This window comes from Colossoma macropomum, unplaced genomic scaffold (genome assembly GCF_904425465.1).
Source record: "Colossoma macropomum unplaced genomic scaffold, Colossoma_macropomum, whole genome shotgun sequence".
Classification (NCBI taxonomy): domain Eukaryota; kingdom Metazoa; phylum Chordata; class Actinopteri; order Characiformes; family Serrasalmidae; genus Colossoma; species Colossoma macropomum.
Genome location: NW_023495923.1, coordinates 1 through 71,206, shown reverse-complemented (window position 1 = coordinate 71,206; position 71,206 = coordinate 1). Strand labels below are relative to the sequence as shown.

Here is a 71,206-nt window from a genome sequence, read left to right as displayed (position 1 = left end):
GACGTAGGCTGCTGAACGCAGAAGGTGCAGGTGTCTTGTGAAGTTCTGGTCCCTCTGCGTCTGCAGTCTGTAATCCAGGAGGAATGGTGTCTTCGTGAAGTCCAGGTCCTTCTGCTGTCTGAAATCCTGAATCCAGGAAGGACGCTTCACCGGATCCCTGCACAGAAAACAGTGGAAAAGACAAAGAAAGGGAGGAAAAAAAAATATTCCTAGCATGGTTTAATAAAATCTGGGGGTTTGTAATATTTAAAACCTAAAAAGACAAAATAAGGAGGATATAGACTTCCATTGTGGTGATGAGTGGATGTGATGTTCGACCTCAGCGCTCCCACTGGTCAACATTTAGGGGCTCTGGTTACAGACGACAGCGCCTGCACCTGAAAACAAAACACTCACACAGAAACACACAGACATGCAAAAATGTTAAGAAGTAAGAAATATGAAAACATGAATCTAATAATTAAATCTAAAGGATGTACAAAACACAGTCTAACGAATCCTGTAGCCGATTCAAATCCTGGCGGTGGTCGACGTAGGCTGCTGAACGCAGAAGGTGCAGGTGTCTGTGAAGTTCTGGTCCCTCTGCTGCAGTCTGTAATCCAGGAGGAATGGTGTCTTCGTGAAGTCCAGGTCCTTCTGCTGTCTGAAATCCTGAATCCAGGAAGGACGCTTCACCGGATCCCTGCACAGAAAACAGTGGAAAAGACAAAGAAAGGGAGGAAAAAAAAATATTCCTAGCATGGTTTAATAAAATCTGGGGGTTTGTAATATTTAAAACCTAAAAAGACAAAATAAGGAGGATATAGACTTCCATTGTGGTGATGAGTGGATGTGATGTTCGACCTCAGCGCTCCCACTGGTCAACATTTAGGGGCTCTGGTTACAGACGACAGCGCCTGCACCTGAAAACAAAACACTCACACAGAAACACACAGACATGCAAAAATGTTAGGAAGTAAGAAATATGAAAACATGAATCTAATAATTAAATCTAAAGGATGTACAAAACACAGTCTAACGAATCCTGTAGCCGATTCAAATCCTGGCGGTGGTCGACGTAGGCTGCTGAACGCAGAAGGTGCAGGTGTCTTGTGAAGTTCTGGTCCCTCTGTCTGCAGTCTGTAATCCAGGAGGAATGGTGTCTTCGTGAAGTCCAGGTCCTTCTGCTGTCTGAAATCCTGAATCCAGGAAGGACGCTTCACCGGATCCCTGCACAGAAAACAGTGGAAAAGACAAAGAAAGGGAGGAAATAAAAAATATTCCTAGCATGGTTTAATAAAATCTGGGGGTTTGTAATATTTAAAACCTAAAAAGACAAAATAAGGAGGATATAGACTTCCATTGTGGTGATGAGTGGATGTGATGTTCGACCTCAGCGCTCCCACTGGTCAACATTTAGGGGCTCTGGTTACAGACGACAGCGCCTGCACCTGAAAACAAAACACTCACACAGAAACACACAGACATGCAAAAATGTTAAGAAGTAAGAAATATGAAAACATGAATCTAATAATTAAATCTAAAGGATGTACAAAACACAGTCTAACGAATCCTGTAGCCGATTCAAATCCTGGCGGTGGTCGACGTAGGCTGCTGAACGCAGAAGGTGCAGGTGTCTGTGAAGTTCTGGTCCCTCTGCTGCAGTCTGTAATCCAGGAGGAATGGTGTCTTCGTGAAGTCCAGGTCCTTCTGCTGTCTGAAATCCTGAATCCAGGAAGGACGCTTCACCGGATCCCTGCACAGAAAACAGTGGAAAAGACAAAGAAAGGGAGGAAAAAAAAATATTCCTAGCATGGTTTAATAAAATCTGGGGGTTTGTAATATTTAAAACCTAAAAAGACAAAATAAGGAGGATATAGACTTCCATTGTGGTGATGAGTGGATGTGATGTTCGACCTCAGCGCTCCCACTGGTCAACATTTAGGGGCTCTGGTTACAGACGACAGCGCCTGCACCTGAAAACAAAACACTCACACAGAAACACACAGACATGCAAAAATGTTAAGAAGTAAGAAATATGAAAACATGAATCTAATAATTAAATCTAAAGGATGTACAAAACACAGTCTAACGAATCCTGTAGCCGATTCAAATCCTGGCGGTGGTCGACGTAGGCTGCTGAACGCAGAAGGTGCAGGTGTCTTGTGAAGTTCTGGTCCCTCTGCAGTCTGTAATCCAGGAGGAATGGTGTCTTCGTGAAGTCCAGGTCCTTCTGCTGTCTGAAATCCTGAATCCAGGAAGGACGCTTCACCGGATCCCTGCACAGAAAACAGTGGAAAAGACAAAGAAAGGGAGGAAATAAAAAATATTCCTAGCATGGTTTAATAAAATCTGGGGGTTTGTAATATTTAAAACCTAAAAAGACAAAATAAGGAGGATATAGACTTCCATTGTGGTGATGAGTGGATGTGATGTTCGACCTCAGCGCTCCCACTGGTCAACATTTAGGGGCTCTGGTTACAGACGACAGCGCCTGCACCTGAAAACAAAACACTCACACAGAAACACACAGACATGCAAAAATGTTAAGAAGTAAGAAATATGAAAACATGAATCTAATAATTAAATCTAAAGGATGTACAAAACACAGTCTAACGAATCCTGTAGCCGATTCAAATCCTGGCGGTGGTCGACGTAGGCTGCTGAACGCAGAAGGTGCAGGTGTCTTCGTGAAGTTCTGGTCCCTCTGCAGTCTGTAATCCAGGAGGAATGGTGTCTTCGTGAAGTCCAGGTCCTTCTGCTGTCTGAAATCCTGAATCCAGGAAGGACGCTTCACCGGATCCCTGCACAGAAAACAGTGGAAAAGACAAAGAAAGGGAGGAAATAAAAAATATTCCTAGCATGGTTTAATAAAATCTGGGGGTTTGTAATATTTAAAACCTAAAAAGACAAAATAAGGAGGATATAGACTTCCATTGTGGTGATGAGTGGATGTGATGTTCGACCTCAGCGCTCCCACTGGTCAACATTTAGGGGCTCTGGTTACAGACGACAGCGCCTGCACCTGAAAACAAAACACTCACACAGAAACACACAGACATGCAAAAATGTTAAGAAGTAAGAAATATGAAAACATGAATCTAATAATTAAATCTAAAGGATGTACAAAACACAGTCTAACGAATCCTGTAGCCGATTCAAATCCTGGCGGTGGTCGACGTAGGCTGCTGAACGCAGAAGGTGCAGGTGTCTTGTGAAGTTCTGGTCCCTCTGCAGTCTGTAATCCAGGAGGAATGGTGTCTTCGTGAAGTCCAGGTCCTTCTGCTGTCTGAAATCCTGAATCCAGGAAGGACGCTTCACCGGATCCCTGCACAGAAAACAGTGGAAAAGACAAAGAAAGGGAGGAAATAAAAAATATTCCTAGCATGGTTTAATAAAATCTGGGGGTTTGTAATATTTAAAACCTAAAAAGACAAAATAAGGAGGATATAGACTTCCATTGTGGTGATGAGTGGATGTGATGTTCGACCTCAGCGCTCCCACTGGTCAACATTTAGGGGCTCTGGTTACAGACGACAGCGCCTGCACCTGAAAACAAAACACTCACACAGAAACACACAGACATGCAAAAATGTTAGGAAGTAAGAAATATGAAAACATGAATCTAATAATTAAATCTAAAGGATGTACAAAACACAGTCTAACGAATCCTGTAGCCGATTCAAATCCTGGCGGTGGTCGACGTAGGCTGCTGAACGCAGAAGGTGCAGGTGTCTTGTGAAGTTCTGGTCCCTCTGCAGTCTGTAATCCAGGAGGAATGGTGTCTTCGTGAAGTCCAGGTCCTTCTGCTGTCTGAAATCCTGAATCCAGGAAGGACGCTTCACCGGATCCCTGCACAGAAAACAGTGGAAAAGACAAAGAAAGGGAGGAAATAAAAAATATTCCTAGCATGGTTTAATAAAATCTGGGGGTTTGTAATATTTAAAACCTAAAAAGACAAAATAAGGAGGATATAGACTTCCATTGTGGTGATGAGTGGATGTGATGTTCGACCTCAGCGCTCCCACTGGTCAACATTTAGGGGCTCTGGTTACAGACGACAGCGCCTGCACCTGAAAACAAAACACTCACACAGAAACACACAGACATGCAAAAATGTTAAGAAGTAAGAAATATGAAAACATGAATCTAATAATTAAATCTAAAGGATGTACAAAACACAGTCTAACGAATCCTGTAGCCGATTCAAATCCTGGCGGTGGTCGACGTAGGCTGCTGAACGCAGAAGGTGCAGGTGTCTTGTGAAGTTCTGGTCCCTCTGCGTCTGCAGTCTGTAATCCAGGAGGAATGGTGTCTTCGTGAAGTCCAGGTCCTTCTGCTGTCTGAAATCCTGAATCCAGGAAGGACGCTTCACCGGATCCCTGCACAGAAAACAGTGGAAAAGACAAAGAAAGGGAGGAAAAAAAAATATTCCTAGCATGGTTTAATAAAATCTGGGGGTTTGTAATATTTAAAACCTAAAAAGACAAAATAAGGAGGATATAGACTTCCATTGTGGTGATGAGTGGATGTGATGTTCGACCTCAGCGCTCCCACTGGTCAACATTTAGGGGCTCTGGTTACAGACGACAGCGCCTGCACCTGAAAACAAAACACTCACACAGAAACACACAGACATGCAAAAATGTTAGGAAGTAAGAAATATGAAAACATGAATCTAATAATTAAATCTAAAGGATGTACAAAACACAGTCTAACGAATCCTGTAGCCGATTCAAATCCTGGCGGTGGTCGACGTAGGCTGCTGAACGCAGAAGGTGCAGGTGTCTTGTGAAGTTCTGGTCCCTCTGCGTCTGCAGTCTGTAATCCAGGAGGAATGGTGTCTTCGTGAAGTCCAGGTCCTTCTGCTGTCTGAAATCCTGAATCCAGGAAGGACGCTTCACCGGATCCCTGCACAGAAAACAGTGGAAAAGACAAAGAAAGGGAGGAAAAAAAATATTCCTAGCATGGTTTAATAAAATCTGGGGGTTTGTAATATTTAAAACCTAAAAAGACAAAATAAGGAGGATATAGACTTCCATTGTGGTGATGAGTGGATGTGATGTTCGACCTCAGCGCTCCCACTGGTCAACATTTAGGGGCTCTGGTTACAGACGACAGCGCCTGCACCTGAAAACAAAACACTCACACAGAAACACACAGACATGCAAAAATGTTAAGAAGTAAGAAATATGAAAACATGAATCTAATAATTAAATCTAAAGGATGTACAAAACACAGTCTAACGAATCCTGTAGCCGATTCAAATCCTGGCGGTGGTCGACGTAGGCTGCTGAACGCAGAAGGTGCAGGTGTCTTAGTGAAGTTCTGGTCCCTCTGCAGTCTGTAATCCAGGAGGAATGGTGTCTTCGTGAAGTCCAGGTCCTTCTGCTGTCTGAAATCCTGAATCCAGGAAGGACGCTTCACCGGATCCCTGCACAGAAAACAGTGGAAAAGACAAAGAAAGGGAGGAAATAAAAAATATTCCTAGCATGGTTTAATAAAATCTGGGGGTTTGTAATATTTAAAACCTAAAAAGACAAAATAAGGAGGATATAGACTTCCATTGTGGTGATGAGTGGATGTGATGTTCGACCTCAGCGCTCCCACTGGTCAACATTTAGGGGCTCTGGTTACAGACGACAGCGCCTGCACCTGAAAACAAAACACTCACACAGAAACACACAGACATGCAAAAATGTTAGGAAGTAAGAAATATGAAAACATGAATCTAATAATTAAATCTAAAGGATGTACAAAACACAGTCTAACGAATCCTGTAGCCGATTCAAATCCTGGCGGTGGTCGACGTAGGCTGCTGAACGCAGAAGGTGCAGGTGTCTTGTGAAGTTCTGGTCCCTCTGCAGTCTGTAATCCAGGAGGAATGGTGTCTTCGTGAAGTCCAGGTCCTTCTGCTGTCTGAAATCCTGAATCCAGGAAGGACGCTTCACCGGATCCCTGCACAGAAAACAGTGGAAAAGACAAAGAAAGGGAGGAAAAAAAAATATTCCTAGCATGGTTTAATAAAATCTGGGGGTTTGTAATATTTAAAACCTAAAAAGACAAAATAAGGAGGATATAGACTTCCATTGTGGTGATGAGTGGATGTGATGTTCGACCTCAGCGCTCCCACTGGTCAACATTTAGGGGCTCTGGTTACAGACGACAGCGCCTGCACCTGAAAACAAAACACTCACACAGAAACACACAGACATGCAAAAATGTTAAGAAGTAAGAAATATGAAAACATGAATCTAATAATTAAATCTAAAGGATGTACAAAACACAGTCTAACGAATCCTGTAGCCGATTCAAATCCTGGCGGTGGTCGACGTAGGCTGCTGAACGCAGAAGGTGCAGGTGTCTTAGTGAAGTTCTGGTCCCTCTGCCGTCTGCAGTCTGTAATCCAGGAGGAATGGTGTCTTCGTGAAGTCCAGGTCCTTCTGCTGTCTGAAATCCTGAATCCAGGAAGGACGCTTCACCGGATCCCTGCACAGAAAACAGTGGAAAAGACAAAGAAAGGGAGGAAAAAAAAATATTCCTAGCATGGTTTAATAAAATCTGGGGGTTTGTAATATTTAAAACCTAAAAAGACAAAATAAGGAGGATATAGACTTCCATTGTGGTGATGAGTGGATGTGATGTTCGACCTCAGCGCTCCCACTGGTCAACATTTAGGGGCTCTGGTTACAGACGACAGCGCCTGCACCTGAAAACAAAACACTCACACAGAAACACACAGACATGCAAAAATGTTAAGAAGTAAGAAATATGAAAACATGAATCTAATAATTAAATCTAAAGGATGTACAAAACACAGTCTAACGAATCCTGTAGCCGATTCAAATCCTGGCGGTGGTCGACGTAGGCTGCTGAACGCAGAAGGTGCAGGTGTCTGTGAAGTTCTGGTCCCTCTGCAGTCTGTAATCCAGGAGGAATGGTGTCTTCGTGAAGTCCAGGTCCTTCTGCTGTCTGAAATCCTGAATCCAGGAAGGACGCTTCACCGGATCCCTGCACAGAAAACAGTGGAAAAGACAAAGAAAGGGAGGAAATAAAAAATATTCCTAGCATGGTTTAATAAAATCTGGGGGTTTGTAATATTTAAAACCTAAAAAGACAAAATAAGGAGGATATAGACTTCCATTGTGGTGATGAGTGGATGTGATGTTCGACCTCAGCGCTCCCACTGGTCAACATTTAGGGGCTCTGGTTACAGACGACAGCGCCTGCACCTGAAAACAAAACACTCACACAGAAACACACAGACATGCAAAAATGTTAAGAAGTAAGAAATATGAAAACATGAATCTAATAATTAAATCTAAAGGATGTACAAAACACAGTCTAACGAATCCTGTAGCCGATTCAAATCCTGGCGGTGGTCGACGTAGGCTGCTGAACGCAGAAGGTGCAGGTGTCTTAGTGAAGTTCTGGTCCCTCTGCAGTCTGTAATCCAGGAGGAATGGTGTCTTCGTGAAGTCCAGGTCCTTCTGCTGTCTGAAATCCTGAATCCAGGAAGGACGCTTCACCGGATCCCTGCACAGAAAACAGTGGAAAAGACAAAGAAAGGGAGGAAATAAAAATATTCCTAGCATGGTTTAATAAAATCTGGGGGTTTGTAATATTTAAAACCTAAAAAGACAAAATAAGGAGGATATAGACTTCCATTGTGGTGATGAGTGGATGTGATGTTCGACCTCAGCGCTCCCACTGGTCAACATTTAGGGGCTCTGGTTACAGACGACAGCGCCTGCACCTGAAAACAAAACACTCACACAGAAACACACAGACATGCAAAAATGTTAAGAAGTAAGAAATATGAAAACATGAATCTAATAATTAAATCTAAAGGATGTACAAAACACAGTCTAACGAATCCTGTAGCCGATTCAAATCCTGGCGGTGGTCGACGTAGGCTGCTGAACGCAGAAGGTGCAGGTGTCTGTGAAGTTCTGGTCCCTCTGCAGTCTGTAATCCAGGAGGAATGGTGTCTTCGTGAAGTCCAGGTCCTTCTGCTGTCTGAAATCCTGAATCCAGGAAGGACGCTTCACCGGATCCCTGCACAGAAAACAGTGGAAAAGACAAAGAAAGGGAGGAAATAAAAAATATTCCTAGCATGGTTTAATAAAATCTGGGGGTTTGTAATATTTAAAACCTAAAAAGACAAAATAAGGAGGATATAGACTTCCATTGTGGTGATGAGTGGATGTGATGTTCGACCTCAGCGCTCCCACTGGTCAACATTTAGGGGCTCTGGTTACAGACGACAGCGCCTGCACCTGAAAACAAAACACTCACACAGAAACACACAGACATGCAAAAATGTTAAGTAAGAAATATGAAAACATGAATCTAATAATTAAATCTAAAGGATGTACAAAACACAGTCTAACGAATCCTGTAGCCGATTCAAATCCTGGCGGTGGTCGACGTAGGCTGCTGAACGCAGAAGGTGCAGGTGTCTGTGAAGTTCTGGTCCCTCTGCAGTCTGTAATCCAGGAGGAATGGTGTCTTCGTGAAGTCCAGGTCCTTCTGCTGTCTGAAATCCTGAATCCAGGAAGGACGCTTCACCGGATCCCTGCACAGAAAACAGTGGAAAAGACAAAGAAAGGGAGGAAATAAAAAATATTCCTAGCATGGTTTAATAAAATCTGGGGGTTTGTAATATTTAAAACCTAAAAAGACAAAATAAGGAGGATATAGACTTCCATTGTGGTGATGAGTGGATGTGATGCTCGACCTCAGCGCTCCCACTGGTCAACATTTAGGGGCTCTGGTTACAGACGACAGCGCCTGCACCTGAAAACAAAACACTCACACAGAAACACACAGACATGCAAAAATGTTAAGAAGTAAGAAATATGAAAACATGAATCTAATAATTAAATCTAAAGGATGTACAAAACACAGTCTAACGAATCCTGTAGCCGATTCAAATCCTGGCGGTGGTCGACGTAGGCTGCTGAACGCAGAAGGTGCAGGTGTCTGTGAAGTTCTGGTCCCTCTGCAGTCTGTAATCCAGGAGGAATGGTGTCTTCGTGAAGTCCAGGTCCTTCTGCTGTCTGAAATCCTGAATCCAGGAAGGACGCTTCACCGGATCCCTGCACAGAAAACAGTGGAAAAGACAAAGAAAGGGAGGAAATAAAAAATATTCCTAGCATGGTTTAATAAAATCTGGGGGTTTGTAATATTTAAAACCTAAAAAGACAAAATAAGGAGGATATAGACTTCCATTGTGGTGATGAGTGGATGTGATGTTCGACCTCAGCGCTCCCACTGGTCAACATTTAGGGGCTCTGGTTACAGACGACAGCGCCTGCACCTGAAAACAAAACACTCACACAGAAACACACAGACATGCAAAAATGTTAGGAAGTAAGAAATATGAAAACATGAATCTAATAATTAAATCTAAAGGATGTACAAAACACAGTCTAACGAATCCTGTAGCCGATTCAAATCCTGGCGGTGGTCGACGTAGGCTGCTGAACGCAGAAGGTGCAGGTGTCTGTGAAGTTCTGGTCCCTCTGCAGTCTGTAATCCAGGAGGAATGGTGTCTTCGTGAAGTCCAGGTCCTTCTGCTGTCTGAAATCCTGAATCCAGGAAGGACGCTTCACCGGATCCCTGCACAGAAAACAGTGGAAAAGACAAAGAAAGGGAGGAAATAAAAAATATTCCTAGCATGGTTTAATAAAATCTGGGGGTTTGTAATATTTAAAACCTAAAAAGACAAAATAAGGAGGATATAGACTTCCATTGTGGTGATGAGTGGATGTGATGTTCGACCTCAGCGCTCCCACTGGTCAACATTTAGGGGCTCTGGTTACAGACGACAGCGCCTGCACCTGAAAACAAAACACTCACACAGAAACACACAGACATGCAAAAATGTTAAGAAGTAAGAAATATGAAAACATGAATCTAATAATTAAATCTAAAGGATGTACAAAACACAGTCTAACGAATCCTGTAGCCGATTCAAATCCTGGCGGTGGTCGACGTAGGCTGCTGAACGCAGAAGGTGCAGGTGTCTGTGAAGTTCTGGTCCCTCTGCAGTCTGTAATCCAGGAGGAATGGTGTCTTCGTGAAGTCCAGGTCCTTCTGCTGTCTGAAATCCTGAATCCAGGAAGGACGCTTCACCGGATCCCTGCACAGAAAACAGTGGAAAAGACAAAGAAAGGGAGGAAAAAAAAATATTCCTAGCATGGTTTAATAAAATCTGGGGGTTTGTAATATTTAAAACCTAAAAAGACAAAATAAGGAGGATATAGACTTCCATTGTGGTGATGAGTGGATGTGATGTTCGACCTCAGCGCTCCCACTGGTCAACATTTAGGGGCTCTGGTTACAGACGACAGCGCCTGCACCTGAAAACAAAACACTCACACAGAAACACACAGACATGCAAAAATGTTAAGAAGTAAGAAATATGAAAACATGAATCTAATAATTAAATCTAAAGGATGTACAAAACACAGTCTAACGAATCCTGTAGCCGATTCAAATCCTGGCGGTGGTCGACGTAGGCTGCTGAACGCAGAAGGTGCAGGTGTCTGTGAAGTTCTGGTCCCTCTGCAGTCTGTAATCCAGGAGGAATGGTGTCTTCGTGAAGTCCAGGTCCTTCTGCTGTCTGAAATCCTGAATCCAGGAAGGACGCTTCACCGGATCCCTGCACAGAAAACAGTGGAAAAGACAAAGAAAGGGAGGAAATAAAAAATATTCCTAGCATGGTTTAATAAAATCTGGGGGTTTGTAATATTTAAAACCTAAAAAGACAAAATAAGGAGGATATAGACTTCCATTGTGGTGATGAGTGGATGTGATGTTCGACCTCAGCGCTCCCACTGGTCAACATTTAGGGGCTCTGGTTACAGACGACAGCGCCTGCACCTGAAAACAAAACACTCACACAGAAACACACAGACATGCAAAAATGTTAAGAAGTAAGAAATATGAAAACATGAATCTAATAATTAAATCTAAAGGATGTACAAAACACAGTCTAACGAATCCTGTAGCCGATTCAAATCCTGGCGGTGGTCGACGTAGGCTGCTGAACGCAGAAGGTGCAGGTGTCTTAGTGAAGTTCTGGTCCCTCTGCAGTCTGTAATCCAGGAGGAATGGTGTCTTCGTGAAGTCCAGGTCCTTCTGCTGTCTGAAATCCTGAATCCAGGAAGGACGCTTCACCGGATCCCTGCACAGAAAACAGTGGAAAAGACAAAGAAAGGGAGGAAATAAAAAATATTCCTAGCATGGTTTAATAAAATCTGGGGGTTTGTAATATTTAAAACCTAAAAAGACAAAATAAGGAGGATATAGACTTCCATTGTGGTGATGAGTGGATGTGATGTTCGACCTCAGCGCTCCCACTGGTCAACATTTAGGGGCTCTGGTTACAGACGACAGCGCCTGCACCTGAAAACAAAACACTCACACAGAAACACACAGACATGCAAAAATGTTAGGAAGTAAGAAATATGAAAACATGAATCTAATAATTAAATCTAAAGGATGTACAAAACACAGTCTAACGAATCCTGTAGCCGATTCAAATCCTGGCGGTGGTCGACGTAGGCTGCTGAACGCAGAAGGTGCAGGTGTCTTAGTGAAGTTCTGGTCCCTCTGCAGTCTGTAATCCAGGAGGAATGGTGTCTTCGTGAAGTCCAGGTCCTTCTGCTGTCTGAAATCCTGAATCCAGGAAGGACGCTTCACCGGATCCCTGCACAGAAAACAGTGGAAAAGACAAAGAAAGGGAGGAAATAAAAAATATTCCTAGCATGGTTTAATAAAATCTGGGGGTTTGTAATATTTAAAACCTAAAAAGACAAAATAAGGAGGATATAGACTTCCATTGTGGTGATGAGTGGATGTGATGTTCGACCTCAGCGCTCCCACTGGTCAACATTTAGGGGCTCTGGTTACAGACGACAGCGCCTGCACCTGAAAACAAAACACTCACACAGAAACACACAGACATGCAAAAATGTTAAGAAGTAAGAAATATGAAAACATGAATCTAATAATTAAATCTAAAGGATGTACAAAACACAGTCTAACGAATCCTGTAGCCGATTCAAATCCTGGCGGTGGTCGACGTAGGCTGCTGAACGCAGAAGGTGCAGGTGTCTTAGTGAAGTTCTGGTCCCTCTGCAGTCTGTAATCCAGGAGGAATGGTGTCTTCGTGAAGTCCAGGTCCTTCTGCTGTCTGAAATCCTGAATCCAGGAAGGACGCTTCACCGGATCCCTGCACAGAAAACAGTGGAAAAGACAAAGAAAGGGAGGAAAAAAAAATATTCCTAGCATGGTTTAATAAAATCTGGGGGTTTGTAATATTTAAAACCTAAAAAGACAAAATAAGGAGGATATAGACTTCCATTGTGGTGATGAGTGGATGTGATGTTCGACCTCAGCGCTCCCACTGGTCAACATTTAGGGGCTCTGGTTACAGACGACAGCGCCTGCACCTGAAAACAAAACACTCACACAGAAACACACAGACATGCAAAAATGTTAAGAAGTAAGAAATATGAAAACATGAATCTAATAATTAAATCTAAAGGATGTACAAAACACAGTCTAACGAATCCTGTAGCCGATTCAAATCCTGGCGGTGGTCGACGTAGGCTGCTGAACGCAGAAGGTGCAGGTGTCTAGTGAAGTTCTGGTCCCTCTGCAGTCTGTAATCCAGGAGGAATGGTGTCTTCGTGAAGTCCAGGTCCTTCTGCTGTCTGAAATCCTGAATCCAGGAAGGACGCTTCACCGGATCCCTGCACAGAAAACAGTGGAAAAGACAAAGAAAAGGAGGGAAAAAAAATATTCCTAGCATGGTTTAATAAAATCTGGGGGTTTGTAATATTTAAAACCTAAAAAGACAAAATAAGGAGGATATAGACTTCCATTGTGGTGATGAGTGGATGTGATGTTCGACCTCAGCGCTCCCACTGGTCAACATTTAGGGGCTCTGGTTACAGACGACAGCGCCTGCACCTGAAAACAAAACACTCACACAGAAACACACAGACATGCAAAAATGTTAAGAAGTAAGAAATATGAAAACATGAATCTAATAATTAAATCTAAAGGATGTACAAAACACAGTCTAACGAATCCTGTAGCCGATTCAAATCCTGGCGGTGGTCGACGTAGGCTGCTGAACGCAGAAGGTGCAGGTGTCTGTGAAGTTCTGGTCCCTCTGCAGTCTGTAATCCAGGAGGAATGGTGTCTTCGTGAAGTCCAGGTCCTTCTGCTGTCTGAAATCCTGAATCCAGGAAGGACGCTTCACCGGATCCCTGCACAGAAAACAGTGGAAAAGACAAAGAAAGGGAGGAAATAAAAAATATTCCTAGCATGGTTTAATAAAATCTGGGGGTTTGTAATATTTAAAACCTAAAAAGACAAAATAAGGAGGATATAGACTTCCATTGTGGTGATGAGTGGATGTGATGTTCGACCTCAGCGCTCCCACTGGTCAACATTTAGGGGCTCTGGTTACAGACGACAGCGCCTGCACCTGAAAACAAAACACTCACACAGAAACACAGACATGCAAAATGTTAAATGTCTTCCATACAACATTCAGGATGGCGGGTCAAGCTGAGCTGTACTTGTAACTCGAAGGGCTCGAGGTACGGATCAAGTTTTGACTGCTATGAGGTAAAGTGGGGCTGATCCATTTTAGGCTTTGCAGGCAACCATCAGAGTTTTAAATATGACACAGGCTGTTACAGGAAGACAGTGAAGGGATCACAGCAGTGTCTTTGTCAAAGGCAGTAAGTGCAGCAGATGGAAGGATGCTAATACTGAGATCAAGTCTGCCTTCTGGACTGCAGATGGGCAATTCCAGAACCCACCGGCCACCTTGGTCTGTGACTTTGACAACCGTAGAGGATAGATAAGATCACGGGTATTACCCTTCCTGCAACGATGATGTGGTACTCTACATCTGTGGGATATGAAAATAATATTGAAAAACAAGTTTGGAAGTGCAAAACTGCAGTAATTAGAAGAAAAGAACTACACAAAGAATAATAAATGATACTTAGCCAAGTTTAATTGGTCCCGTCTCTGTGTTCATGATGAGTGGAAAAGATTGGTACATCCAACCAGCCACCACAGATATTCACGTCCATGGCGGATCCCTCCTCAATTTATCAGCATCGTGACTGCCAGCTCAGTCTACAATTCACACCTTAGACTAACCTACAACGACATCTGAAACTGCGGACACAGGAGAGCGCCAACCACTGATCACTCCAATACACAATGCAGCCAGTACAACACCAATGACCAGTGGTGGACAGTAACTAAGTAAACGTAATCCGTTACTGTACTTAAGTAGTTTTTTCATGTATCTGTACTTTACTGAAGTATTTCCATTTTGGGTGCCTTTTTACTTTCACTCTGCTACATTTCAAAGTCAAATATCTCACTTTTTACTCCACTACATTGTGAGAAATCTATCGTTCCTTTTGTCTTTGTCTTTGTCTAAAAACGTAACATGAAAACGAAAGAAGTGTGAAGCAAGAACACCAATCAGGGCACAGCGCACACTTTGTTTTGAGCTTGTTTTGACCTGTTGGACATACTGACTCAGTGCCAGCACACGGTTCAATGTCAGTGCAGCAGTGCAAAATTTTGGGAGTGTCTATTCAACATAAATGATGGAACTAACCTAACTTTGTGTAAATAGATCACAATATAGAAATATGTACACATATGCAGTTGTGACTGACGTGCCTTTTTTCTGAATTTATACAAACACTATTTCATTTTATAGTAAATTTGTTTTTGCTAGTTTATGTTTATGAACAGAGACCTACAGATACAATATAGTAAAGGAAAACTCATTGGTGAACCTGAGTTTAAAGCAAGTTTTTATTAAACTTAAACTTGTAACTGATAAATCTTAAACTGAAACTTTGCTTGTTCGCAAAAAGTTATTTCAGAGTCACTCAGTTCTTCCTAATGAAAATTGTTTGCCTTCAGTGTTTTGTGCTTATGATCAATTTAATAGACATCAGCGTCAGCCTAATTAATGACATTCTATTAAAAGATTGGTTTACCGAGAGTGACACTGGAGTATTTTCACCTAAAATTAGTTAGTGAACCAAGAGTTGTTATAAAAATTATAATAAGACATTACAGTCATAATTAATCTTTTAGTACTTTTACTTTCAATACTTAAGTACATTTGAAGACAAATACTTCTGTACTTTTACTCAAGTGGAGGTCTAAAGGGAGGACTTCTACTTTTACTGGAGTAATATTTTAACTTCTCTACTTTAACTCAAGTACACGATTTGTGTACTTCGTCCACCACTGCCAACGAGAAAACCCCACATATGGACAGTTTACTGCTGAGAAGGTAAAAGACTGAATGATCCTGGAAACACACAGCTTTCCCCACTCAGGTATCCAACTCCGTCTTGTTGAAGTTCCTCTGACGTCACTTCACATGGCAGATTCAAAACACAAAGACAGAAAAGAGATTAATGAGAAATTAATGAGAAATAAAAAAGACTGATTTTTAAACTATAACAAAAAAAAACAAAAAGAAAAAAAAATGCAAACCATTTAACCAAACTCAAGATGAACAACAGTGAGTGTTTAAAATTGGATTCAACAACATTTGAGGAAATTCATACACACCCACTAAAAAAATAGCAATTATTTCATGTCAGATATTTTCATACTATCATCTGCTCATTTGCACACAAAGTTTAGCAAAATCAAACCCAGTGTTGGTCAATAACGGTGTTCAACAGCGTTTTGCTACAGGTCACCACTTCTCTGGATTTCTTCCACTTGCAGAACCACAGAGGTGAATCCTCAACCTATGGCACTGGGTCCAAGGTGGACAGAGAAAAAGTTAGTACATGAGGTAAATAAAAAAGAAATGTCAGAGGCTGAAGAAACTGTGTAGATATCGAGTTAGAGCTCCTTACTGAAGACTTTCCCAGACTGATATCCACATAAAACACATGGAGATCTTATCCTGCCCAATATGAAGAAAACTATTAATTGGCAGTTCCAGAGCCCACCTGCCACCCTAATTTGCAACTGTGACAAGCTTAGGGGAGAGAGAAGATTCCAGGTATTGTGTACCAGGTAACAACGTTATCGTACTCTAGATCTCTTTGATGTGTTGGAAGTGCAAACATGCAGTTATTAGAAGATTAGAACTAAATAATGCATAATAAATAATACTTAGGCAAGGTTGGTGGATCCCATCTGTGTGTTGATGAATAAAAAAGCTTGCTTTGTCCACCAAGCCTCCATATTCACACCTGTTAAACTGTGATTTCCTCCTCAATTCATCAGCATTGTGACTGCTAGCCCAGTCTCTATAATTCACATCTGAGGCCGACCTGAAACACCATTTGAATCTAGTATTTAGTATTGAACACTAGGTTCAACAAGACAGCCTTGTGACTAAGAAATCTAAACCAAAGTAAATTCAGAGCTTACTGTGCCAGCATTAAAACAAATTCCAGTCTGTTGACACAAGCACACACACTTTCTGTAGTAGTTCATCATTGTTGAAATGATGTGCAGCTAAAGGCATTAAGTGCAACCATGAAATGTCACACTTCTGTAAAGTGATTTGCAAAGAGCAAATTCAAATAAACCATCCAAAGACAGAGCATAGTGGGAGAACTGATCACCTCACAGTTATGTCCAGTGCCTGCTGCATGAACACAACACACCCCCGTAAGTGCTGTAACAAATAATACAGATAATATAGATTATATACAAGAGAAAACTAATCATTGCAAATACAGTCACTGCAACTTAAGTGTAGAAATTCAACCAAACATGAGAGCATTTCACAATACACAAACATCAGCAGCGCTCACAGTACACAGCTGAGTGTGAAAAAGTGACACTCTGAATGATCCTAAACACAATTTAGCATCCAGAACACAAGCAGTCAGAACTCCCAACATGGTTTATGGTATGCATTGCATAGTTTGACCTCCCAACAACAATTTAGTGTACAGGAGGTATTGTACATTTCGAATAGCCAACAATGTAGAGAACGCATTGCACAGCTGGATCTCCAAACACAGTCTGATGTAGAGAACACGTCACAGTTTGACCAGTTTAGCATAGAAGGCAAAGGGCAGTTTCACATCCCATAAACACAGATTATCGGTGAGAAATCAGTGCACAGACTGCTCCAAACACATTAACACACATGTAGCCAATATAACACCAATCATTACCTGCCATATACGACTCTTTGGGGTAGAAAAGTCAAGACAGAATGATCCTGAAAACACAAATCTCTCCCCACTGCAACTCACTGAAGATCTTCTGAAGCCTCTCCAAGATGCACATTTAAGACACAAATTAATTAAAAAGTACGTAAATGGTATCTTTACTATATTAGCAAGTTCTGTAGACAGATTATATTACATCAGGTGTTGTGTTAAAACACTTCATCTTGGTTTACAGAAAACAACATTTTCAAAAGGGGTTTAAAAACCCTGAGGTTTGGTGATGTTCTGTGGATCACTTTGCCATCACTTGGGTTGGGTTAGGGTTAAATTTAGACGGTACAGCAGGACATTAGAAATGTCTGAGTGAACAGTGATCGCTTCACACACAGATTTCAGGTGATGCTCTGTTTAAAAACAGCCCTCTTCCTAGTCAACGGTTCACTGGAAAAAGCCATAGTTTTTACTGTTTACTTAAGTATGAAATCAGTAGTAATGTACAAAACTATAGAACGTTTTTCCTGCTGTTACATTTCAGAACTAAACACTTCACCCAAATGACATCTAAAATATCGTTATACTGTGTAAATGGATGTGATTATTTTACAGTAACTGAACTTAATAGTACAGAACAGTAAACATGTATTTACTCACATAAACACAGAACTGTGCGGTCATTTCTGGGTGGGTTCTTTAGAGCTGCTCTGGTGGGTGAAACATCCTACAGAAAGTAAACATCGCAGGCACCACTTAAGGTGGAACAATATTTAAGGTGGAATGGACAATTTCACATAAAAGCTTGTAACTGCTGATCATTTAAGGTGGAACAGAAAACAAACAGGAATGAAACTTCAGCCTCGTACGAAGAGTAAAGCGTTTTGGCGGGAATACAGATGTTCACTTCCTGTAAGACGTTCCACCCATTAGCTCAGCGAAGGAGAGACGGAGTTAAACTACCGTCGAGTCTCTTTAGTTCTCCGCTCTTCCTCAGCGCTTCTACAAACGGAGGCTGATCTCGGACTGTGGGGAATTAAATAACCACGCGCGCGCACAGATTAAGGCCTTAAGGCGCACGCAGTCACCCTGATTTTCCCGCGTGCCGCTTCAGCGTCGCAAACCGCGCCAAAATGACCAGATGAAAAAAACAAGCGCCGATCTGAATCTGGACTTCTTACTTCAGATTCCCTCCACCTTAAACAGGGCAGCTGGTACAGTCCGCCGCCTCGGGCCCGTTTGAGGAGACACAGTTTAACTGCTGCATCATTGAAGGTGGACCTGAACATTTAATTGAGAAGCCTGAGGCGCGAAGCTGTGACTGCTGACCATTTAAGGTGGAACGGATAATTCAAAAACGATTTTAACTCAAGCCTCGTAAGAAGAGTGAACCGTTTTCGCGGGAAACTCAGGGTGAAGCTCTAAGGCTTTAATCTGTGCGCGGTCGAGTTTAGTTTAGTGATGAATTCTTTCCCACAGACGACAGACATGAATCTCCGTTTGTAGAAGCGCAGAATTAAAGCACTTCACAGTAGTTTAACCCTCCCTCCTGACTGTTCTGCTGAAGATCACAGCTCGGTTCTGCACTGATGTCGTTCAGAGAACCCGACAGACTTCAAGTGGAGGTGAGTGAGTTACAGAGAGCAGCAGCGCAGGTCTTACCTACTGACCGTCCAACACAAATGAGCGGAGCTCCGTCCACAGCTGTATATGTACCGTTTACAGCTTCCCATAGTGCAACACTACTGTACCACGTGTTCTGTTAAAACGTTATTTTGTTTAAATGTAATATTGTATTGTATGTAATACTTTAGTTTTTTGAGGGGTGCTGCTTGTTTTTTGTTTCTTATTTGTTTATATTAAAACAGTTTCTGCTGCTTAAAAAATAAAAAATAAAAACATTTCTTTTGAAGCTGTGCTTCGTGGAAAGTTGTAATATATAAACTTCGAGGCGTCAAAGCTTTCTTTACATCCAAAGGACTGCAGGTCTCTGATGCTGCAGTTAAGGTCAGTGTTCATGACTCTGCTGGAAGAAGGAGGGTGGGTATCAGTGACATTCATGGAAGAGCAGCAAGGCAGAAACCGCTGCTAAGCAAAAATCACCATCCGTCTCACATTTACAGCACAAATAAATAACTGAATAAACAAGAAGACATGGAGAAGTTCTGTTCTGTATCAGAGAATTCTTAGAGAGTATCAGCTCATCTGTCCATGAGCTGAAGCTGAAAGGACATAAAGGTTTTGGAGTGGCCTGGTCAAAACTCTAACTTGAGCCCAGCAGAGATGCTGTGTCAGGGCCTCAAACAGGTGGTTCATGCTTGAAAAGTCTGTCTCAGTTAAAGCAGCCCTGCACAGAAGAGTGTGCTCAACTTTCCTGATAAAAATTAGAGGAAGGTTGTTTGCAGTTATTGTTGCTAAAGGCCTTGAAGCAAGTTATCAGATTTAAAAGGCATTTTCTTTTTCACATGGGTGATTCACATGGTGGATGACTTTGGTTCTAAAATAAATGAAATCATTTGTAAAAATCTTTTTTTTTTCTGTTTCAAAAGGTTCCCTTTGTCTAATATTACATACAAATACATAGGAATAGTGACAATCAGGATGGGGCAAGTAGCTTTTTACAGCCCTGTAGCAGCTGTGGAGCAAAAGCAAACCGGATGAGGGGATGGAAAAGAACGAGAAGCAAAAGAAAAACTGTTTTTCTGTTGAAAACCTGCACAACACCCAGGTGGGAGTGAGCTGTGTGTTTCTCTGGAACACGTTCCTCAGTTATAGGTACTCATGGATGAGATGATACAGACCACAGTAAAGCTGTCAGTTACAACACAGCTGAAACAGTGAGGAGGAGCACAAACAGAAACAATGCAGTGATGTACAAATCATTAAAACCTGTATTTAACTGAAAATAAGACAAAGACAACATATCAAATGTTGTCATCTCATTGTTAATTAGATCAATTAGCAACAGGTCAGTAACATGATTGGTAAAAAGGGGAATCTCAGAGAGTCTTTCAGAAGTAAAGATGAGGAGGGGTTCACCACTCTGTGAAAGACTGTTCAGGCAAATAGTGAAAAAATGCAAAACTAATGTTTCTCACAGTAAAATAGCAAAGAACTTTGGGATTTCATCATCTACTGTACCCAATATCAGTGAAAGATCCAGAGAATCCAGAGAAATCTCTGTGTGTAGGGACAAGGCTGAACACCAATATTGTCTGACCGTGAACTTCAGCCCTCAGAAGTCTTGGCTTCTTTTCTAAATGGAAGGGGCAATAAATGCTTAACCACCAGCTTTAGGATCCTACATCATCATTTGGCCTTCAATTTTGATACCTCTAAGAAATGTTTTTGAACATATGTTGAGTTGTTGGTGGGGGGGTTATGAGGGGTCATGGAGCAGTCACAGCTCCAGAAGAGTTTCACAAACAGAGAGGAAGACCCCAGGGTTAGACGATATTCCTCCTGATCTATATCTAGCTTTATGGGAGCCGGTGGGGCCTTTGATACAAAACTTTTTTGTCTCTGCAACAGGAAACAGATCTTTTCATGGGGATCTGAACACATCATTGATATCTCTGCTTTAAAAAAGGGAAAGATCCACTAGAATGCAGCAGCCACAGGCCTTATTCGCTGATTTGCAGTGACATAAAATTATGTGCAAATCAATTAAATAATAATTAAATTAATTGTAATTATTTTACATTATTAAATTAAATTATAAAATAATTACAAATATTAACTGGATTTTTAATTAATTCACAATTATTCCTTCATTCAATGTGTTTCAGAAAATTCAACATTTCTGTGTTGCATTCGTTTATTTAAATTAATCTAAATCATCTTAAGAATAACATTATTTAGATTAATCTTAAATTAATCTAAATAATCTAAAACCTCATTGTGTTTAAAGAAACTGAATTTTATAAGTGAGACTTTAAGAGTCAAAGAATCTTTTTCTCAGTAAAAGTTGGACTGAATCAGAAATATGAAGATGTGCTGGACCTTTAAAGAGCACTGAGTTAATGATGTCATTATTATTATTATTATTATTATTATTATTATTCTCTGTTTCTTATATTTCTCTCTGATATACACAAATCTAAATATAAAGATATGGATAAATATAAACTATTTTAATTCTCTGAAATTAATGGTATAATAATCTGTTTGAGGTTCTCTGTATTTTTACAGATATTTACATATTTACACTTTTCCAGATCAGTTTCTAATATTAAAAACTGATCTTATTATTCATAATTAACACTTAAAGAGGAAGTTTTTCAGAGGTGGTGATAGGAACCAGGCGTCCTCCTGAAACGCTGCCGGTTGTCGGACACACAGCTGGTCTAAAATGTATTGAAGTCCGTTCATAGAGAATCTCGGGAACAATCAGCCTATTAAAATGTACTCAGAGCGGGGGAAACTACGGCATGACAGCGGGGACAAAACGCAAAGCTGAACAGCAGGAGGCGTCATTATCTCCACTCTGGCGCCACCTACTGGATATTCAGGGAACAACAGCTTTTCTGATAAACTAACAGTGTTTCTCATTCTGAGCTGATCAGAATGAGGCTGACTCTGACTCTGATTACTGATGGAGTCTAACAGAGTCAGTCACAGCGCTCCTCCGCCATGGTGTGTGTTTCTTAGCTGTACATGGCAGGAGGAGCTGATCTGGATGTTTCTGCTGGGTTAAAGTAAAAGTGTTTCCCTTAAAAACACATCTGGATAACCATATAGACCATCAGTCTGTATCACACCAGCAACAGATCAGTGATGATACGCTGGAGTCAGACAGTAAAGCAGCGATTATTATGAACGACATTATTAATCAGACAGAAATCTGCTATTTATTTATTTATTTATGTATGTATGTATGTATGTATGTATGTATGATAAAATAACTCAACACTCAGATAAACAGGGCATCATTGAGATTCAGTGAACTACATTATTTTAATCCCACTAAACGTTAATCAATCATACTGATCAATAATTTCTGTGCTGCTCGTGGCTGATTGGATGAACACACGCGGCCCTACAAACGTGTTTTGAACCTTTTCTTTTTCCGTAGTTCAGAGCTGTTCGGCGTTGGTTGGTGCGCGCGCCCAGGTGAGCAGGAGCTGAACCGGATCAAAGCGGTTTAAAGTTTCAGTCTGATTCAGAGAAACTAGACTCACCTGATCTCAGCTACGAGTCCATGAAGAGTCAGTGATCCACCATGAAGATCCAGAGAGGAGGACGGTTCTACTGAGGTAGAGAGAGTTTACAGTATGAATGGTGCAGTGAAGTGTTCCTCACTTCTAGACTCACCTGATTAACCTCAGCAGGTAGAGCAGAGTAACCTGAGCAGAGCTGTGGTTCTACAGAACATGGAGAGAGGAGCTTCGGTTCCACACCTGGAACTCCTTTCATCTAGATAACATCAGACCTCAGTAACATTATTGATAATGATTATCACGATTATAGAGGTGATCAGTTCTACTGTCTCTTTATACTGAGATTCTATCAGTAAATACAGTTTATTAATAATGAACTGAGAGATCAGAGAGAGACAGTAACATTATTGATAATGATTATCAGGATTATAGAGGTGATCAGTTCTACTGTCTCTTTATACTGAGATTCTATCAGTAAATACAGTTTATTAATAATGAACTGAGAGATCAGAGAGAGACAGTAACATTATTGATAATGATTATCAGGATTATAGAGGTGATCAGTTCTACTGTCTGTTTATACTGAGATTCTATCAGTAAATACAGTTTATTAATAATGAACTGAGAGATCAGAGAGAGACAGTAACATTATTGATAATGATTATCAGGATTATAGAGGTGATCAGTTCTACTATCTGTTTAAACTGAGATTCTATCAGTAAATACAGTTTATTAAAAGCTCAGTTCATCAGTCTCTGAGTGTTTCTTACTCTTATATGAAGATCCTGAAGTTGCCATAACAGGATTAGTCCTGTGTAACTAAAGAGAACCTAACTGTAGCCTAATGGAGAGTCTGAGTCTGTATTAGCTGTGAGTAGAGTGGTCATCTGTACATGGCTGAACTACAGCAGCTCAGAGTGATGGACCATTTACTGAGAGATCAGACTACTGTTCCACTCCAACACCGTCCACCTGAGAATGACCACACAGTTCTGGATCAATATTACACAAAGATATTTTATTATTATGGTGATCAGATGAAGCTGAAATATGAGGTTTATGCCTCCACAACATCATTGTTTATTCAACACTCTGTTTCCATCACCCTGTATCACAACTCATCTGTGTTAATAGACTTTGTTCACCTCAGTTTAACATAAAATCGTCTTTTATAACATTTAAGTGTTTTTGTTTGGCTTTTTTTATTGACATTTTCTAATGTCCAATCTCAGAATTTCTGTACAAAGTGATAAAACCCTCTAGGGTGCAGTTCTGTGTGATGAACAGTATGAGCTCTACACAAAATTCACTGCAAATTTGTATCATACAGTGACTGATTATGATAAATAAAGGGTGTGGAGCACCAAAAGATGTGATTGTGTCAGTCGATTCCTGTGTCTACTTGAACTTCCTCTGTAGGAAATAATCCAATCCAAAATATGGACTGGATTATTTTAATAAAAAAATATTTCCTGCTGTGTTAACAACAAACTCATCAGTCAACTGAGAGTAACTATACATGTTTATGGATGATCTGTTCACAGAGAGCAGCATCTCCAGTGTCCAGCTGTGTGTGGAGAGTAAAACCTCAGTGATGGAGCATCACTCCAGCAGTGGAGGAAGAACCTCTGATTCAAAGTGAGTAACTTTATATCAGCTCTTAACCTGATTAAACAGAAAGAGGAAATCGTGACTTATGATCAGAATAAATTAGTCTTAGTGAAGAACATTATTACTCAGCACTTTAATCTCACTGTGGATGAACTTTTCTCAGAGTGAAGCGTGCAGCATCTCCAGAACCCAGCTGTGTGTCTATGAAGAGTGACGGGTCCATGGGGGAACCTCTTAATTTCAGCAGAGGAGGAGGAGAACCCAGCTGTGTGTCTATGAAGAGTGACTGGTCCATGGGGGAACCTCATAATTTCCGCAGAGTAGAAGGAGAACCCAGCTGTGTGTCTATGAAGAGTGGCTGGTCCATGGAGGAACCTCTTAATTTCAGCAGAGGAGGAGGAGAACCCAGCTGTGTGTCTATGAAGAGTGACCAGTCCATGGTGTTACCAGCACAGTCCAGTGGAGGGAGAGGAACCTCTGACTCAGGGTAAATAACTGCTAACAGTAAATAACAGTTCTGACAGTGAATCATTGTAAACATGTATCTGAGCTCTGGGCTGCATGTTGTAGATCAGTTTGTAAAGATCAGAGTAAAGAGTTTTTCACATATTTAATATTAGCAGGACTGAAATAGGGCAGCAACGATTAGTCAACATAATCGACAACATCGATTCTAAAAATCTGTCGACTTAGAATTTCAGTGTCGATGTGTCATTAATTTGTAACTGCAGTGCTCTATAGGAAGTGATGGGGGCGGAATCACTTCCATTATCTGGCATGACTGCATTCTGTACTAATGAAGAGCATATTGAATGCACAGCGGAGAGCCTGTAAAAAGGTGAAGCAAAAAGCGAGATAGAAACTTTCAAAAGTCTGGGAGCATTTCAGTGAAAATAAACCAATGAAACAAGTCGAATGCAGACACTGTAAAGCAGATTTGTCATTTCACGGCAGCACTACAGTGATGCATGACCGTCTGAAACGCAAGCACCCTGGAGCCATGATGTCTAATTTACATATACTGCTTCTGCATGGCGAGTGACACGAAAAGTCTTGCTTTTCATTTCGGTGCCCATGTTAACTGGTCAGCGCTTTCACACAGGCTGCGGATGCTGCACTGAAGCGCTGCAGTGTTTAGAGAATAGACCAGGAGACATTTTTTTTCCAAGGGCCACACACGTCATGCAGCAAAATACACTTAAAAAGTCCTGAAAATTAAACAGGAAACCATGGACAAACTTAAAAATGCTATTTTTAATTCATTTAATTTATGATGAAATACTAGTTAAACATTCCGTGCTGCAGACAGATTTTCTGGTTGGTCCAGAGGCTTGAAACTTTTTCCTAATCAGAAGTCAGAACGCTGTCCAGGATAAACAAACATACCGTGCACTTTTATGAATTGTATTTTTGTTCAGCAGAGTGATTGATGTGACCATTTCCATGTGGCCTGGAAAAATTAATGTCTGTATAACTTTCTCCTACTCCGCTCTGCAGCTCGAACATTGTATGTATGAAAGGCCAGCTCACACTGCCGTATCACTCACACCACACAGAGGTACCATGTGTGAATCAGGTCTAATGCTACTAAGGGTAAAAGTGGGTAAAAGGGTAGAACAGGTAAAAGTGTTTTCTACCACTTTGTATTTTAGCCAGCTAATCTTAGTATCATAAGGTTTGTTAGTTTACCAGTCGGAAAACAAGGTCTCATGGGTTGTGTTAGCTAAGAGAACGCTAGCTAGCCTTGCTCCAGAGCACGTCAACACACTCACGTTCCTGCACTCCAATTAAAGATTTTGTAAACTATTGCTAATTGTTAAAAGTTATTTATTTTACGTATGAAACATTATTTAAACTGTTGGACTTCCAGAACCAGCAAGATTTCATATAGGATGGATTATTTTTTACACTTTTACGTACTTTAATGTCACTTATTATATAGTTTGTTTTTGCATTGCAGAGTTATGACTTCTACAATTCAGCAGCCCCCATGCTGGGGCAGAGGCAGCTATTTTGAGTTACATTTTTTCATTGAGTTACATTATCTTCATTTGAAAGGCTTCTTACACTTTAATTTGTATTATTAAATTAGTTTGTTTCACTTTTATTAGGATTACATTTATTAATGTTACAAATGCATTTATTTAAGCTATCAAGCTTAAGTTTCATATTCTTGTTTCATGGGTCATTATTTTAATTTGCTATGGGAACTTGACTGGACAACAGGGTGACGTTCACATGTTTGCAGACTTGAGCAGGTGAAGTAAAACAGGAACAGGAGCCACGCCCACAGGAAACAGAGGTGGAAGTCATAACAGAAATAATCATTGACTAATCGACTAATCAAAAAAATAATCAACAGATAAGTCGACTGCCAAAATAATCATTAGTTGCAGTTTCTCCAGTGTCCAGATCTGTGTTTAAGAAGAGTCATGGTCCTGCCTGAACATTCAGTCCTGTGACCCACAAAAAGTTAAACATTAAAGACTCTTATTTACCTTCCCAGTTAATGTATCACACACAGTCACTCTTCATAGACACTCAGGTGGGCACTGGATAAACTGCTGTCTGGGTTTGAGTCTTGCTAATTTTCAAAGTTCAAGGAGCATATTGGTCAGATCTGTGCTCTCGCAGGAGGTATCACTGACCGGAGCAGAGGGGGAGGATGACCTGCTCTTAACCTGGAGTCTGTTTAACAAGTGGTGTAGTGTGTATGTAGTTCATGAAACACATGCATGTATCGTCACACTGAATCCTGTTTATTTATTTTTACACTGAATACACTCTACATGTCAATACATCAGGTTGTATGTTTATTTTCAAAACATGTAATTTTAATGAATTATGAGTTTATTTACAATCAGGTAATTTAAAGCAGAAGAATTTTTGTGACAAATGGCTCCTTAAACCAGCACTAAATACTGTTTGATCTTTCAGGTCTACAAGAAAGCCTAAATAGACCTGCTCTGGTCACCATTAATTTCCTTCTTCTTAATCCTAACAAAACTGAGGTCCTACTACTTGGACCCAAAGCAGAGAGATCTCAACTCTCCAAATGTGAACTAAATTTTGAGGCCATACGGTCATTCCAAGCGCTACTGTGAAAAATCTAGGCGTTATTTTCGATTCCAGTCTCTCTTTTCATACACATGTCTGCAACATTGTTAGAACCGCATTCTTTCACTTGCGTAACATCACTAAACTATGCAATATTCCAGCCCTAAATGATGCAGAAAAACTGGTTCCTTTATAACCTCCAGACTGGACTACTGTAACACCATTTTAGCTAGATGCTCCAACACTTTAATAAATGAGCTCCAACTGGTCCAGAATGCAGCTGCTAGAGTCCTAACAAGGACCAAAAAATTTGACCATATGTCCCCCATCCTGTGGTCATTACACTGGCTACCCTTTAAATTTCCTGTAGAGTAGAAGATTCTTCTCTTAATGTATAAATCATTAAATGTCCTGGCCCTGCACCTTCGCTGGGGACTCTACATTTAAAACTAGACTCAAAACATTTTTATTTGCACAAGCATTTTGCTAATATCAGTTGTTGCACTATTAACTCACTAATATCTCTCCATAAACGGACCTGTCCTGTTAATCAATTTCTGTCTCTCTCTCTCGCTCTCTCTTTCTCTCTCACTCTCCCTCCCTTTATTTGAGCCCCTGAGCGACGTCTGCCTGGGTCACCACATGGGAACCACCAGAGCTGCTAGAGTCACCAGTGCTCCATCTCTGTTGGCTGATCTGCACTGTATTGACCACCATGGAGTTTCATGCTGTACAATGCTGTGCAGACCTCACCTGCATGAACTGACCCTCCTGATGCTGCTGCCGCTGCATAAACTAAGCTAATTAACCATTGCTCAACTTGTTTTTCCTGTTTTGTATTATAATATTTTATACTAACACTGTTTGTTATCCGGTGTCAACCAGAGGAGGATGGGTTCCCCTTTTGAGTCTTGATTCCTCTCAAGGTTTCTTCCTCTTGCTCTTAGGGAGTTTTTCCTTGCCACTGTCGCCACTGGCGACGCTCATGGGGCCTTGGACTCGGATTTTTCTGTAAAGCTGCTTTGTGACAACACCTGTTGTAAAAAGCGCAATATAAATAAACTTTGACTTGACTTGATTATTCATTATTGGGGTTTAAAGAAAGCAAAGGGAAGTTCATAGATTATGTCTGTAAACATCCAGAATGAATGTTAACAAATAATTCATAACAATGTTAATTAATCAAAATTTTTTATTTGATGTTTATTGTGACAAAAACAATTTACCAGTAGAGACAGGAAATCAGAACACAATTTCAAGTGACTAAAAACATTTTTATAAACTTTGTTTTTAATGAATCCATTGTTTATATGTAGTTTTATTATTTTTATTTTTTTTAAGAAATTATTTATTCATTAGTGCATTAACTTAATTTGATTTATGCTTTATTTCTATTCATATTGCTAATAATAATAATAATAATTATTATTATTATTGATAACAATACATAATAATATCACTTTCAACATGATCATAAACATTGTGATGAGCAGCTTTTATAAACTGGTCAGTTATTTTCACTGTACACTGAGATTTGTGTTATTAAGATGCCTGTACTGTCTCATTAGCTAACTTATCATCAGCTTAGTGAGCAGAATAGAGACCCAAACAGTGCCACACGCCTCAGTACAGGTTTGATTCTGACTGACTGCTGATCAGATCACAATGTGTGTTTGTGAATCTTTAACTATTAATAACCAGTTCTATAATATTTAAAACCAAGTTTAATATCAATTAATGTTAATTAATATACATTATATTACCACATACAAACTACAAAGATACTTTTTGTTTGTCAGCTGAAGAGCTGCTACTGGCTTCATTTCAGTCCGAGAGAAGCATTGCTGCCTGGTTTTTACTGCATGGACTTTATTAACTATTCATTTACTGAAAGTGTTAAAAATCTAAAATGCATTCTTCAAACTTAAAGCTGTCAAAGTGTTTACCATGTGAAATGTATCTGAATGCATCCATTCTGAAAGTGTAATTTTACACGGTTGAAACTATGGTGTTGATATTTAGAGTAAAGATTCACTTGAACTTTATTAATAAACTCTATTTACTGTTATTATGCTTAATTCAAGAACATGTAAATAAGCCATGTTTTATATTAAATATAATTGCTGATTCTAGATAAAGCCATCCAAATAAGCTATTGCTTTACATTCTGACAAACTACTACAAACAAAAAGTTTTTTTGTCTTTTGTTTAACAAAATATCTCAAATCTAATTAAATAAATTATTACAAAACTTTTATGGGTATTTGTGTTAATGATGTTTATGTTATTGTGTTTGGTCCTGATTAGGCAGCACGCCACACAAACAGCACTGCAGATAAACACTCTGGCAGATATTCACCAACCAGTGGATGACGTCCTTCACAGAGTCTTAGAGAGACACAAAACCAGAATGAAGAAGAAGTACAAGAGCTTATTTGAGGGAATCAGAACAGAAGAGAATAAAACCCTCCTGAACAGGATTTACACACAGCTCTGCATCATAGAGGGAGAGAGTGAAGGAGTGAATGAAGAACATGAGGTTCTACAGATGGAGAAAACATCCAGGAGACACTTACAAGACTCTCCAATCAACTGCTTAGACATCTTTAAACCTCTACCAGGTCCTGGAGGAGAAACACAAGAAGAGAACATTAGAGCTGTGAAGGCTGACAGTCTCAGACACAAAGAAAGAAAAGAAGATAACAGACCAAAAGAGCCAGAGCTCAGAAGTGTTCTGACTAAAGGCATCGCTGGAATTGGAAAAACTGTCTCTGTGCAGAAGTTCATTCTGGACTGGGCTGAAGGAAAAGCCAATCAGGATGTGGAGCTCATGTTTGTGCTTCCGTTCCGGGAGCTGAACCTGATTAAAGATGATCAATATAGTCTTCATGGACTTCTGTGTGACTTCCATCCTGAGCTCAAAGATCTGGACCCAGAGATTTATGATCAGCTCAAAGCTGTGTTTATATTTGATGGTCTGGATGAAAGTAGAATTCCACTGAACTTTGAACAGTGTGAGAAAGTATCTGACATCACCATGACATCATCAGTGGGTGTGTTGATGACAAACCTCATCAAAGGAGAGCTGCTTCCCTCTGCTCTGATCTGGATAACCTCCCGACCAGCAGCAGCCAATCAGATCCCTCCAAAATACATCAAGCGTTCGACAGAAATTCAGGGATTCAGTGACCCACAGAAGGAGGAGTACTTCAGGAAGAGGATCAGTGATGAAGACCAAGCCAAGAGAATCATCTCCCACATTAAGACAGCGAAGAGCCTCCACATCATGTGCCACATTCCAGTCTTCTGCTGGATCTCAGCCACTGTTCTTCAGCAAATCATCAAACAGAGTCATACAGAAATCCCTAAAACTCTGACTGAAATGTACTCACACTTCCTGATCACTCAGACAAACATGAAGAACAAGAAGTATGAGGAGAAAGACAAGAGAGACCCAAAGAACCTGCTGGAGTCCAACAGAACCATTCTGCTGAAACTGGCTGAACTAGCTTTCAAACAGCTAATGAAGGGCAATGTGATGTTCTATGAAGAGGACCTGAGAGAGAGCAGCATTGATGTTCCTGAGGCCTCAGTGTATTCTGGGATTTTCACTGAGATCTTTAGGGAGGAATGTGTGCTTTACCAGAGGAAGGTCTACTGCTTTGTTCATCTGAGCTTTCAGGAGTTCCTGGCTGCTGTTTATGTGTTTCACTGCTATGAGAGGAAAAACAAGAAGGAACTTCAGATATTTAAACCACTAAAGAGTGAGTGGTCTAAGTATGAGCTACTGGATGAGGTTCTGATGGGAGCAGTGAATAAAGCTGTACAGAGTCAAAATGGACACCTGGATCTTTTCCTCCGTTTCCTGCTGGGCATCTCACTGAAGTCCAATCAGAGACGCCTACAGGGTCTACTGACCCCAACACAGAGCAGCTCAGAGAGAACCAGAGAGTACATCAAGAGTTTAATCAAAGGAGAAGATAAATATCACATCTCCACTAAGAGATCCATCATCTCCACTGAGAGAGCCATCAATCTGTTCCTCTGTCTGTCTGAAATGAATGACCAGTCTCTCTCCAGAGAGATTCAGAAGTATCTAAACTCAGAGAGACACTCAGAGGAGAAGCTCTCTCCTGGACAGTGTTCAGCACTAGCCTGCATGTTTCTGACCTCAGAGGAGGTTCTGGATGAGCTGGATCTGAAGAAATACAACACATCAGAGGAGGGTTATAGGAGACTGATCCCAGCTCTGACTGTCTGCAGAAAAGCTCGGTGGGTGTTACATCTACATTAATAAAGCAGATTAATATCTGATTATTGATGATTGATCAGGGCTGACTATCAAACTCTCTCACACTCACTATCAAACCGTCTCACACTCACTATCAAACTCTCACACTCACTTTCAAACTCTCTCACTCACTATCAAACTCTCACACGCTATCAAACTCTCTCACACTCACTATCAAACGCACACGGTAACCCTTTACATTAAGGGTTGCTAATCAATCATTAAATATATAATCAACTAGTAGTTTCCCATTATTTAGTTATTAGTTAACTCTTCATTAAGCATTAGCTATTACTTAGTAATTGATTAAGCACTTATCAATTAATAATTAAGTACACTGTTAGGTCATAAGTTAGTTTGTCGTTAGTTTATGGCTTACTTACTCATCATCTGTGTACTAACTGCTGCTTATTACATTGTTAATTAACTAATAAGTATTTTTCTTCGTATAAAGAATTAACGTGATAACTTACTAGCACTTAAGTGTTAATCCCGCTAATTATCTGTTAATTAACTTTCCATCACCTCCATATATTCAGTTGCTTCACTTTTCTCACTTTGGTTCTTGTTCATTAAAGATGCTTATGGTCACATCTGACCGTAAGATGAGTGCACACAAATTTACTGACGGTTTTGTTATTCATCACGTTCATCTTGGCATATCTGTACTCATATCTGGTAGGAGTGCATATAATTTTAGGCATAAATGCTGGATATGTGGCTACTTAACCAAAACTATTATCAACATAATCTGTAATTGCAAAAATAAGAACAACAATAGAAAATTTCAATAATACTAATTTGTGTGCATGACAGTCCAGTACAAAAGTGGATGTACTTACTTTACATGCACATTGATATAAACAAGTGCTGCAACTATTTCATGTTCCATTTAAAGACACATTACACTGTGCTTTTGTTTCGTACTACTGACTCACAAACACAGCTTCGGTCATACACTGCAATAATACAGCGTTTATTTTAGGGAATAATTACACTAAACAATCACTCTACTATGTTAACAACACAGAGTATTTTGTTTTATTTCACATTTTATTTTTTCCAGTTGTTGTAATTTTAATACTATTAAGTTTGGTCAGCAGGGGAGGAGTGCACTCACTGCTGGACATCAAACTCCACCCACGAGCACGGCCATCAGCTTTCATGCCAAACACTGCCGTTTTATTGGCTGGCTACAGAAACATCTGCATGAATTAGTGTGTGCTTCATGTAAATGATATGTAAATGAGGTGCTGGTAGGCTGGTTTCATGCACTGAAGCTGATTTATCATTTATGCTCAAATCTCCACTTGTTTCCACATCATATACAATTGTTATGAATCAGACGTAGAGCAGTTCATACCCTATAAAAGGCAAAAAAAGTGTTCTTTTTTTTTTACGTAACTTTGATGATTAATGGGCCCTTTTCACAAGATTCGTGATTACTTCCGGTTTAAGCATTAGCAGGGTAAAACTCACTTCCTCTCCATATAGGTTAGCTAACTACTGCAGACGCGATGTCAACATGTAGTAGTGAACTATAATGCTCAAACACTGAGCTACAACAGCTATATTTTAGTTTTCCTGCACGGTTGTGACAGGCAGACTGGAACACTTCTAGTTTAGTCAGGCGCCATTTTCACTCTAGTTGTCTGACAGTCTGTTTTAAAGCTCGAGTGTGATCATTATACCACAGGGCAGCTTTGTCTGCCTTATTATTTTACTTCTTCATGGAGCCGCATTATCTAGAGTAGAACGGAAAGTATCCTCTAAGCACTTGGTCATAATATCTAATACATGGACAGCTGAATGAAGCTGATAATTGTGGGAGGTTTCTGATAAAGCTACCAGCTGTGGAGGAAGTTATAATCTGTTTAACACGATAGCTGGTGATGAACGTACATTACCACTAAAGCAAATTTCATATGAGATTTGGTAGTGATCTGAGACTGCTGTGCTCTGGGGAGAACAGCTAAATGATCTATGTTTACAACAAATGTATTTATGTTTGAAATAAAATCTATAAGTTTTTAAAATAGATAAATCCTTAATCTTTCAATTAATCTATAAATCTAGTGTTAATCTTCAGATCAGTCTTGGAAATTACCTTGTATTTCTTTTTTACCCTGTGCCACATTTTCCTGTAGTCCCAATTCCAAAGGATAGTCCTATCAACAAGCAAAGAAAATCAAAGTAGGACTTTTACCTCTGTTAACTTATTAGTGTACAATTGTATCTGCGGAGTGGGGCTGCAGGTTTTCATGGATATTTGTTTTTTCCTGATTAAGGGGAAACAGCTGAGCTCCTGCTTGTTTCCAGTGAAAACCTGCAGCTACAGCCACCCTTTGTGGATAAGATTGGACATCCCTGATCTAACTGGTGAACAGACACTTTGATTTTCTTACTTCCAAGCTGACAAAGCAGAGTTTTTCTCCCTGGGGAGCAGCTCAGTACCCAGTAAGTCTGTCCTGTCAGTGACTCAGTGCACAGTAATGCACAGGTTCTGTACAGTGTGATTGCTCTTGGTCCAAATGACCTGTACCGTTCCTCACTACAGCGGAGCTGAATGAGTCTGTTGCTGAAAGTGCTCTGCTGTCTGACCAGTAGGTCATTGAGGGGTTGTGATGTGTTGTCCAGGATAGCATACCATAGCATTTTTGCATCTCCCATTCTGATGGTGCCTCCCCAGCAGACTGCTGTAAAGAAGGCAGCACTCACAACAACAGACTGGTTTCCCATCCAGTTTGTTGTCAAGCAGGACACCCAGATATTTGTAAGTGTCTACCAGCCCAACTTTCTGACCCATGATGATAATTGATAAAATCTCCTTGTTCTTGGTCACATTGAGGATCAGGTTGTTCCTCATATACCACTCAACAAAGCTTTCCACAAGGTTCCTATACTCTCCTTCCTGCCCATACCTAATGCACCCAACCACCACAGAGGGATGTCTGTTGTGTACATGGTGAAGAGGAAGGGGGAGAGCACAGTTCCCTGAGGTGCTCCAATGCTGCTGACCAGATGATCTGACAGACAGATTCTCAACCCCACATACTGGGGTCTTCCAGACAGGTAGTCAAAGACCCATGCAAACATGGAGTTGTCCAGCTTCATTTTCTCCATCTTCTCCCCCAGCATGAGAGGTTGAATGGTATTAAATGCACATGAAAACAGTGGATATGTTTTCTGTTTTAAATGGGATCAAATGGATGAGTAATCAAGCTATGAAAATCTTGTATACTTCTTTCTGAAAGACAAAGTAGGATGCAGAGAGTAAAGTAATTCTATTACAGTTCTCTTGATTACACCATGTACTATATTTATTCTGACTTTTACAGACTAGCCAGGTGTGGTCTCACCATAAATTCCTGCGAGAACCTATCAACAACTCTACAATCCATAAACTCATCTCTCAAAGAGCTAGATCTGAGTAAGAATCATGATTCAAGAGTGGAGCTGCTCTCTGCTGGACTGAGGAACTTGCACTGTTTTTTAATAAAAAAGACAAACCATAATAAATAAACTGCAATCTTACAATAATTGATTTGTGTGGAATTTTAATATTCATTTCACACGAATTTAAACTTCTACTGAATCTCTTTCTCTAGCTGTCCTTGAAATTTAAAAACACAAAGTATAGTATGCTGCTGAAAAAACACACTTTTTATGGTCTTAAACAGGGAGCTTCTACTTAGAGAAAAAAACAGTGGATATGTTTTCTGTTTTAAATGGGATCAAATGGATGAGTAATCAAGCTATGAAAATCTTGTATACTTCTTTCTGAAAGACAAAGTAGAATGCAGAGAGTAAAGTAATTCTATTACAATTCTCTTGGTTACACCATGTACTATGTTTATTCTGACTTTTACAGACTAGCCAGGTGTGGTCTCACCACAAGTTCCTGTGAGAATCTATCATCAGCTCTTCAATCCATAAACTCATCTCTGAAAGAGCTAGACCTAAGTAACAATGACCTTCAGGATTCATTTGTGGACCTGCTCTCTGCTGGACTGAAGAGCTCACACTGTAAACTAGAGATACTCAGGTAAACTTTGTGTATTTTTTTTTAAATACAGAGAGTAACGTAATTCTATTACAGTTCTCCTGATTACACCATGTACTATATTCTGACTTTTGCAGACTAGATAGGTGTGGTCTCACCACAAGTTCCTGTGAGAATCTTTCATCTGCTCTACAATCTGTAAACTTGTCTCTGGCAGAGCTGGACCTGAGTAACAATGACCTTCAGGATTCAGGAGTGAAGCTTCTGTGTGCTGGGCTGAAGAACTCACACTGTAAACTGAAGACACTCAGGTGAACTTTCTGTGAATTAATTCTTGAATGGAAATAAGCTGATAAGGCACAAGAAAATGTAAACATAAATACAAAAACAGAATTTTATATATATATATATATATATATGATTCTGTTATATATATATATATATATATATATATATATATATATATATATATATACATACATATATATAATTAATTCCTTCTTTGACTCCATTGTATTGTCTGTTTGCAGACTACACATCTGTAGTCTTGGTGCAAAAGCTTGTGAAAATCTGGGATCAGCTCTACAATCACCATACTCCTCCCTGAAAGTGCTGGACCCCAGTAACAATGACTTGCAGGATTCAGGAGTTGAGATGCTCTCTGCTGGACTAAAGAGTTCATTTTGTAAACTGGAGACTCTCAGGTGAGCTTTCTGTGAATTCAATCCTGAATGAAAAAAAAGTTACAGAAAGAATCAATGAACTGGCAAATCAATCAACTCAACATTATTTTTTCTTGTCTCTCTCACCGTCCTTGTTCCTGTAATAAGTGTGTAGTGAGCTGTCATGTCATATTCTCTCATGCAATTCTGAAATCTTCTTTGTTTCTTTGAGTGTTGCAAGAAACTAGACTAACCACCAGTAAAAATGAACACTAAAGTTTTAGTATTTAATAAAATTTTAGTATTTAGTACTTTTTGTCAGTTTTCTTGTTTCTGCTATTAAGCTCATTGTAATTACATACAAAACATTATTGTAATGACTAGTATTTAGCATGTGCTCTGATAAGCTAAATAGTGACTACAGGCTACAGGAAACAACTTTAAATGTATTTTTATGGTGAAATGTTTTTGCACTGAAACTTATTTAAACCTACTTTAGATTAAAAGTAGAGCAGGAATTTCTCCAAGGTTTGGTAATAGTGTCAGCCCTTAAATTAGAGAAAAAGGATTTAAAGATACTGTTGATAGCTTTGCTTTAAAACAGTCAAAGAAGTACATTTTCTAAGGAAATGATTCACACACTGTTTACACTCACATTGTTAAATAGTTTCCTAATATTTTAATTGTAATTTATTGATATTTAATTTATTTTTACAAGGTAAAAGATTTTCCTCAGAAATCTCCTGGAAGGGAGGTCCCAGAATAGTTTACAAGGTCATGAAATATTTGAAGTGGGAACTGTACCTCCCACATGAAATATTTTAAATTGAGAAGTTGAAGTTTGGTACCACCCTGCACAATGTTAAGAAAAAACAATACTAAACAGCATGGTCAGTGTGCTGCTATTTCAGTTATGTAGTGAGCCTAGCAGCTTTAGCGCATAGTGTTAGAAATTCAGCAGGATGAGTCAGGAGACTGGATCTTCAGATTTCAAGTTTTATTCACATGTTTACCGAGAATCTTGCACAAACACAGCTTGATCATCAGTCTGTCACCAGTCCAATGAACACACAGTCTGACATGGTTTATGTAGAGATACTGAGGGTCAGAGGAGGGAGCAAATAGGAAAGAGAAAAAATTGAAAGGAGTGAGGATAAAAAGTTAGAGGAGAAGGTGAAGGGGTCAAGGTTAAAAGTTGCAATGTCCTCACCTCAGGAGGGACATAAACAAAGACATACAACAGCAAGTAAATATAACTGACACAAGAAATGAATAACACATGTTGGAGAATAGAAGAAAGCACATGTGAAAGGACATATACTTTCTCTCCATAGCGAACTCTAGCGAAAGACTATGGCTATATATAAAAACTTATAAACACACATATACACTGAAACTTCATTTTATATATGTATATATATATATATATATATATATATATATATATATATATATATATATATATATATATATATAAAATGAAGTTTCAGTGTATATGAATTTATTATATATTAATAACCTGTGGGCTATTAAGTGTGTTTTTCCCTGAGTGTGTTGCAGGTGGAATTGAAATGGAGAGCTTTTACCTAATTGGCTACTGAGACACACCAGTGTGCAGTTTTTCTTTTAAAGGCTTTCCAATGTAGAGGGCTGGAGTCCATTTTCTCTGTTTCTCTTTAATGTTGGTTCATTTTCTGGTCATCTTGGGGCTAATGCTGTCAGGAATCCAATGTGTGGGCTTCAGTAGGGCTATCTTTGTGCTTTGCAACACATTTTTAAATAGATTAATTTGAAAATAAAAGTTTTTGCTACAGCTTTCACACATTGTCTCTATCAGTTGTTTGGTTTGAACTGGCTGGAGGCCAATTCTGTACTGCAGCTGGGTTTTGCTGTATGTAAATGCCATCTGTCTCTCTTTTACCTTCCTTTCTGCAGATTGTCTGGCTGCATGGTTACAAATAAAGGCTGTTCTTCTCTGGCTTCAGCTCTGAAATCAAACCACTCCCACCTGAGAGAACTGGATCTGACATATAATCACCCAGGAGAGTCTGGAGTGAAGCTGCTGTCTGTTCTACTGGAGGATCCACATTGTAAACTGGAGAAACTACAGTAAGTTACTGACTTCTTACAGACTGAACACATCTTACCCACTGAGTTTAACTTTTTACAGAACGAACGCATCTAACAAACTGAGTTTACCTTCTCAAAGACTGAACTCGTCTTGCATACCGAGTTTAACTTCTTACAAACTGAATACATCTTACATAATGAGTTTAACTTCTTATGGACTGAACACATCTGACACACTGAGTTTAACTTCTTACAGACTGAACATATCTTACACACTGACTTTAACTTCTTCCTGTTACGGGACAGCGGGGAGACGGACCCAAGTGCAGAAATGAAAACCAGTGAGAAAGAGTGTTAAATAAATTTATAGGGGCAATGGAATGTGAGTTTGGGACATTGCAGTTGAGGTGACCCAGAGCCAGGCTCGAACTGCCTATGTACTGGCGCACATGTACTGGCGCTGGTGACAACGGCTAAAACACCTTAAGGAAGGGGAAATGAAAAGGTGGGAAAATGGCAAATAGCAAACAAAAGAACAGCGTGCTCAAACAAAGGCTGAACTAGAAAGGTGAAATAAAAGATAATGGGAAAACAAAACACACTTCTCCCTGTAGGTATAAAGGAAAGCTACACTTTATGTTTCACTTGTTTGCTCTTGGTGGATCAAACACCTTTTCTATTGCTTGGAGCAGTTTGTAGCTCAAGGCCCACCTGGACTGTGTACCATACCGGTCACCCCTCTACAAAGGTGTGACAAAGGGCTGCTGTTTGCCACAGCCTTAAGTAGAGGAGTCCACAGGTGTGTCAGGTTGGACCTAATCAGCCCAAGGGCTTCTGGGAATTGGAGTTCCCTGAAGTTATGGCCTCTTGCCGCTGTTGCCCTCTGCTGGCAGCAGGCGGTGCAGGCTCGACCTTTACACTTACAGACTTATGAGAGGCCATTTAGGCCAAAATTCTAACTTACCTCTCACCCTCACTATCAAACCCCTCACACTCACTGTCAAACTCTCTCACACTCGCCATCAAACTTTCTCACACTCACCATCAAACTCTTTCACACGTGCCATCAAACTCTCTCATGCTCACTATTAAACTCTCTCATACTCACCATCAATCCCTATATAGATTTGACTCTATATAGGTTCTATATAGAACTATGAACACAAAAACAACCATTTGCATTTTTAAAGAGCTCTTTGGTGGTGAAATGTTTCTTCAGATTGATAGATAGGTAGATAGTTAGATAGAACCGTACACGGACCGTTTCACAGTTTCACAAACTAATCATAAACTTTGTTAGAGTAACCGTATTATAGCTCCAGACTTAAGAATTAAAGCTGTGAGCTCCGCTCTCCTGTGTTCTTATTGTTCATATAATACTGTGGCAGCACTGGTTTTGGGAAGGATCCCTTAGAGGCATGTTATGCAGAGCTGAGCCACAGTGAGGGACAGTGTTGTGGTTTAATGTTGTTAATGTTGTTGTTCTGTTGTTGTTCTGTCACCACTCATCTCCGAGTGCAGCACTAACAACCATGCCTTTGGTACATAAAACTAAACTCTCACTGCCAGACTCTGTGTTGGGCTTTAGGTCCTGTTGTGCTGTTTGTTGTGAAAGAAGAGTGTGGATTAACCATTATTTACAAACAAACAACTGAATAACAAGAACAATAATAATAATAATAATAATAATAATGTTTATTTATATAGCACCTTTCTGTCACGCTTCCGGGTTCTCCTCCCTTGCCTAACACTCTCCAGGACTCCATTTCCCATGATTCCGATCCCGATGATGTCACTCCTTCCACCAATCACACACATCTGCCACGTTCTCAGTCACCCGAGTATTAACGCAACTCACCTGTGTTTGTTTGCCTCAGACTTTAAAAGGACTCTGGTTTGTTCTCCTCATTGCGAGGTATTGCCATTCACTGGTTTAATGAGTGTTTCTTTACTGTGTTTCCTGACTTGTGTTTTTGAACTCCCTGCCTGTTACTGGATATTGCTCTTTGTGTTTGCCCTTTTGCTCTGGTCGCCTGTGCTTTTGTATTCTCTGGTTTTTGACTCTCTGCCTGTTTTTGGATATTGCTCTTTTGTGTTTGCCCTTTTGCTCTGGTTGCTTGTATTTTTGTATTTTCCAGTTTTTGACTTTTTGCCTGGCTTTTTGGATTCTGATTTTGGATTTGCCCTGGGTCTGTCTTTTCATCTGACTGTTCTCTCATTAAATCAACTTCCGTTTTTAAGATCTGCGAGCATCTTTCTGTTCTTGAGTAGCGTTACACTTTCATACATTAAAAATGCAGTTCCAAGTGCTTTACAATACAAAGTAAAAACAATAGAGGAAGAAGAGAAAAAAGATAATCAAAAATGAAAACAAATAACAAAGCATAAGATAAAACTATAAATATAATAAAAAAGACAATAAAAATGCAACCAACAAGAACATAAAAGTAATAGTAATATTCCAGTAAAAACAAAGAAAAAACAATAAAAAACTAATTAAACGCTGAAGTCATTTTTTTGAAACACTGACAGAAGGAGTCCAGATCTTTGGTGCATTAAAAACAAAACGCTTCAGACATGGAATATGGAGAAGCAGCACTGGATGATCTTAAAGCTTGATTAGGAACATCATCTATCAGCACTCAGAGACATATGAACCATTAAGAGGTTAAAAGACTAGTAGTAAAATTTTATAGTCAATTCTAAAAGAGACAGGCAGCCAGTGCAGTGATGCTAAAACAGGTCTAAAAATGATCCTGTTTTCTTGCTGCTGCATTTTGCACAAATTGTAATTTACACAGTTTCTAGCATCTTGTGGTACACCACAGCGAGTATCATGCTTATCAGAGATATGTTCGCCTATGTTTATGTCACGCATTTGGCAAGCTCTCAGAAAGAGACGGACTTCATCTCCCAGACTCCACCAGCATCCGCGAGCGTCTGGTTTCTGTTGAGTCGTCACAGAATACCTCGCCTGACATGCAGACGGCAGACTTGGAAGCCTTTTGTTTGTTCAAGGCTCTGAACGAACAAGGACAACTCGTAAGTCGACATCAGCAAATACTGTCCGGAGTGACTCAATCTCTAGAGTCACTAGCCCACCAACAGGCAGAACAGCAAGCTCAGTTGGCTCAATTGGTCACCAGTGTGAAGGGGTTGACTGGCCAGCTCCAGAATATGAGCCTCGTGGAACAGGCTTTAAGCTCAGTTTTCCCCACCATGGCAGCAGAGACCTCACTGGCAGTATTTCTGGTTAGTAAACCCGACAAATTTGAAGGAAATCCAGATAAATGTTTCCTGCTTCAGTGTTCAGTCTTTTTTGACAATTCCCCTGCTAGCTCTGACCAGGCCAAGATATCTTTTATTGTTTTTATTGTGTCTTGTTTAGTGGATAAAGCACTTGAATGGGCCACAGCCAGTTGGGCTAACATTCACTACATGTCTTATGCCCAATTCCTTAAAGAATTCAAGATGGTATTTGATCACCCCTATGAGGGTAAAGTTAGTGGGGAGTTATTTTCCAAATTACGTCAGGAAAATAATTCTGTGGTGGACTATTCACTAGAGTTTAGAACTCTCGCAGCAAGCAGTGGCTGGAATGAGGCAGCTCTCCTAGTGATATTTAATCAAGGACTTAATGCACATATATTAAACGAACTGGCTAGCAAAGATGACGATTTAATGCTAGATCACCTGATCACTCTCACTCGTCATCTTCTGCACTCATAAAAGAACCAAGATCGAGAAAGACCCAAGAAGGAGACTCCCTCATGTAAGAGTCACCCATGAAACCTCTGAAACTGCCTTACCCATGCAATGTGACTCATCGCGGCTGTCACAGGAGGAAAGACTGCATCAGCTGAACAACCATCTATGTCTGTATTGTGGCAAGGCTGGGATATCAAGTTCGTGAGTGCCGCACCAGACTACAAAAGCAAGGCGCCGACCCCTGGACAGCACGTGGAGTTCATTCCTAATGTGGTGAGTGTGCCCACAATGGGATTGGTTTTGAAATCAGTGATGTTACCTGTGACTATATACTACCATCCCCATTCTCTTATACTTTCAGCTCTGATTGATTCTGGTGCAGAGGGGAACTTCATTCATGCCAGATTAGTTGACCCACGTCAGATTCCGGTGAAGACCTTCCAGACAGTTTTTAAAGTGGCCACACTGGACGGAGGACCAGTTGGATTTGGAACCATATCCAAGGTCACAACAACCTTGGGTTTACAGACCAGTGCTCTTCATAAGGAGGATTTGTCATTTCTAGTTCTCGAGCAGTCCGAATTTGAATTGATCCTAGGACTCCCCTGGTTAGAGAGACACAACGGCTCCCATTTTGAAAACACCCTGATCCCACACAGCCCTTTGAATTCCACCTGCAGTCCGTGTCCTTCCCAGGCTACGTCATCAGCCATCAAGGAGTTATCATGGACAACCACACAGTAGAAGCGGTTGTCCAATGGTCCACACCCACTTCAGTTAAGGAACTACAGAGGTTTTTGGGTTTTGGGTTTTTACCGTAGATTCATTAGAAATTTTAGCAGTATTGCAGCCCCTCTTACCTCCCTGCTAAAAGGAAACGCCAAGAAGATCCAATGGACTGAACAGGCAAAAAAGGCTTTTCAAAGTCTCAAAGAGGTTTTCACAACGGCTCCCATTTTGAAACACCCTGATCCCACACAGCCCTTTGTAGTAGAGGTAGATGCCTAGGTAGTGGGAGTTGTGTTATCGCAGAGAACTGGATCCCCTCAGAAATTACACCCCATTGCCTTTTATTCTCATAAGTTGTCACCTACCGAGAGAAATTATGGTATAGGTGACCGTGAACTGCTTGCAGTCAAGCTAGCCTTGGAGGAATGGCGCCAAGAAAGTACTGACTGATCATAACAATCCAGAATATCTTCATACTGTCAAAAGACTCGATGCTCGTCAAGCTAGATGGTCCCTATCCTTTTCATGCTTTCAGTTCAACATAACCTATCAACCAGGTTCTCATAACACCAAGGTGGATGCTTTGTCCAGAATGAATTAAAAGGAAACTCCCACACCACAGACCAAGACCCCTGAATGCATCCTTCCACCTGAGGTAACCATATCCTCTATTAGATGAGACATAGATGAACACATAGAAAAGGCCAGAAACGTTACGGCTTATAACTTGGGCCCATTCCTCTTTAACCTCAGGCCATCCAGGAGAAACCCGAACATACAAGCTTCTAGCCTATCGATACTGGTGGGAATCCATGATCAAAGATATCCATTCCTTTGTGTCCTCATGCTCGACGTATTCCCAGTGTAAGACCCCAAAGACATTACCTGCTGGAAAGTTAATGCCCTTACCCATACCCAACAGACCCTGATCCCACATAGCCATTGACTTTGTCAACGATTTACCTCGCAAGGGTTCACTACCGTTCTGATGGTTATCAACAGATTTTCTAGGAGAATTTGATTTATACCTTTCATGACCGTTCCTAGTGCTTTTCAGATGGACAAAACCTTATTCCAATATGTATTCTGAATTTTCAGCATTCCGGAGAACATCATGTCGGACAGGGGACCTCAATTCACATCCCAGGTAGAGGCCGCCTTTTTCGAACACATCGGGGTATCCATTAGTCTCTCATCAGTGTATCATCCACAATCTAATGGACAGTGTAAGAGAGTAAATCATCATCATTATCATCATTGTTAACCGCTTAGTCCAGATAGGGTCGCGGTAGCAGTTGGGAGAGCAGAGAATCCCAGATGACCCTGTCCCCCGCAACTTCCTCCAGCTCATTCCCGGGGACCCCAAGCCGCTCCCAGGCCAACTTGGAGATATAATCCCTCCAGCGGGTCCTAGGACGACCCCGGGGTCTTATTCCGGTAGGCCGTGCCTGGTACACCCCCATCCGGATCAGATGCCCGAACCACCTCAGCTGGCTCCTCTCAATGCGGAGGAGTAGCGGCTCTACTCCGAGCTCCTCCCGGATGGCCGAGCTCCTCACCCTATCAAATAGAGTGTAGCCCGCCACCCTGCGAAGAAAGCTCATTTCTGCCGCTTGTATTCGCGATCTCATTCTTTCGGTCATTACCCACAGCTCATGACCATAGGTGAGGGTCAGGATGTAGACCGATCGGTAAACAGAGAGCTTCGCCTTATGGCTCAGCTCCCTCTTCACCACTACAGTCCGGTACAGCGACCGCATTACTGCTGCCGCCTGTCCCAGCCTGCGGTCAATCTCACGATCCCTCTTCCCATCACTCGTGAACAAGACCCCGAGATACTTAAACTTCTCCACCTGGGGCAAGTCCTTTCCTCTTACCTGGAGTGGGTAAATCAGGAACTGGGAAAATTTTGACTGTTTTGTCATGATAATCCGTCTAATTGGTCAAAGTTTTTGCTATGGGCCGAGATCACACAAAACTCCTTGACTAATTCTGCCACGGGAATGACCCCTTTCCAGTGTATTTTAGGTTACCAACCCCCTTTAGCACCCTGGGCGGGCTCTCAAACAGACGTTCTTGCCATGGATACGTGGATGACACGCAGTGAACAACTATGGGAGGAGATGCATCAGCACCTTGAGACCATCCTACATTGCCAGAAAGAACAGGCAGAACGACACAGAAGTCAAGCCCCAGCATTTCGGCCCAGAGATCGAGTGCGGTTGGCCACAAAAGACTTTTGTCGTTCTGAGAGAAGTTGTAGAAAGCTTCAGCCCAAATATACTGACCCGTTCAAAATTGTAAAACGGATTAATGATGTGACTTACAGATTAGACTTTGCATCTGTTACTGGTGGTGAGTTCAGGCTGATCCAGGACATCTTCTGTGACAATGGCATTACCAGACTCCACTGTCCTCAGGTGGGGGTGAACATGAGAGTCCCCGGTGTAACTGGCTTGTCTGGCCTGGTTCAGGTGACCTCTGGTCAGGGATGGGGGAGTAGCTAAGTAGCACGCTACTTTTTGTAGTTAGCTTCAAATATTTGTAGCTAGTAGCTGTAGCCACTACAGTTTTATGAAATGTAGCTAACAGCTGTAGAGCATACAAAATTTTTTGTAGCTATAGTGAAACTTTCTGCTGCAATTTTGTTACAGGCTTCAGTCAGTCCGCACAAAATATGAACCATAGAATGTGATGATTAACTAGGCTGGTGGCAATTGTACAATCCTGACTGAGCTGTGGATAGTTCAAGCAAACGGGCACACACTGATCACCCCTTACTAGGCTTAACTCAGGGGTCGTCAATCCAAATGTTAAGAAGAGCCATTTTGTCTTTTCAACCTAAGTCAAACCACCTTGGGAGGCACAACATTTTATGTCTGTTTTACTGTCTTGGCTGTAATTATATCTCAGTATGTGCTATAGTACAGGCTAAAAAACACAAACTCAGACTTACTTTGCTCTGCTTTAACCTTTAGCTCAGCTGTAGCCACTTTTCTCTCATCTCAGGAAATTTTTCCATGAGTTTCTTGTAAAATGTCTGTCAATGTTCGACTTTTTATGAAGCTGACGTCACTTCTCTTTCCTGGGCTTCTTGTGCAATTTGTCCTGTTCCACCTTAAATGGTGCCTGAGGCGCCAGATTGTACTGCTACGCCATTTAAGGTGGAACAGGACAATAGGCTCTATGCACGCTTTTTTCCGCATTCCGAATCAGCCAGCTGTTTCACTTCTGGCGCTAATATCCAGCACATTAGCTAAGGCATTTTTCACTTGGTTGTTTCAAGACTTACCCAGATGTTGGTCGCATTGTGCCAAACACCAGCAACTAAGAAGGAGAAGAGTTTCAAAGTATTTGTTTGAAGCTACATCAACATTTAGGAAGGTAAGATCTGACTGTGTAATCATAGCCTTTACAATGTTTGTGTACAAGCAAATGCTAGCGTAGCAATGCTGCTAACATTCTGTGTCTTTGTGTCAATTTTCCTAACGTCATTGTCGATCTCAATTTCAGACAAGGATTCAAAGACAGGAGAGATAACCATTAGGGCTGAGAGTTATAGATCAATGAGCATAAGGGAAAGTTATAGTGCTGGTTCAGTGCAGGCTGGTTCCTGAGACAGGGTCCTGTGTTTCTGTGAATCATATCAATGCTGTGAATCCAATACTGCAAAAGGCTACTTTAGTTCGTATTTCATATGATATCCTATGAATAATACTAGTGTGTAAAAATCTGTAAAAACAATGGGATTCACAGAAACTAAATTGGGTTGTCACTTCTTTTCCATTGTATTGTTGTGCTCCTTGTTATTTTAAATGAGTGAAGTGAGATTAATAATGATTTGGCAACAATTTTATCCTTTATACATTTAGTGCATATGAACTGTTCTTTGTTTCATATTTTTTTCAGACCCTATCACTGTACATGTGTTCTCTTTTATAATAAAAGCTGTTTGAAGTAACTGAGCTAACAGAACTAACTGAACTAGGGAAAGTTATGCTGCAGCTTCAGGGCAGGCTGGTTCATGAGACAGGTTCCTATTCTTCAAATCAAATTTCTGTGAATCATATCAATGCTGTGAATCTAATGCTGCTAACCCTGTAGACATTCTCCTTTATAACAAAAGTTCACTCATGTATCATTTAGAAATAACATTTTATTGTTTAACTGCATGTGCAGCACTTACAGTATGTATTGTAACAGATTTGTGTATTCCCATCCTGTGCAGCTACAAAGCTGCCAGTGTACCTGTGTGGCAGGTACAGCTTTGTACAACCATGTGGCAGCACTTTTGTACCAGATGGCACATTATTCTGACCTGAAGCCCACCTCTGTTCCCCCCAAAACTGACCTTTTTTTTATTGTTATCTCTACTTTCCTCGATAAATAGATTGAAAATTTACTTGAAAGTAAGCTTAATTAATTGTAAAAAGTGACAAATTCCATTTACTGTTTATCGTAAATAGTAATAATTAAAATATTTTATCATTTCATTCATTTATTAGAGCTCAGTAAGTTACAGCTGTTACATCAATGAAATTTGCTGTTACGCATTGCATTTCATAATTGTAAACGTGCCTTGAGTTTTTGTAAAAAAACGCAGCAACAGTATGAATAGCGGAAGTATTGTAGCTGGCTGAGATTTTCCCGGAATTACGTCAGCACTCTGTGTGCATATAGCCTATTCCAATGAGAAGCTGGAGAATGAGAAGCTGACTTCAGCCTTTCTACTTGTTGCAGGTTAAACGTATCAGGAAACCAGCTGGAGTGATTATAAATGCAAATTCATCTCCAAATGATCGATATTCATTTTAAATCTCTCTCTTTGTCGTTTCGTTATCTGTGTTGCTGTGTCCAGCAGTCTGCACGTCAGTCTTCAGTGTTAAAGGGTATATTAGCAGTTATACATTAACTCCAGCGTTTAAGACCATTTATTGTGAAAACTGTGTTAGAACTGTGTTATAATGATTTAACAGCAAAGGAGGATTATGTTATTTTACCTAAAAATCTAGTTCTGCCGTGGAGCCACAGCAGCTCTGCAGCAGTGGAGAGATTATTCAGGCCTGATTCTCACCCCAAACAGAGCCAGAGTCACCAATGAAAGTTTTGAGGCTAAAGTGTTGCTGAAGTTTAATAAAGACTCTGAATGTCTGTATCTTGCTGAAATGTTAAAATTGGAGCAGTTTTATTTCAACAGTTGACAACGATTTGCACAGAAATGTTTGGTTTGTATCCGATTAATTTTGTTGATTTTTAGCTTTAATCTAAATTTTTGTTAGATATCACACATTTGGTTGTGTAAATTTGACTGCTGCTTACATTTAAACTTACCTTTTGGTGTTTTTGCATATTTGCAGCTTTTCAATTGTATGTTTCTTTCTGGTACATGATTAAATGCAGTCTTGTCTCAGGTAGAGATTCACAAACATTCTGACAGTCACACTTTGAAAGTAGCTAAAAAGTAGTGCACTACTTTTCAAAAAGTAGATAAAAAGTAGCCACTACTTTTTCTGGAAAAGTAGCTAAATTGTAGCTGCTGCAAATTTTGGGAAAGTAGCTACAAATTAGCTAACTATTAATTTTTCAATAGCTATTCCAACCCTGCCTGTGTTTGGCGTGGAAGTTGCCCAGACACCGGTGGCCCCATTGATTAGTGCACCGCATTTCCCATGACCCTCCTCAGGTCTGGGTAAGATGGCTGCTCCAGCTACATGGGAAGCCTCATGAGCTGCCTTGAGGCAAGTTTTTTGAGTGTAGAGTTGAGTCTGATGGTCCAGTAGTGCCTTAATCTCAGCCTCCAACAATTCCAGTCCTTTACTGAGCGTCTCAATTTCCCAGTCTTCCTGAAATATTAACTAAAAAGAACAATAAAATAAAATAGTTACAGCTAACTAGTCTAGCAGTGTGATTTAGAATTGACTCGCGTAGCAATGTGATTTAGAGCTAACTAGCCTAGCAGTCTGATTTAGATTTAACTAGCTTAGCAGTGGGATTTATAGCCAACTAGCCTAGCAATGTAATTTAGCACTAACTAGGCTAGCAGTGTGATTTAGAGCTAAACAGCCTAGCAGTGTGATGTAGACCTGATTAGCCTAGCAGTGTGATTTAGAACTGACTAACCTAGCAGTGTGATTTTGAGCTAACTAGTCTAGGAGTGTGATTTAGATCTAATTAGCCTAGCAGTTTAATTTATAGGTAACTTGCCTAGCAATGTGATTCCGGGCTAACTAGGCTAGAAGTGTGATTTAGAGCTAACTAGCCTAGGTGTGTGATTTAGGGTTCACTAGCCTAGCACTCTGATTTAAAGCTAACTAGCCTAGCACTGTGATTTACAGCTGTGTAGCCTAGCAATTTCATTTTGAGCTAACAAGCCTTGCAGGTTGATTTAGAGCTATGTAGCATAGTAGTATAAATTAGTTAACTAGCCTAGCAAATGTGATTTATAGCTATCTTGCCTAACAATGTGATTTACAGCTGTGTAGCCTGGCACTGTGATTTACCGCTATATAGTCTAGCATTTTGATTTAGAGCTATGTAGCCAGGTGGTTTGATTTAGAGCTGACTAGCATAGCAGTGTGATTTAGAGCTAATTAGCCTATCAGTTTGATTTATAGCTAACTAACCTAGCAACGTGATTTAGAGCTAACTAACCTAGCAGTTTAAATAAGAGCTATGTAGCATAGCTGTGTGATTTAGAGCCAAGTAGCCTAGCAATTTGATTTATAGCTAACTAGCTTAGCAAAGTGATTTAGAGGTCACTAGCCTAGCAGTGTGATTTAGAGCTAACTAGCCTAGCAGTCTGATTTAGAGCTGTGTAGCCTAAAAATTTGATTTTGAGCTAACGAGCCTTGCAGATTGATTTAGAGCCATATAGAATGGCAGTGTATGTTAGAGTTAATTAGACTAGCAGTGTAATATAGAGCTTATTAGCATATCACCCATTGTAGAACTGACTGTGTTTTTCCTCTCTTTCCTTTGCCGAGTTGAACAGCTGCCTATCCTGCTGCTGATGCTGCTGCCTCTGCTGCCTTGATCGGGTGCCACTGCTCACCGTGCAAACCTCACCCCCACAACCTGACCCCACTAATGCTGCTGCTGCTGCCGCTGCTGCTGCTGCCGCTGCTGCTGCTGCAGCATGAACTGAACTATTCAAATTAATTGTTTCCTTCACCTTTACCCTGTTTTTGTACTATAATACTTTATACTAACAATGTTTACTATCCGGTGTCGACCAGAGGAGGATGGGTTCCCCTTCTGAGTCCTGGTTCCTCTCAAGGTTTCCTCCTGTTTCTTAGGGAGTTTTTCCTTGCCACTGTCGCCACTGGCTTGCTCATGGGGGCTCGGACCCGGATTTCTTTTTGTAATGCTCATTTCCTTGTAAAGCTGCTTTGTGACAACACCTGTTGTAAAAAGCGCTATATAAATAAACTTTACTTACTTACTTACTTACATATCAGTTTTATTCACAAGAAGCTAGCCTAGCTATGTGATTAAAAGCTAACTATCCTAGCAGTGTGATTTAGAGCTAACTAGCCTAGCTGGGTGATTTAGAGCTATGTAGCCTACCATTGTGATTTAGAGCTAATTAGCCTAGCAAACTAGTAGACTGTGGTGGATCTGTATTTATCTCTGGACCAATTCCATCACTGACTTGGACCAATTCCATCACTGGGAATAGGTTCAGGACGTATTAGCAGCATTTTAAACTTTCACACCTGGCTCCAAAAACCTGCCTCTGCAAAGACTTGACTTTTATTGACAATTTTAACCTTTTCTGGAACTGTCCTTCTTTTTACAGAGTTGATGGGATTCATCCCAGTAGGCTTGGTTCACAGATTTTAGGCCACAATATATTTTACTCTAATTTAAACTCCAGATGAGTATTGTAAACCTCAAACTCAAGTATTTCTGTAGTTTTGGGTAGAAGACCCAGGACCAGCTCTTCATCAAAAAGAAATAACAGACAAGCGAAAGATTTTAATGGTTTTATTAATCCAGACAATCTGATTTTTATTGATCCAACTCAGATTACCTTACACTCACAAGAAAACCCTGCAGTAAATGCTGTAACAGATCTTGAGAGTTTTAAAAACAGAAAAGGTTTAGGCATAATTCATCTTAACGTTAGAAGCCAACTTCAGAGGGATAAAATGGATCAACTTAAAGTCCTGACTGCACAATCTGATCCGGATATTTTAATACTAACAGAGACCTGGCTTAGAAAATCTGTAAGTGATGAAGACGTGACTTTAAATGCTTTTAACCTTTATAGAATAGACAGAGTACAGGCCTTCCTCTGCTCTGTCTTCTGCTCTTGATGAAATAGCCACTCTTTTATCACAGAATACCACTTCTGAAATGCTGGTCCTGGGAGATTTTAATCTTAATTGGCTTTTTAATGCATCCAGTTACTTAAAGGAAATATGTGGAAATCTTACCCTCACACTACTAACCATGGAATCAACACACCCAAATCTGAAGGATCCCACCAAATATACCCTGCTAGACTTAATTCTATCCAATAAAATGGCCAGAATTACTGCCTCAGCAGTGACCACTGCCCCATTGGATGCATTAGAAACAGTTACAAGAACAAAACAGGCTCTTGGATGGTGGTTAGAAGAAATTTTAAACATTTTAATGAACAAGCTTTTCTATCTGACTTAGCAATGAGTGAAATCCACCTTACACTAAAATTTCCAGATGTTGACTTGGCATTAAACTACTTTAGCAAATCATTTCTAATGGTAGTAAACAAAGATACCCCCCACAAAAATGCAAAGAATAAGAGACAGATCAAGTCCCTAATTCACTAGTGAAGTTTCCTCATTATTTGAAGCCAGAAATAAAGCCTGGATCTACTGCAAGATGCACGGGGGAGAGAGACCATTGGCTTATGTTCAGACAACTGAGAAATAGATGTACTGCTGCAGTTAGAAAGGTCAAATCAGATTATTTTCTCAAGCTGATTACCAGCTCTCCAAACCGTAAAATCCCTGCCACGGTGGGTAGCACTGTCACCTCACAGCAAGAAGGGCCTGGGTTTGATTCCCCAGCCGGGCGACCAGGGTCCTTTCTGTGTGGGGTTTGCATGTTCTCCCTGTGTCTGCATGGGTTTCCTCTAGGTACTCCGGTTTCCTCCCACAGTCAAAAGACATGCAGTCAGACCAATTGGACATGGTAAATTGCCCCTAGGTGTGAGTGAATGTGTATGTCTTTCTGTTCAACCCTGTGATGGACTGGCAACCTGTCCAGGGTGTATCCTGCCTTCCACCCGATGACAGCTGGGATAGGCTCCAGCACCCCTGCGACCCAGAAGGAGAAGCGGCTTAGAAGATGTGTGTGTGTAAAATCCCTTAAAAACAATTCCTCTACCCTTCCAACCAGCATTATAGTTGATGATCAGCTGATATCTGATCAGAAGGAAATCTGTAGAGCTTTTAACACACATTTTGCTGCAGCTGGGCACATTTTTGAAAATACTGACTTGAATCTGCTGTTAGTTAAAACTGACAACAACTCTATTGCTACCCAGAGCCATGGTCTCTTCACACTTAAGCCCTTCTCTCCAATCATAATAGCTAAATCTCTTACTACTATTAATCCATGGTTAAGATGGGCTGGAACCTTACTTCCTGCTTCTAGCAGCCCCAATTATTTTAGAATACATAACATATTTTTAATCTCTCTGTTTTATCATGCAGAATTCCCAGGATCTGGAAAATAGCTCATGTAACTCCACTGCATAAAGGATGTGAGGCAGCAGATGTAAATAGCTACAGACCAATCTCGAAATTGTCCTGTTTAGCTAAATTTTAGAACTTCTAGTAAACAGTCAACTTGAATCATTTCTACACAAAAATTCTGTTCTGTTTAATTATCAATCTGGCTTTAGAGAAAGACACAGCACCATCTCTGCTACCACACTGGTTTTAAAAGATCTCTATATGGCTACAGACAGAAAGAAGCATTGTGCTGCCATTTTTATTGACTTATCAAAAACTTTTGATACAGTTGATCACACTCTTCTTTTAAGGAACCTACAAGAACTTAGATTGGCTTTGATATAAATGCACTAAAATGGACCCAAAATTACCTTTCAGACAGACAACAATGCATAGCACTGAATAATTACAAGTCAGATTTTTTGACTATATCCAAAGGAGTACCACAAGGTACTCAATTTTGGGCCCAGCTTTATTCAATATATATATTAATAAACTTGCTGCCTCAGACTGCAAAGTACACCTGTATGCAGATGACATGGTTTATACTGTTCAGCTGACTCTATTTATGCTGCAGTAAGAAAACTACAATGTTCATTTAATGCTCTACAGGTTGCTTTTTATAAACACAAATGGTTTTTAAATGCTAAAAAAACCTCAGATCTACTAATACTGATTTTAATTCTGTAAATATCACTACTCTGACAGGATCCAACATCAGAAGAGTCACAGAGTATACTTTGGCATATGGCTGGATGATAAACTCACTTTTAAACCCCATATTAATAAATTGGTTGGCAAATGTAGACAGAAGCTCGGTGATCTATATAGAAATAAATCCTGTTTCCACATGTATGCTAGAAAAAGAATTGTTGAGGCAACTTTGCTGTCTGTCATGGACTACGGTGATGTAATTTACAAACATGCATCTGCCAGTTCCCTCAAACCACTGGACTCAGTCTATCACTCTGCACTGAGGTTCATTACTGGAGACCCTTATAACACTCATCACTGCAGAATGTATGGAAAAGTTGGTTGGCCCTCACTAGCAACACGGTGGGATTGATTTAGAGCAAACTAGCCTAGCAGTGTGATTTAGAGCAAACTAGCCTAGCAGTGTGATTTAGAGCTAACTAGCCTAGCAGTGTGATTTAGAGTTCACTAGCCTAACACTGTGATTTAGATCTGACAAGCCTAGCAGTGTGATTTTGAGCTATGTAGCATAGCAGCAGTGTATATTAGAGTTAACTAGGCTAGCATTCTGATATAGAGCTAATTAGTGTAGCAGTTTAATTCATAAGTAACTAACCTAGCTATGTGATTAAGAGGTAGCCAGCCAGTGTGATTTAGAGCAAACTAGCCTAGTAGTGTGATTAAAGCTAACTAGCCTAGCATTGCAATTTAGAGCTATGCAGCCTAGCTTGGTGATTTAGAGCTAACTAACCTAGTAATCTAGCAGTGTGTTTTTGAGTTAAGGAGCCTAGCAGTGTCACTTAGAGCCTACTATCCTAGCAGTGTGATTTAGCCTAGCACTATGATTTAGAGCTAACTATCCTAGCAGTGTGATTTAGAGCTAACAAACCTAGGAGTGTGATTTAGAGCTAACTAGCCTAGCAGTTTGATTTAGAGCTAACTAGCTTAGGAGTGTGATTTAGGTTTCACTAGCCTAGCACTGTTATTTAGAGCTACTAGCCTAGGAATGTCATGTAGAGCTAATTACAATAGCAGTTTGATTTATAGCTAACTAGAGCCTAGCATTTAGATTTAGACAGTTAGCCAAGAAGTGTGATTTACAGCTGTGTAGCTGAGCAAATGTGATTTTGAGATAACTAGTCTAGCAGTGTGAATTAGAGCTATGTAGCCTAGCAGTTTGATTTACAGCTAACTAGCCTAGCATTTGGATGTAGAGCTAACTAGCCTAACAAAGTGATTAAGAGCCATGTAGCCAAGCAACTTAATTTCAAGCTAACTAGTCTTGCAGTTTGATTTTTGCCATGTAGCATAGCAGTGTCTATTAGAGTTAACTAGCTAGCAGTGTAAATTAGTGCTAATTAGTCTCACAATTTAATTTATGTGATTTAGGCCTAACAAACGTAGAACCGGCCCTGACTTGTTGCATCTGCACCGGATCCATTCCAGATTCAGTAGCAGCTCCATATCCCACATAATTATTCACAAATCATTAATAATAAATGTTTTCAAAAAAAAGGGAAATTCAAAAAGGGAAACATAAAAACAAATACCTCAGAAAAAAATTACATATTCAACACAGCATTTTTTGGAAAAATGAATTCAAACAAGAAAACAATACAATGCCAGTACTGAGGTTTAGACTTATCAGCAAAAAATAATGCCATTAAAGAAGCCATAATTAGCTGCTTTGTTTTCAACTGTATATGAAAACAAATGTCTATAAGTTGACATAAAAAACAGACTTTAATACTGATAGAGACTGCTAAAGTCTGCTCATGTCATCAAAATAATACAGGTTAACTGGCAATTTGAACACAAAATACTACCATGCTGAGTTTTACAATGTCAAATTAAGAAGTTTGATCATTGAGAAGTGACAATTGTATGTAAAGCACACTTGAATATGTTTCGTCTCGGGCCGACGCGGTGGTCTGAGGTGGTCCTAAAACATACACAGTAACACAGCCGCGGGAGCAGCAGTGTGCGAGTTGAAGCTTCGTCAAATAAGATTAAGCAAAGGGAAACCCGTTTTGACTGTTTCTGAGGGTTATGTTGACTAAGTAATTAGCTAGTTACACAACTGGGCGAGGGAGATAATGTAAGATTAAGAGTATGTTGTTATTAAACATAATTAAAGAGAAATCTCTAATGTTAATGTTAATTTAGGTTGGAATTAGACATTTTGACTCATTACCTCAGCTAAAATAGTTAACTAGCATTGATGTCCTCCCCACTAGTGTCAAATTGAATAACATATTAAAAGTTAAACGATAAAATCTGAGATCCCTGATCATAATTCTAGTAAATGTGCAAATATTTAAAATACAAAACACACCATACCTCAAAAGCAGCAGCAAGTTTTACAGTCAAAATCAACTGACGACTGCAGAGAACTGAGCGGGAAAAAAGGGGAGGGACAAATTTTAAATGAGGCACGTCTGTTTTAAAGATCCGGCCCAAATGCGCTCTGAGTCTGCTGACCGGCAGTGTGTCTAGTGCTGTTAACAGTTACTTGCCCCAAATATGGTACAAGTCTACAGTGCAGATGCGACTGCTAGGAGGACTTTGTGATGGCCACGGTAATCTGGCCTGGACGTGCTTCCTGTCTGGGTAGCCTAGTAGTGTTATTTAGAGCTAACTAGTCTAGCACTGTGATTTAGAGCTAACTAGCTTAGCACTATGATTTAGAGCAAATTACTATAGCAGTTTGATTTATAGCTAACTAGTTTAGCCATGTGATTTAGAGCTAACTAGCCTAGCAGTGTGATTTGTTGCTAACTAGCCTAGCCATGTGATTTAGAGCTAACTAGCCTAGCGGTGTGATTTATTGCTAAGTAGCCTAGATATGTGATTTAGAGCTAACTAGCCTAGCAGTATGATTTATTGCTAACAAGCCTAGCAATGTGATTTAAAGCTAATCACTATAGCAGTTTGATTTATAGCTAACTAGATAGCATTTTGATTTAGAGGTAACCAGCCTTGCAGTTAAATTTTTGCTATATAGTATAGCAGTGTATATTTGCATTAACTAGCCTAACAGTGTGATTTATCGCTAATTAGCCTAGCAATTTATCGGTAACTAGTCTAGCAGTGTGATTTGCAGCTAACTAGCCTAGCAGTGTGATTTAGATCCAAGCAGCCTAACTGTGATTTGATTTGATCAGTTTGGTGTTTTAGTCTTTATTTTAGTTTAGTTTTATCAGGACTGTAAGGTCTGAAGGGGATTTTATACAGTAATGATCTGGTTTAGTCTTTATTTTAGTGTAGTTTTATCTGGACTCTAAGGTCTTAAGGGGGTTTTATACTGCAATGATCTGTTTTAGTCTTTATTTTAGTGTAGTTTTATCTGGACTGTAAGGTCTGAAGGGGGTTTTATACTGCAATGATCTGTTTTAGTCTTTAGTTTAGTTTACTTTTATCTGGACTGTAAGGTCTGAAGGGTGTTTTATAACGTAATGATCTGTTTTAGTCTTTATTTTAGTTTAGTTTTATCTGGACTGTAAGGTCTGAAGGATGTTTTATACTGTAATGATCTGTTTTAGTCTTTATTTTAGTTTAGTTTTATCTGGACTGTAAGGTCTGAAGGGCGTTTTATACCATAATAATCTGTTTTAGTCTTTATTTTAGTGTACTTTTATCTGGACTGTAAGGTCTGAAGGGTGTTTTATACCGTAATGATCTGTTTTAGTCTTTATTTTAGTTTAGTTTTATCTGGACTGTAAGGTCTGAAGGGCGTTTTATACCATAATAATCTGTTTTAGTCTTTATTTTAGTGTACTTTTATCTGGACTGTAAGGTCTGAAGGGTGTTTTATACCGTAATGATCTGTTTTAGTCTTTATTTTAGTTTAGTTTTATCTGAACTCTAAAGTCTGAAAAGTCTTTTACACTGTAATGGTCTATTTTCATCTTGATCTTATTTTAGTTTTGATTTGGTATGAAGTTTATTGAATGTATAAATGTGTGTGTTTGTTCTTTAGGGCAGATCATGGAGGAAAGATCAGGATCAAACCAGGACTGAAGAAATGTAATAAGCACACACACACACACACTCACACTCACAAACACACACATACACAAACACACACAAACTATACACACACACATTCAATTTTCTGTGTTGTGTCTTCTTTGTGTGTGTGTGTGTGTGTGTATATATCTGTGTGTGTGTGTATCTGTGTCTGTGTATCTACGTGTGTATCTGTGTCTGTGTGTGTGTGTGTGTGTATCTGTGTGTGTGTGTGTGTGTGTGTGTACAGATGCTGTTAATCTCACTCTGGATCCAAACACAGTCAACAGACATCTCTCTCTGTCTGAGAGGAACAGAAAGGTGGAGCAGGTGAGAGAAGTTCAGTCATATCCAGATCATCCAGACAGATTTGATTACTGGTATCAGGTTCTGAGTGTGGAGAGTCTGACTGGACGCTGTTACTGGGAGGTTCAGTGGAGTGGAAGAGCTGAAATATCAGTATCATACAGAGGAATAAGGAGGAAAGGAGGCAGTAATGACTGTGTGTTTGGATTCAATAAACACTCCTGGAGTCTGAGCTGCTCTAATAACAGATACTCTGTCTATCACAATAAACAGAGAACTGACCTACCTGCCCCTCCCTCCCCCTCTAACAGAGTAGGAGTGTATCTGGACTGGGGGTCTGGCACTCTGACCTTCTACACCATCTCCCCTAATACACACACACTGACCAACCTACACACATTCACCACCACATTCACTGAACCGCTCTACACTGGATTCTGGGTTTATTCTGACTCCTCAGTGAGTCTGTGTGAGGTAGAATAACCAGAGAGAAAGAAAGAGAGAAAGAGAGAGAGAGAGAGATACAGTCGGAGAGAGAGAGAGAGAGAGAGAGAGAGAGAGAGACAGAGAGAGATACAGACAGAGAGAGATACAGACAGAGAGAGAGAGAGACAGAGAAATACAGAGATAGAGATACAGACAGAGAGAGAGATACAGACAGAGAGAGAAAAAACAAAGAGAAAGAGAGAGATAGAGAGACAGAGAGAGAGAGAAAGAGAGACAGAGAGAAAGAGAGGTAGGGGTGTGGGGGGGTCAGGTTGCTGAAAATGTGTTTGTTGTTTATCAGTTTGATCTCAGACTGTAAATATGAGAGACATCAAACCTTTCTGTGTTTAAATTATTCCGAATAAATAAAGAGAATAAAATAAACTGTTTTCTCTAAAATGTGATTCAGAAAAAGATTCACTAAACAGAACAAAAACACACAGACATGAGTTTATATATGAGACACAGATTCACTGTTACACAAATACACACATTTACACACACATAAATCTCCCTCACCAGAGAAATGTAATTATTTTACTGAATAATCTAAACCAATTATAAATTAAAGTCAGTAATAAAGTATTTTGAAGGGAATATAAACCTACACTGTAAAAAGAAATTGTAAGATAAAGCTCACATGACTGTGTTGGTTCAGTGGTGACCAGTGTTGCGATAAATTAAGTCCCACTGTTTCCCCCTCATTGTGCATATCGAAATCATGACGTCTTCAGCTGACGCTGCGCTGCAGGGCTTAGATGGTCTGACTGTCTGAACTGAATCTGAGGAGGATGTTGTCCAATCTTTAATGTCCTACACATCACATTAATCTAAGGTTAATGTTCATTAATTTTATACAGTTTTATACAGTTGTATGTAACACAGCTCATAAACTGTGTGGTTAGGGTCAAATTTGAAGTGGCCAGTTTACCAGCTTTCATACAAATGAACACAGGCACAACTTTCCAGCTCTTTCTGCTGGTAGGAGAAAATAATCAGTTTTGGTTCATATTGTGACTCATTAGGTTAAAATAATTATTTTTTCTTGAGATTTTCAAAAATAATTATTACTCATCAAGGAAGCACATGATTATTTTATAATGAGTAATTATTTAGAGAAAATAAGATTATTTGAGTCAAAAAATTCTGGAAAATATTTATTCTTTTGGACTTTCTCATTTAGAACACCTGCTCATCACCTGCACACAGTCAGTATTTACTGGTATTCACCATCAGCCCACTGTGAGAGAGATCAGAGTAGGTGCTGTTTATGGTGCAGAAAACTTTAATAAATTTGTTCTTTAGGCTCGTGTTTCATACAGAACTCACAGATTTACACCTGAAACTGGATCTAAAAGCTCAGAACATCAGGTCCTCTGTTTACTCCAGATCACCCAGAGAAGGTCGGAGCTGATTCCTCTTAAAACATCTACTGCATTAAGAGTCTGCTGGTGTGTTTGAGTTCAGTCTGTAATGAACCCTGAAAGCCACGCCCCCTACCAGAGTCTGACCTCTGATCACTGTGTTCTCAGAAAGTAATTCAGGCTTCTGTTTTTAGCTTCATGCTAATGATCTTTAGTCCATGTATATAATAACAGTGAGTCATACAGTGTCAGAAACCACATAATCAAGACTATTAGAGACACTGAAGACCTCCACACAGGAACTTCAGGAGTTTTAGCTGCATTGTGTCCTCAGTGTGGAGGTCTGCACTCCTGCAGGACCCGACACAATATCTTGCGACGCAGGAGTAATTTTCAGTGCTGTTTGCAGGAGCAGGTGGGAAAAAGTATGCATGAAGAGAAATCCCACAAATTAATGTAGTTAAGACCTGATAGATCAAACAAACAAAGTAAACGACCAAGTCAGTGTTTACTAATAAACAGAGCAACATAATCACCACCAGCCAAACGAGGGAGCCGAGAGGCTGCAACATGAAGTCCCGCCCCCTCTTGGTCTGCTCTGGCTCTCTGATTGGTCAAAAGGAGACAGCGCAACACTTCAGTCCACTATCAGGCTGAAAAGATGAGAGAGAGTAAAACACGCCCACAGCGCTCACAGTAACACTGTGGTTTAATTCCTGCTTTTAAATGGTGAATAAATGCCGTTTGGTGAAGTTACTCACAGTGAGCCTGATGACCGTGACTGCTGTGTTATTTCAGCAGAGAATAATGTATCTGTGATTAGACTGTGTCAGATATTAGATGTCAGTTTGCCTTGACGAGACTGCACAGGCGGGAGTGGGACAAAATGTTTTGGTTGCGGGCGGGAGCGGGACAAATGATTCACCTCTGCTCCAGGGCAGCAGACTGGAATGTGTTCTGACCGGTTCCTGCCATTTAGAAAGCTTATCAGATAATCATTGGGACTGGACAGGGTCAAACACAGACTGTGTGTATGTAAGGGAACAGAGAGGTCTGATGAGAGCTGTTCTGAACTGTTATCTCTAAACTAATCCTGCTCATCCTGATGAAGACAGACCTGAACTTCTTTACTGAGGAATGAATCAAAAACAGCTGACTCTGCTCTCAGGTACTGTGAGTACATTAACCTAGTTTACTGTAGCTCTTCATGAGAGTGAGTTTTAGTTCAGTGTGGAAAGACTGCCGTGTTCAGGCTGAGCGTGTGTGTGTGTGTGTGTGTGTGTGTGTGTGTGTTAATTTACCCGTTTTATTATCTAGTAGGATGAAGTAAACACTTCTGCTAGACATTTTTTATGCATTTCTTATTCATATCACTGCTGTCGTAACAAAACCTCTTATCTCCAAAATGAGAACAATATAAAAGACAACAGGTATTTTCACATTATGTCAAAAAACAACAAAAATGGAGGTTTTGTTCTGACAGCAGTGACATATTAACTATATAATTATAAAATGGCTTATTATATGATTAAAAATGATAAAGGCAGTGGTCATCTGACACTCTGACACAGGACTGAGATGGAAATGCAGAGTTTAATTAAAGGACGATAAACTGTCTGCTGTTAACCTGTACAATAAACTTGAGCAGTGCATTGTGGGAGATTACTAGATGAGAGAAGTGTTTAAAAATCTGAATATTTTGTGTTTCTGGTTTTAATTAATAAGATCACAGAAAACTCTCCATTAAACTTGAGTCTGTTGTGCCTCTTCATGTTCAGTGATGAACGATGGTGAACATTACATGTCACTGACTCAGCACTCTAAAAGAGCTGCCGATGACGGATCTTGAAGAGTTCCAGCGCTATCTGATCAAAGGAGTGGAGGGTTTTAAAAGCGTTCTGAAGGGTCTGATGGAGAACCCTGACGAACATGGCACTGTGGACAGGATGGTGGAGAGCTGCGGCCTGAATGGAGCTGTGGAGATCAGCCTGAAGATCCTGGAGAAGATAAACCAGAACCAGCTCACTGAGGATCAGACAGAGGATCAGTCTCAGAGTGAGCAGCACAGCTAAAACCACATTTACCCAATTAATAAAAGATACTTTTCCTCCATGATGTACAATCTTTTTCATTCTCTTTACATTTTCAACCAGCAGAGTCCATTTTCCAATTAATACATTTATTATTCACTATTAATCTTTTTTATTTTCCATATAAGGTATGTACTTAAATATGTTTTTACAAATGATCATTGTTAAATAAAACTCAGTGATTACTCAAAACATTACAGCTCAGTTATATTCACAGAAGACATCATCAAATTCTCTGTTCATGTTGTTTTGCAAGAATTTCACAAAAAACATCTTTTCACTGTCAGAAACCAGAGACTAGAACAGTAAGATTTATTATTCCTTAATGTAAGTTTTATATAAAACAGTCTGTTTATATGTTTGAAATGTTAAGCATTTCAGTTAAAACTGAGAAAACAAATTTAACATTTACATCAAACCTCCTAAATTTGCTTTGAGCCCAGTACAGTATCATTTTGAAGCTCTGGACTGGTGATGCATTGCCCAACCATACAAGCCAAGGTGGCTGGACTTTGAGCCTTGTTGTCTTCTCGGCTTCCCAAAACCCTCTTACCCCTCAGAGAGGACTGTAGTGGTCAGCTGCATAAAACATCTTAACCTTATGGGCAGGTTTTCAGTCAAACACGTGAGGAGGGTGATGAGTGAAAGTTACAGCGTTAAGTTAAAATTTTAAGTTACTTTACAAGTTTAAGTAACTAAGTTTAAAGGGTAACACTTAACACTTATACAATACTGGTCCACTTAATACATCAGAAAATAATGAAGTGTATATGTCAATAAAGAACTGAATCAAATATGAATAACCATTAATAAAGGCAGTCATTAATTACTAACATAATTCTAACTATTTTCATTAATGAATTATCAGATAAATAATGATAATTAATGAATTATCAGAAATTTCATTACAATTACATGACAAGGACTGGACTCAGCTTCATGCCCTCGCAATGTAATGCTGATTTACTTAATCAGTAATGATGTGCCAGGAAAAAAGACAATATGTAACGATACATTTGATAATGATAGATGATACAATTAATTGCTTAACATGTCTGTGCATCATTAGTCATTACATTTATATTTCATGCAACTTGTCTAAATTCATCATTAATTCATTATGATGTGCCCCGCCAAGTACAGTCATGATGTAAATATGTATTTACAAATCATTAATTAACACATCCATATATCATTAATTTACAGCGTATAAGAAATTATTGATCAGTAAAATGACTGAAAAGCACTAAACAGAATTATCAGTGAAGACCATTTATTGAAACACACAATTTTAAACATGTCTTGCAACAAAACTGAGCATCATATGAGAAAAAATGATATTGGTTAACTAACATTATGCATTTCATGTCAAATCAGCGCTCTTGAAACACTGAGAACAGAGAAGTTTGCTCAGCCCTGTCTTTGAGAATGTGTTTAAAAAGATACCACATGTTTTTCTTCTAAATGTACGGCCACCATTTTGTTTGGGTTTAATCTCAAGTGATTCCGGGCGCATATTAGCTAGACCAGGCTCAGAAATGAGCTTCCACTGTTGTTTCTCCACCCTTTCTGTCCCACTCAGGCGCGCGAGACAGGAGGATCCACAGTCGTGCTGGACAAACATTGACTAAAATTAGTCTGAATTTTTCGAGATGAAACGAGTGTACAGAGTGTTTTAATACTGTCTATCCTTAAGTATTATTCTGATTTTCCCAGCGCGTTTCACGTCACTAAGGCTACACAGCCCACAGGGTATTTATGTTCAGGCATAATTTCAGTCGCACACAGAGGGGCTCTCACTCGACACGTGTTCTGCAGTGCCGCTTTTCTGCTGGATATGAGTAGCATTTGTGCTAATTTGTAAAGCTTTCTAACCTTATTTACCGTCGATTAATGACATTTTAGCCTTTGGGATAATTTTAGTTCAGTATTAGAAGCAATAACTGAAAAAGGCAGAACAAAAGTATGACAGTAAATAAGGATGGATAGTATTGAATTAGCACAGACGCTAAATATGATCAGTTTTCGTTTATTTAGGAAATCCTATGCCATTACATACTGGAATGAGTTTCATCAAAACTCCAGTGGATATTCCAGCAACGCTTACTTGACTCAGATTATTTGGATTTCATTTGTAATCAGGATTTTTTTTAATTGATGCAGCCTCTCAAGTTGTAGACATTCGATTGGACATAACTGAAGGTCTTCTGCAGTACACAGACTTGTATGTGCAAGCGCTGAAGAGGGGACGAATCCTGTAGTCTTTACTTTGGAACAAGGGGAAAGAGGACGAGCTAAGATTGTGTTTTCTACAGATTTTTTTTGTCTATTTGAAATGCCGTTACCTGTCAGCTGTGTAGCCAATTAGCTTTGGGTTAGTCAGAGCACAGTCTTCAGCAGAATGAAAGAAAATGGCATTTCGGTCAAGACGCTGTATAGTTCCATGTCAGACCAAGAACTAGATGACAAAATTCCTGCTATAAAAGCAGGTCTGCCACATGCAGGTTATAGACTTGTTAGGTCATCGTGTTCAGTGGCATAGAATTAAAGTAGTAATTATTTAAAGCTCTGGTTTATACGGTAGTGAACCATTTTCTCTGAAAAATGCTAACAGTAAAATAAATATAAATAACATTTATGCAAAAATGAGTGGTTTAACGTATGTCAAGTGTGTTTGTAATTTCCAACCAATCCTTAGGCAAGTTCAGTATGAGGTGTAGTTATCATCCAATACCTGGTTTGGCTAATCAAGTGTGAGGATGGAATTTAACAAATTCATACAATAGCTGGAGGCATCAAGTAAAGATCTAAACTTTGTTCTTCAAACTAGCTCACAAGATATCAACTACATTTTAACTTTTAAATTATTGTTACTTTTTACTGCATTTATTTTTATTTGCATCTACTCTAATAAAATATTACAGAAAAAAACACACTTCTTCAAAGCCATCATGACCAGCTCAGCCGGACATGCTAACAGCTTTTTCCCCAGAGCTGTAGCTCTTCAACCACAGTGGACACCCTGCACTTTAAACTTAACCTAAACCATCAAAGCTTTACAGTAACTCCTCTGTAAAATGTCTTATAATATTCAGATTCTGTAATATTCTGTATATATAATGTTACAGTATGTCATCAGACCCGCATATGTATAGATATTTTTATCTGCAAATGTGGAGACATTCACACATCTCTTTAGCTCCTCCATGGCTGTTTATTATTTATTATTCTTTATTTAATGTTTTTAAATTTTTTTTCCATTGGTTAAGTACTTGTTAATAGTCTGTATACTTGTCTGGTCTGTTCAGTGTGTTATACGTCATACATGTGTGACTCACCAAGACAAATTCCTTGTGTGTGAAACATACTTGGTGAAATAAAGTGACACTGATTCCGATCAACATTCCATATTAAAACTCTGAAGATGTATAGATTCACTGGTGGTTTTGGATAGTAAATAAAGTGGCTATATCTGCGTTATTATATCTGCGACCCCTAATTCCTGTCACCACCACTGTAAAGAAATCAGTTTCTCTACAATGAAATATTTCACATCAAACCAATCTGAACGACTTTGTTTGCATTTCCATTTAAGGTCCCTTTTTAACTTATACTGTGGTTTGAATATTGATTCTCATGGGGAAATGAGACCTACTTATACAAGTAATGATGGAACACTGTGGGCTTGTCTGAAACCAAACTACTTTTTCAGACATGCCAGTTTTTCATATTAAGGCCAGTTCTTTTGGTCCAAATTGTTTAATCTCTTTATACAGTGATATAAATATACATTCACAGAGACATTTGGTCTTTTTGTACAATATATGATGACATAAAATATCACTATGTGTCAGTCAGGAATTCTTTCGTTCTTTCTGACATATTGACTTTTTAGTCGGCCAAAATGTTTTAACCCTTTATTTTGTGGTCTATATATGGGGACATAAAGACAACAAGACCATCTTATACATTACATCATGGTACTTTGAGGATGAAGACCACTAAGAGCCAGTGTAAAAACAAGTATTATTTTCTGAACTCTTAATGATTCATGTTAAGGTGAGTGTTTGGTGGCCTAATGTGTATCAGCCTCTCAAACTAAAGTCTAAGCTGTTTTTAATTGGGATCTGTCTGCAGTGGTGGACAGTAACTAAGTAAATGTAATCCGTTACTGTACTTTTGTGTATCTGTACTTTACCGAAGTATTTCCATTTTGGGCGACTTTTTACTTTCATTCCACTACATTTCAAAGTCAAATATCTTACTTTTTACTTCACTACATTATGAGAAATCTGTCGTTCCTTTTGGCTTATGTGTGTATAAAAATGTAACATGTCAAAATGAAGCAAGAACACCAATCAGGGCACAGCGTGCACTTTGTTTTGAGCTTGTTTTGACCTGTTGGACATACTGACCCAGTGCCAGCACACGGTTCAACATCAGTGCAGCAAGTTTTGGGAGTGTCTATTCAACATAAATGATGGAACTAACCTAACTTTGTGTAAATAGACCACAATATAGAAATATGTACACATATGCAGTTGTGACTGACGTGTCTTTTTTCAGAACTTATACAAACACTATTTCATTTTATAGTAAATTTGTTTTGGCTGGTTTATGTTTATGAACAGAGACCTACAGATGCAATATAGTAAAGGAAAACTCATTTGTGATCCTGTGTTTAAAACAAGTTTTTATTAAACTTGTAACTAGACTTCAATTCAAGATGGCGCCGAGTATGGCTGCCGTGTTGCGAGCTCCCGCTTACTTTTGCAGTTTTTTGTTGTTTTTGTGTTTGTTTTTAACTCTTTTTGCACTAAATGTTACTGGTTTTATCACCTACGACCGACAAACACTTCTGGAAATCAGATCGTCGATCACTCACCGGAAACCGGACTTTGAGTTCCATAACGCCGATCCTTTGTTTGCTAACACTGGAGAGGCGCCACTCATCTGGGCTGCCCAGCCACGCACCCGTCGAAGACGCCGGAAAAGAGGCAAGAGAGCCGGCGTGCTCGTCAGACTCAGACGCCGTGCCCATCGGCTGCCTCTTCCCACCATATTACTGGCTAACGTGCAGTCCTTGGAAAACAAGTTGTGTGAGCTTCATGCACGGGTCGCCTTCCAGCGAGAGATCCGGGACCGCAGCGTTATCTGCCTCACAGAAACGTGGTTATCCGATGAGGTCCCTGATAATGCCATCGAACCCGCCGGGTTCTCTCTGCACCGCGCCGATAGAACCAAGCAGCTCTCCGGGAAAAGCAAAGGAGGAGGTGTATGTTTTCTGATCAATAACGCTTGGTGTGATCAGAGGAATGTACATTTCATCGAGTCTTTCTGCTCGCCGGATTTGGAATATCTCATCATGTTTTGCCGGCCGGCGTGGCTGCCCCGTGAGATAATGGGACTCTGTCTGGCCGCGGTGTACATCCCCCCGCAGGCGGACTCGGACCTCGCGCTCGGGAAGCTACACGAGGCTATCAGCAAGCAGATGACCGCGCGCCCGGAGGCTGCACTTATTGTTGCGGGGGACTTTAATCGGAATAACCTGCGAACCTACTGTCCGACATTATTCCAGCACGTAACATGTTTCACTCGGAAAGACAGGATTTTAGACCATGTTTACTCCAGCATCCGGAACTGTTACAAATCCCTCCCCCGACCCCCGTTCGGCAAATCAGATCACTCCTCCATCCTGCTCCTGCCCACCTATAGGCAGAAGCTGAAACGGGGGCCGGTCACTACCAGGGAGGTGCGCCGCTGGTCTGAACAATCAGACGCTATGCTGCAGGATTGTTTTGATCATGTGGACTGGGAAATGTTCCGTGATTCGTCGGGCAGCGTAGACGAGTACGCAGACACAGTCACCGCCTTCATACGCAAGTGTGTGGATGACGTAGTGCCCTGCAGACAAGTCCGCGTTTACCCCAATCAGAAGCCCTGGCTGAACTGTGAGGTTCGCTCCGCCCTCAGCGCACGCAGCGCTGCATTCAGAGCGGGAAATACGGAGGAGTACAAGCAATCCAACTACGCTCTCCGTAAATCCATCAGAGCAGCTAAACGTGCGTGCAGAATGAAAGTGGAAGCACAGTTCAACACAGCCAACACACGAAGCTTATGGCAGGGGTTAAATACAATCTCTGACTATAAAACTGCCTCTCGCACTCTGCCCAGTACCAGCGCTGATCTGCCGGACGAGCTTAATAACTTCTACGCTCGCTTCGACGGAATTCCCGCAGCACCACTGGAGAGCGCCCCGCCCACCGCTGATCCCAACGCCCCCTCCGTCTCCGTAGCTGATGTGTGCAAAGCCTTCAAGAGGGTGAACCCACGCAAGTCAGCAGGACCAGATGGCATTCCCGGGAGAGTGCTTAAAGCCTGCTACAGGGAACTAGCAGGAGTTTTTGCAGACATCTATAACACCTCACTGTCTCTCTCGGTCGTGCCAGCTAGTTTCAAACTAGCCACCATTGTGCCAGTTCCAAAGACAGCTAGTATTACCTGTCTGAACGACTGGCGACCTGTTGCCCTGACCTCCATCGTAAGCAAATGCTTTGAGAGGCTGGTCAGAGATATCATCTGTTCCTCACTGCCTGCCACCCTGGACCCACTGCAATTTGCATATAGGCGGAATAGATCCACCGACGATGCAATCGCCCTGACCCTGCACACTGCCCTCTCCCACCTGGAAAAGAAGGACACGTATGTGAGAATGCTGTTTGTAGACTACAGTTCAGCATTCAACACAATCGTTCCTTCGAGGCTCGACTGCAAGCTCCGGGATCTGGGTCTGAACAGCACACTGTGCAGCTGGATCCTGAACTTCCTGACGGACCGACGGCAGGTGGTAAGGATGGGAAGTATCACATCCTCCTCTTTGACCCTCAACATCGGAGCCCCCCAGGGTTGTGTGCTCAGCCCGCTCCTGTACTCCCTGTACACCCATGACTGCACTGCTAGACACAGCTCCAACGTCATCATAAAGTTTGCTGACGACACAACAGTTGTGGGCCTGATCTCCAACAACGATGAATCGGCCTACAGAGAGGAGGTTAAAATCCTGGAAAACTGGTGCCAGGAGAATAACCTCTCTTTAAACGTCAGTAAGACCAAGGAGCTGATCGTGGACTTCAGGAAGCAGGAGACAGTACACCCATCGATTTCCATCAATGGGACTGCGGTAGAGAGGGTCAGCAGCTTTAAGTTTCTCGGTGTTCACATCAGCGAGGACCTGACATGGGCAGTGCACACCTCACAGGTGGTGAAGAAGGCCCACCAGCGCCTCTACTTCCTCAGAAGGCTGAGGAGGTTTGGCCTGAACCCCAGCATCCTTAAGACCTTCTACACCTGCACTGTGGAAAGCATCCTGACGGGCAGCATCACCACCTGGTACGGGAACTGTACTGTTCGTGAGAGGAAATCTCTGCAGAGGGTGGTGCGGACAGCACAGTCCATCACCGGGGTTCAGCTCCCTAACCTATTGGATTTATACACCAGTCGCTGCCTGAGGAAATCCAGAAGGATTATGAAGGACCCCTCCCATCCTAGTCACTGTCTGTTCTCTCAGCTGCCGAGTGGTAGGAGGCTCAGAAGCTTAAAAGCCAGAACCAGTCGGCTCAAAGACAGCTTCTTCCCCCATGCAACCAGGCTATTGAACAGCCAGTAATCACTGCTCTGCCCAGCCCAACCCTTCCCATTACACGTACGTGCACCCACTGTACTCCCGCACTTTACTTGCATAGCTGGACTTTGAATACCTATCCAAAGACAATACTCTCCCCCTGCGCTTCCACTTAACTTCCTGTACCTTGCACTTTACTAAATACTCTGCCACCTACTGTACCATCTTCTACCTCCACACCTAGTGTGATTATTTGCACATCTACATAGCATTGTAATATCCATTACTATATATAGTATATAGTTGATTACACTCACTCTACATTCCCAGTGCAATATTATATGTCTTGGTGCAATATTATTATTTTTAAGTTATTGTGTAAGATTATATGTATATATTTTAGTTAAATTGGTTTTATCTATTCTTCTATCCTATCTATAGTTTTGTTTATCTATGTGTAAATACTGTTCTCTGCATAATTTGTGGAACTCGCACTCAAGTTTTTCACTCACCTGTGTCCCTGTACTCTTGTGATGTGACAATAAATCTGATTTGATTTGATTTGATTTGAACTAAGTTGCAAATAAATCTTAAACTGAAACTTGTTTGCAAAAAGTTATTTCAGAGCCACTCGGTTCTACCTAATGGAAATTGTTTGCCTTCAGTGTTTTGTGCTTATGATCAATTTAATAGATATCAGCGTCAGACTAATTAATGACATTCTACTGAAAGATTGGTTTACCAAGAGTGACACTGGAGTATTTTCACCTAAAACAAGTTAATGAAGCAAGAGTCTTGTTATAAAAATGATAATAGGACATCAGAGTCATAATCTTTTAGTACATTTACTTTCGATACTTAAGTACATTTGAAGGCAAATACTTTTGTACTTTTACTCAAGTGAAGGTCTAAAGGGAGGACTTCCACTTTTACTGGAGTAATATTTTACCTTGGATATCTCTACTTTAACTGAAATACATGATTTGTGTACTTCGTCCACCACTGTCTGTTTGCTACTGACTATTATATTAATGCACTGCTATTCAGGTATATAAAACAGGCAGTTCAAAAAAAGGCACATAGATCTGCCAGATATCCTGTTTTACAATGATTACACAGACTAATGATGAAAATTGGCTGGCAGTGCCATCTACAGGCGGAATACAGTGATGGCAGCAAAGGGGAATTTTCCAGAAGTTCTGTGTAATTCAGGGGTTGAGACGCAGACAGTCTTTTAGAGTGGTTTGAGGTGAAATGGTTCATTTGTAGAGAAACTTACTAATTTACTGATTTCTTTACTGTGGTGTTGATAGGCACCAGGAGGTTTTAGAGGTGGACATCTGGTTCCTGTCACCACCATTGTAAGGAATTCTGACTTGGTAAGTTTCTCTAGAATGGAGCATTTGACACCAAATGACTCTGAATGACTTTGTTTACATGTTAACTATTTAATCATGCAGAAAATTTGGAAAATCAGTGGAGTTCCTCTTTAAGAAAATGAGTTTAATGGATTAAGAACTTCAAATCATTTTCTCGTGTTTAACACTGTGTTCAGTGGCAGTAGTAATTATGGATGTTATGTAATATCTGCTTTACAATATGTTTTAATGGGGGGCCATATTTCACATGAGAATGTGAATGTAACTGCTGGACCCAATGCGGCATAAGTAACACCAAACCACATGTTTAATAAGCTACTTTACAATGAATTCAGTCATAACAGCATCTGCAGATCCGTTCACCACAGATAACAGCTGCATGTTTTACACGTTATTCTGAAAAGATGAGGCATGAAAACACACACTAGCAAACACTCACAACACTCAGACAACCAGCCAATACCATGTGTACACATTATATCTGCGATGCATATTGCGTATATAATCCAGTCTGCGTATGAATATCTCACCTGTAAAAGGAAGAAAAATACTTTCATTTTGGACTTTTTTTATTTTAATGATTTTCATTCATTTTTCTCAAACGGGTTCATAAAGATATCAGAGAACTTGTAGAGAGGAGAATTACCTCACTGTAACGTCTTCTGGGTTAAAATTCCCAAAATGAGTCATGATGCTTATTTAGTGAAATACATGCTTCTACTTTCTAAAATAAAAAGAAAGTTTTGGTCAAGTGATTAGAAACTATTTTAACTTTTCATTTCGAGCCATTGAGCTCCATTTAGACTCATTTATTGAGGACTGCATCGCGGGTGCCGTCTGGTGTTTTGCAGTCTTGTTTTTGATATAACGGGGGAAATGGGAAGTGGCCAGGCTCCTCATAAACCGGCTTGACAAACAGCAATTAAGACAATTACTGACACTTACTGGTGAACAGCTGTAATTTCCAGCTGCAGAAACAGTTGAGTTTCAATTCCATTTCTAAAAAATTTGAAATAACAAATTTTTGAAAAGAATAACAGATGTATAATGGG

The 71,206-nt window shown here is 40.2% G+C and overlaps 1 protein-coding gene across 3 annotated transcripts; it reads left to right on the top strand.

Moving 5' to 3' along the window:
• Positions 1–22,283: 22,283 nt before the first annotated feature.
• LOC118803577 (NACHT, LRR and PYD domains-containing protein 12-like) lies at positions 22,284–61,162 on the top strand. 3 transcript variants are annotated; one of them, XM_036564058.1, is made up of 11 exons: positions 22,284–22,447; positions 23,896–23,989; positions 24,126–24,449; positions 29,327–31,291; positions 35,182–35,355; positions 35,451–35,624; positions 35,844–36,017; positions 37,911–38,084; positions 56,880–56,926; positions 57,159–57,238; positions 60,843–61,162. In XM_036564058.1, the coding sequence occupies exons 2-11, from the start codon at positions 23,946–23,948 to the stop codon at positions 60,843–60,845; spliced, it is 3,159 nt and encodes a 1,052-aa protein (XP_036419951.1). In that variant the 5' UTR covers positions 22,284–22,447; positions 23,896–23,945; the 3' UTR covers positions 60,846–61,162. The 3 variants fall into 3 exon arrangements, with proteins under 3 accessions (XP_036419951.1, XP_036419950.1, XP_036419952.1); XM_036564057.1 differs by lacking the exon at positions 60,843–61,162 and having other exon boundaries at positions 57,159–57,788; XM_036564059.1 differs by lacking the exons at positions 56,880–56,926; positions 57,159–57,238; positions 60,843–61,162 and adding an exon at positions 45,769–47,266.
• The last annotated feature ends 10,044 nt before the right edge of the window (positions 61,163–71,206 follow it).

Bases quoted from the DNA above. Each gene is read 5' to 3' on its own strand.
- LOC118803577 (XM_036564057.1), top strand. From the start codon at position 23,946: ATGGAGCATCACTCCAGCAGTGGAGGAAGAACCTCTGATTCAAA. The intron at 35,356-35,450 runs GTAAACTTTGTG...TGACTTTTGCAG, and splicing joins TGTAAACTAGAGATACTCAG to ACTAGATAGGTGTGGTCTCA. The intron at 56,927-57,158 runs GTAATAAGCACA...GTGTGTGTACAG, and splicing joins CAAACCAGGACTGAAGAAAT to ATGCTGTTAATCTCACTCTG.